This window comes from Humulus lupulus, chromosome X, assembly GCF_963169125.1.
Source record: "Humulus lupulus chromosome X, drHumLupu1.1, whole genome shotgun sequence".
NCBI lineage: Eukaryota > Viridiplantae > Streptophyta > Magnoliopsida > Rosales > Cannabaceae > Humulus > Humulus lupulus.
Window position 1 is genome coordinate 40,510,027 of NC_084802.1, and position 72,089 is coordinate 40,582,115.

Genomic DNA, 72,089 nt, shown 5'->3' on the forward strand with positions numbered 1-72,089 from the left:
AGCCCTTCATTTTCCTTTCTGCTAGCGATTAGCTAATCCTCAAGCTTCTAGGACTCCTAGAAGTTAAGCTTATAAGCCTCCTTGAACTTCTCCTTTTCCACAATGGCTTTGATCAGGGTAGTTTGGAATGTTTTCAGTTCTTCGGCTAGCTTATTGTTTTGATCGAGCAGTTTTGCATTTTTCCCCTCAAAAATCTTGACCTCCTTAGCATGCTTGGCATTGGACTCTTTCAACTGGGTGATCAAAGCCCCCGTGCTACGCCAGCTGGCAGTCATAGTCAGCATTCCCTGCGATCAGATAAAAAGATAAGGTGATGGCAGAAAATGACAAGGTAAATAAATAAAGCTCAGCAACAGATAGCAGCTTGCAATGGCTATTTCGTTTAGCGCTCGATTAATTATCTGGTCGGCCTCCATGGAGTCTGTGCTGACAATGGCCTCTCGGCTGCGTTTGTGCCTTGAGAGTTTGGTCATTTTCTCTTCGGCCGAGCTAACCACGGCATTTGTCAGGACATCTCCAGTTTGGTCAGGAGGTGTCTGGTCGACAGGTGCTGGTTGTAACGTCCAACTACCTTAGAGCTGTTACCAAGTGAGATTAAAATATGCATTTAACTTGCTAATCAAGCATTTAGCTCAAAAGTGTAACTAAACTGTGTTGAAATCACATAATTTTAAAATGTAATCATTCATTGAAAATTATAAGTGTTTTACATTAGGGATCCCAAAATATTGTTTATAAATATTTACAACTCAAAATATGTTTAAAGTCAACTACACGACAAAATAGGATTCAGTACAAAGCATCTCCCAAAAATGCCCCTGGCCGTGGCAGCTAGGCAGACCAGACATGTATACGTCGCCTCACGCTCTCCATACTCATGGTTGGTCGATCTTCCCCTTGCCCATACATGCACCATAGAGCACCCGTGTAACGCCCTGGCTACCCCAGAACAGTTACGGTGAACGGTGGACCGGAAATTTGACTCGTTACCCGAGTCCTTTGGTCAAAAACGTGCTCTAAGTGTAATTAACAGGTTAAGGTGTAAAACCAATAAAAAGGAAATTGAGATTTTATTACAAAATGCTCTGCAGAGCTAAACAAAACATTTACAAGTGGTTCTCAGTACAAAATGGTCATTACAGTTTTAAATTTACAATCCCGCCGACCTAAGCGGCAAAAATAGGGTAAACCCCCTAGTTCCTCTGAGAACACCATGACCGTGGCGGTCAAGCAGCCGCATATGTACACACCACCACATCAGCTCTCCACTCAAGGCTAGGTGAGCTTTTCTTTCCCTTTACCTGCACCACATAGCACCCATGAGCTAAGGTCCAGCAAGAAAACATAACATTTTTCAATAACATTATCAAATGATTATCATTATAATCATACTGAACATAAAGCTTTCAACAAGCAAATGAACATCACATGATTTTAGCAGGAGAGTGGCTGTTAAGTAAGCCACTAGCCTCCAAGCTCTCTTTTCTAGCGGGAGAGTGGCTGTTAGGTAAGCCACTAGCCTCCAAGCTCTGTTTGTTCATCGACCCTCAGGGTCGGTCAGGCATTAATGCTCCTTGAGTCATTCAATGCTAATAATCGATTAGATCTAATCTCTATTGGCTTGCGTGAACCACGCTAAGTCCATCCTTGACTAATAAGTCAGCGCTAAGTGACCAGTGCCCAATATCACCACCGAACTTGACTAATCAGTCACAGCTTCACAGCTGATACTAGCACCTTTGCCAAACCTGACTAATTAGTCAGTGCTATGCACAGGCGAACAACATACACTAAGCATCCATATTCAATCCGTGTCCATATTACACAATCAATATGCCTTACATATAACCATGCATGTCACACTTGGGGTGCAGTTTTCTTACCTCCGGTTCGAGCAAGAACAAATAAAAGAGTGACCCTGAGAACGATCGACCTCTTGGTCCCTTAGCTGTTACCTGGTCATAACAAAATTATGGGGTTCCATCAATAAAATGAATAATAAGAAGTTCCCAAACCAAAACCTAACCTCCGGGACCTCAAACACTACTCAACCGGGTAGTAGGTTCAATCCCGAGGCCTTAGGTTTGAATCCCCATGCTAAAAACACATTTTTGGCAAAATTGACCTTAAGGGCCGCAGCCCTCCCCTGTTGCGCCACGGCGCGCCCTTCAGCCAGAAGGGGCCTCCCCTGCCAGACGCCAAGGGCCGCGGCGCTCCCCTGCTGCGCCGCGGCGCTCAGCCCAGAATGGCTAAGTCGGCCACACGAACCAGTTTTCTCCCCTGAGCTCTTTCCTCTCAAACTAGCCCTTCAAACCCTCTCTAAACTTTTTCCAAACACACAATTAAACCCCCAAATAACACCCATAGCTCACCCTCATCAAACCCCAATCAAAAACAACATGAAAACTCCCTTTAATCCTCACTTCCCACATCAAATTCTAAAGCTGAATTCCTAAAACGAAAACAGAGCAAACATGGAAACTAAGGGCTAAAAACTTACCTCAAGTTCAGATTATGGTGCTCTTCCACAATGGAACACTCTCCCAAAGTACCAAGGCTTAGCTCCCAAGCTCAAACCTTCAACAAATTCACAAAACTCACAAGGAAGAAGAAGCAAGAAGAAGGTACGGGAAGAGAAAGAAAGGCTTCTGTTTTTACTCTGTTTTATCCACAGCCTTCCAAGCTTAACATATATCCAAGCCAAAAGACTAAAATATCCCTAGGTCTTTAAAAGTCTCTAAAGCCAACCCAAGGGCAATTTTGGTACTTTCCACCTATACCGTTAATCATAATTAACGCTTCCCAATTCCCGATAATCTCAACATCCTCAAACACCAATAATTTACATCCCATTACCCTTTAATCCCCGGTAACACTCTAATCATTAAAACACCCCGAGACTCACCCCGAGCCCCGAGCTTAAGCCCGTTATGACCAAACCGATATCTAACATTCCTCGATCGTCTCATGCCAAATTGCTCGAACAAACCCACATTATAATGTGGTCTCAAATTATATCACCAACATGCGAATAAATAATCAATTTACCCTTAACGGGCCAAATTACCATCACACCCCTGTATAAAGAGATATGGACTCACATGCATGCATTTCACATCATATAATAATATAATCAACATATACATGCATTTAATCAATTAATAACATAGTTAAGCAAATATGGCCCTCCCGGCCTACTGTTCACGCCGTTGAACACAACGGAGAATTCGGGGCATTACAACCCGTGAGTCGAAGCCCAGCAACAAAACTCCACACAAATAGGTAACATATGCATATCAATCACTCAACATATAGCAAATCTGCCAACAGGCTAAACACATAAGGCCATGCCATCCCGGACGCTTTACCAGGCCCTTGGTTCACAGTCTACACCGTAAGGATAGCCCAGGTATCCTTTAGGGTCTTACCCTGGCAACTCGCACTCCGCGTGCTAAACGCTGCTCCCAGCCCCCTTGCCGTTCTCGGCCCTTGCCGTTCTCGGCCTTCACCGTTCCCAACTCTTGCCGATCATTCACATATATGCATACATAGCATAACTAAACAAACACTTAAACATGTATTAACATAATCAATGGGCTATTCCCTGCACATAATCATATAGGGTCGTGCCCTGCAACACAACTATGGGGCCTCGCCCTGCTCTATGGGTACAGCGGTTTTCTTACCTGTGTCCCGAGCTTCTTGAGCACCAATATCTCGAGCACAGTCCTCTAACCTGAGCCTCACTAAAAACCTAGTCACAACACATACATAACACTCTCATTACTAACCAATTCATAATCATCTCCCAGAACCAATCTTGTGCTCTCGGGACCTCCCGTTTCCCCATCAAGGTAGCAGAAGCGTGCCCCGAGCCCCCTGAGCCAAAACCCTAAAAACACAATTTCCCCTGCCCAGAAATTGGCCTAGCGCCGTGACACAACCCTATAGGGGCCACGGCGCCCAGAGTGGTGCCCCCTTCCTGATTCAACCTAGCGCCGTGGCGCGAAAGAACAGGGCCGCGGTGCTCATACGCGAACCTAGAAAACTGGGTTTTTCCCCAACATTTTCCCAAGCCAAAACTCTTCCAAATCAACCCCAAGGTACTCCCAAGTCCCAAATCAACTTAAAACTCCAAATAGATTGTAAGGCGACTCAGAAACAACAATAAAGCTCATATACCCTATCAAACCCATAAATCACCTTGTGGTTTAAAACTTTATCAAACTTAAACCACAAAGTAGAAAACTTAAACCATTTCAGAACATAAACCTCATAAATGCATGGAATCCTTACCTTAAACAAGAATTCGACCTTGAGCTTCCTCCAATTCCAACTCCAAGCTAAACCCCTTTGATTCCCAAGCTGAATTCTCACAATAACAAGCCACAAATCCAACTTTCAACTTTCAATCTCAAACTCTCAAAACATGCTTGGAAACTTAAAGAAAAACAGGGATGAAACCATACCTTTGTGTTAAACACACTCTTAATCTGATTCCTCTAGCCACAACAAGTAAAATTCTTTAATTCCTTCGTCTAAAATCCTCAAGATTCTTCAAGCTCTCAACTATCAAGGAGAGGGAAAGAGAGAACCGAATGTGTGTGTGTGTGTGTGTGAGAGAGAGAGAGAGAGAGAAAATTGGTTCCTTTTTTCTTTCTTCTATTTTTAGCTAAGTGTTTCCCCAGCCCTTAACTGAGTATATCCATTTGCCCAAAATGACTTAATTACCCCTTAAGCTAACCTAAATCCTCATATAACACCAAGGGCGATTTAGTCTTTTAACACATCCCGCTAAGTCCTCGAGTATGCCTAAAAATCTCCGTTTAATCCCGACACGTCTAAACCATTACTGAATTACTAACTGCTACTCAATAATTTCCGAACACTTTATAATATTCCTAAAATACCCCTAAGCTCCTCCCGAGTCGGGTATTTAACCCTGTTGTGACTTTCTAGCTAAACAGCTCTCTAGGACCATCTCGGATCGTGCACCACAACTATATCACCACTCACACGTGGTATCAATCACAATACACATAAATATAACATTTATGCCCCCAACGGGCTAAAATTACAAATATGCCCCTAACAGCCAAATGGGGCCCACATGCATATTTACTCACCTAAACATGCACTTCTAATCACATATTCATTAAATTCACATATTAATACAATATATCAATTATTGCCCTCCATGCACGCTAATCAAGGCCCCAAGCCTTATTAGCAAATTTGGGTTGCTACACTGGTGGAGGAGAGTTTTGGTCGACTAGTCCTGGGGGAGACGTCTGGTCGAGGGGACATGGAGGCGGTGTTGTTTCCTTTGAAGGAACTGCTGCTGGAGAGTCCCCAGTTCAAGATTTTTTGGTCGGGGGATTCTTGCTGCTTTCCCCTCAGTGTGACCTGCTCTCCTTCTTCTTGCTCGAAGAAGCTGCATGTACGCTATAAAGTTTGAACATAACTTTAGATGACATATCTGCAAGTAAGAAAACATACGAACAGTTAAACAATATGAATAGATGTACTTACCATATCAAGGAAATATGAGCATGGAAGCCATAAGTAAAATACTCGAGCTATAACTACTGGTCGCTACATTATTTACTGTACTACCGCTACACTCACTCACTGCCTGGAAGAAATCTAAATTTAAATTGGGTGTGTATTTAAAGTTGCCGTCATGGTCAACTAAATGACAGGGAATGGGCAAACTGTCTAAGAGTGAGAAGACAGTACCGTTCTCATCTGAAGATTCGAGAATAGGCGTAGGGTGTTCAGAGACTTTCTTTTTACCCTTTCCTGAAGGAGCAGGTACGGTAGCTGCTCGTGGGGTGCTGGATGGTTCCCTAATAGTTACTCCCATTGGTCTTCTCGGAGGTTGTGACACGTCTTGGTGCTCGTCGGGAACTTCTCCACCAGTGGCACTCCTCGCAGTTGATTCCCTCACGTCCTGGTGAGGGGCCAAAAGGCCAACCAACCTTAAATTGTTTTCCATAACCAGCTCTTTAACACTTTTTTTCTATATCCTTCATGCTGGCCAGGGAAGTTGCTCGCATCTCTATTTCTGGAGTTGGAGCTAGTCGGCGCCACGGACCTGAAGGGCACTAAAATTCTAAGGAATATACAGAAAAACTAAAATAAAGTAAGCGATCAGAGAAGCAAGAAATTAACTCCTTAGGTGAAGGCCAGATTATTGGTGACTAGATCAGTTGTTAAAAAGTACTCTTGGAAGTACTTTCCTACGTTGGACTTGTAGGTAGTCTCACTCAGGAAGGTGCGAGTCAATTCCTGGTGATAGAAATGGAAGAACCCTGTGTTGTTGTGATTGGGGTTGGACTTGAGATCAAATAGGTAATTAATCTCATGCGATGTAGGCACATGGCACTTCTTGTGGCTGTATAAGATATAGAGAGCAGAGAGCACTCTATATCCGTTTGGGGTGATTTGGAAGAGGGCGACCTCGAAATAGTTGGCCACCCCCTGGAAAAATAGATGAAGAGGCAAGGTTGCCCCTGCCTCAATATGGAATCTCGACCAGCCGCTGTAGGCGCCCCCAGGCAATTTTGCCCCCTGGTCGATGGAAGGTTTAGTTAGGGATATCCCAAAAAGTCCGTACTTTTTGAGATAGTTCCCTACCATCCTAACAGTGATGTTGCTAGGAGGTACCACGTACCAGTCGACCTCTAGTCGAAGGACGTCCCGGAGTTGGGCCTTCGTTTGGATTTCTAGCTGGGATGTGTTTTCGGGTGGAGGTCTAGTCGAAGGAATTTCAGCCTGAGGAGCAAGTTGTTAGGCAGAAGGAGTGTTTTTTTGCCATTTCTTTTAGGCAGTGGATTTTACTCGACCCATGTTTTGTGGTCTGGTCAAAGGATTATCTAAAGAGTTGCGAGAGAAAGGAATTTCTCGTATTAGCAACGACGGTTGTTCTTCGTCTTCGAGTAGTTGGGTTAGCAAGTCTTCGTCGATTGGCCTCTCACCTCCCCACGGATCGTGCATGAAAATCTGCAAGCAGAGAAGGGGAGATGAGAATCAACGACAAAAAGACCAAGAAGTGTGAAAGTTGGAATAACGTTGCTCGTGTATAAAAATTAAGCTTTTATACAACCAGCAGCATTCTAGCAAAAACACTGAAATCTATGCGAACAGTTCAGAAAACGGATTAAAAAGCAGAAGTGAAAAGTTTTTCAGAAAAAACTTTTCGACTCTGAAGGGGCGGGAAAAACCCAGTTGTTTCTACAAGCTTAAAAATTGAATTTTTACTTCGATTTTACGCCCTAATTTAATAGTCCTGACTACTAAACTGTTTCCTAACCCCTGCAATGTGTTATTTTCCTACCATATTAGACTCACATCTACGTGCCTTTTTTTACCCCGAAACAATTTTTTCAAAAACAGTCAAGAACATTCAAGAACAACAGATATGAAACAGATATTGCATGGGATCTCAGTGACTGAAAGGTTTGAGAAACTTACTTAGATGAATGTTGGAGTAAATTTCTGAAACACTAAGTCAAATGCCTGGGCAGAAGCTCCGTAAATTGTGAAGGTTGTCTGAATTCCTGGGCTTTCCGCATCTTGTTCTTCGGTGTTCTTGAGGAGAGAGTAAAAGGTAAAAAGTAATTTCGAAGGGGTACTTATATTGAGCAAGGGGCAGTTACCTAGGCAATCATAAGGGGTAACTTTGTCAATTTATTTACCTTATTTAGATAATTTTATCACTTTTTATTTTTTTAATATATTTACTTTATTTAGACAACTTTAAAACTAATAATGTTAGAAAATAAAAATAAAAAAAGTTTTAAATCTAATGGAAAACAACAATTTCCGTTAAACTCACATTTATAACATATAAATATATATTTATATTAAATGACAATAAACATTATAAATATATTATATATAGGTGTCGTGTGTGTTGAAATAGTATGACTGCGTAACTACATAAGAAATTAAAATAACATTTCTCTTCTATCAAGAATAAACAGGCTTTTTCTCTAATCATTAAGGTGTAATTTGAATAATACTATGAAAGTTTTGCTCCTTAAATATGGTAGTTTGTGATCTAAAATGTTATCATATTATATTTATTTTTAAAAATCATAGACAATGTTTTGGTTTAATTGTTCTTTTAATATGTTTATGTCATTCTGTTTTATATAATATGGTAAATACTATTTTGGACCCTGTGTTTTGGAAAATTTGCAGACCGGACCCTCTATTTTGTTAAATAATATTTTGGACCTTGTGTTTTGTAAAGTGGAACATAATAGTACCATGAGCCCAATTTCAGTCAAATTTTTTCTAAAATATGACTAAAATGCCCTCATATTTGATTATTTGATAAATTAATAAAATAACTAAAACTATATTTTTAAATAAAAAATAAATTAAATAACTTAAAATAGATTTTTAAATAAAGAATAAATTAATAAGGCATCTCTTATTTTTCCTCTTTTCCCCCCTATTCTCTCTCTCCCTCGGTTCCGTCTATTATAATCCCCAGCCATAGCCTACATCAAGCTCAAGATCTCAGTTTCATCTTCCTCAACTCAAGATCTCTTCATCTTCTATTTTTCTCAAAAACAATTGAAATTCATGAATGATTTGTGTTGCTGCTGGGAAGAGCACCATATTTATGTTTGGGCATTGACTAGCAGAAGGCGAACAAGTCGACGATGACAAGCTCACGGACGAATGATTGTGCAACTCAGATATGGAAAACTCACGGGCAAATATCCATGATAGAAGACAAACTAGTTTGGGTTTGGGTTTGGGTTTGGATCCCAGATCTGGCGAACCAGCGGGCAAATGACCATCGCAGAAGACAAAACAATTTGAGTTTGGATTTAGGTCCCCAATCTGGCGAACTCGAAGGCATATGACCATGGCAGAAGATGAATCTATTTGGGTTTGGGTCCTGGATCTTGTGAACTCGCAGGCAATGACCATGGCAGAAGATGAACCAATTTGGGTTTGGGTTTGGGTTCACACCCAACTTTGCTTTCATTTTCCCATGCCAAGGCAGCCGGATCTCCTTTGTACAAGCTTGGAATGAAGAAGATTTTGAATTTTTAAGTGTTTAATGCTTCACTGTGTTTATACTATAAATAAATCTGGGTTTTGTTTGAGTTGTTATTTTGTTCATTTCTTTCTTTGTTTGATGATGATGCTTCTTTTCATTTATTGTTCAATCTAAGGTTTTTTTTTTTTTTGGATTGTTCGACAAAATGAGGGATAAGAAGAAGATGAAGTAGATTAGATTAGTTAGGGTTTAAATTTTATTTTTTGTTTGTATTTTATGATTTATGTGTTTTTTAAAACAAAATTTTTATTTTGTTTTAATTGTTGGATAAATGTATTTTTATTTTTAAATTAAAATTTACATTTTTTATATTTAGTTTTTAATTTTTAATGTTTAAAATTATTAAGAAATTATTTAAATTCAATATTAAATCAAATTCAGGTGCATTTTGGTCATATTCAAAAAACGTTTGACTGAAATTGGGCTTAGGGTACTATTATGTTCCATTTTGCAAATTACAGGGTCCAAATTATCATTTAACAAAACAAAGACACCGATCGGTAACTCTTGCAAAATACAGGGTCCAAAATGATATTTACATATGACAATCATAAAAATTTAATAAAACTAATTAATAGATTTTCTAAATAAAACTAAGCAAGTGTGCATTGCACATTGCTTGCATCTAGTATATATAAATATGTATTTATACAATAATTATAAAAATATATATTCAATCGGGTAGGGTATACCTATTCCCGTACCCTACCCTATACCCGCATCGGGTACATATTTTTGTACCATCAACCTACCCTAAGCCCTAACTTATCAAGTAATATCCTACCCACTAGGGTAGGGTACCCACAAGTGAATAGGTTATCGGGTAAAATTGTCATCCCTAAATATTTTCAACATATGATAAATGAAACGAACAAAAGTAATTAGACGATTTACAAATTTTCCTCTTTAGTTATTGTTCTTGTCTAGTTTTGCCTTTTATATTTTGTTTTGTTGCAAAAACACAGTTACATTCAGAATCCCGAGATCCATGGGGGGAAAGACCGGGTAAAAAGTTGTGCAATCCCACACCGCCTGGGGAAGGTCAAGTGTTATGATTCTAAGACTGTGTAAGTATGGGACTACACAGTTGAAGATGGCTTAAATGGATTGATGGGTACTACCTATATCAACAAGATGCGTCTTCTTTTTGGTAGCCCATCACTTGAGAACTCCAAAGTTAAGCGTGCTTGACTTGGAGCAATCTCAAGATGGGTGACCTCTTGGGAAGTTTTCCCAAGAAACGTGCGAGTGAGGACAAAGCACGCTGGAAAGACTCGTTGTTGGTTTGTAGAGTCAATCGTCATTCCAGAAAGCAACTATAGTGACGAAGGGCGTTACAAACACTCTTTGAAAGATTGTCATCTCTGTAAAAATGGTCATTCTGTCATGTTTTGTCTATTTTTGGAAAGATTATTGATGTGGTTTACTATAGTTTGAGTGACTTTCATTCTTTGTATCCACTGCAACTGCCTATTTCATTTATATTTGTACTAATTGTAATAATATATATATAAATAATAATAATAAAAAATAACAAAGTGAGTGATCTAGTACTAGCATTAGTAGCAGTAGTGAAGTAAAACATATTACAAAATGTGAGAGTGAGTCAAAGTATGATAAACTATGTCACTAATTTGTAATCTATATATAATTGTATATATATTAAACATTTCTGAAAGACTATTTCACAAAAATGGTATTTTTTTTTTTGCAACACAAAAAGAACATGTGGTAAAACTAAACAAGTGCTTTTGAGGGAGAAATTTTGTCATTTATCCAAAATAATACTATTGAAAATAAATGATGTAAAAATATTAGTGTCTTACATTTATTTATTTTTTATTAATTTTAGTTTGTATTGCTTATATTTTTAATTATTGAAATATTATAATTTAATTATTATTAGTGTTTTACATTTACTTTAAATATATACTATATTAAAATTACTTAATTCAAATATATAAAACTATGATCATTTCTTATTGCTGGATCATAAAAAAAAATTATGAATAATTATTTATGTACACTTTGTGTAAGAATATATAAGAAAACTCATCTATCTTTCTTTAGAATGAGAATATGTAAATAGAAAGATCAGGCACAAGTGCGGGATTAGTAGTATATATAGTACTTGATGAAAGTGGTGAGTATGTCTGAATAAGACACAACACATTCATACAATTACAACAAGCTTACTTTTTTGATGGTCCCAACTCCAAACCCTACCCTTACCCTACTCTATCCTAAACCATTCACTTCACACCCCTTATACATTTCAATTTATTTAATAAATTCTTTCTTTTGTACTTTTTCTTTTACTTTAAACGAAACCCTTTTAGTACTTTCTTTCTACCTTGTTATAAAACTGTATAATTATTGTACAAAAGAATATTAATTGTATCTTAGGCATGATTTTTCTTCTTAATGTTTAAGAATTAGAAGGAAATTAGGGGACAAATTCGGTGGGTTTGGCGTGATTACTGATTTTTGGGATACTTACCTCTATTAGGTACAGACAGCCCTAGCCACACAGCCCTATATCATTACTCTTTCTCATTAAGTCAAAGAGACAAAACATTTTGGGGTTAACTGGAAATTAATTTCATTAGGAGGAGCTATAACGGCTTTAATTATTTGGGGATCTTATCAAATTTTATAAAATTAACAAACAAACAAAAAATATGTTTAGGAAGTAAGACAATTTCTAATTGAAGATGCAAATATTGTACTATATTAGGCACAAAAAGTTAGTAAGTGAAATATTTTCAGAACTTTTACAAATGTTCTTCAATGTACTATTGTAAAAATTGATGCAAAAATGAATTACCAAATAATGTTCATTTCATATTTTTTTAAAATATGAAAAAAAAATATTCTTTTTCTTATTTTATTATTATCTCACTAAAGAAATAAAAAAAAAGAAGCATTTAATGCTGACACTAATAATAATAATAATAATAATAATAATAATAATAATTAAATTATAAAAATGACATAAAAATAAATAAAAAATTAATTAATTAATGTTGATTCAAATATGCATCATGTTATATTGTGTGCGAATTTTGCACAATATTTTACATACCATCGCAATAATTTTTTTTAAGTGAGCTATGCATCACTAATTTTGGAGATGTTCTAATAAAGGATGAGATGGCTTCCTAAGAAGAAATAATGAAGTCATAGGTCTAAAGGATGAGATGGGCTCCTAGCAGGATGAAGAAGTGATTGTTCAAAGCATTATTAGTAATTATTTCAGCAAGTTGTTTCATTCCTCTGGCCCTCGAGATGAGCTTATTGACTATGTCACGGGTGGTATTACTTGAAATTTTTCAGATGGTATAAATAACTTGTTGGCGGCTGAGTTCACTAAAGAAGATATCCATTGTGCGGTTAAAGACATGAATCCTGCAAAAGCTCCTGGTCTTGATGGTCTATCGACTCTATTCTACCACAAGTATTTGCAGGTTGTGTAAAAAGATGTGATGAGACGTGTTTGAGAATCCTTAACAATAACATGCAGTCCTCTGAGATGCTTAAATGAGATTGGTGGCTTTGATTCCCTTATAAATTGGATTGCTAGACCATTAACAAGATGTTTCTGCCTGAAAGCCTTTTTGTTGTTAATGAAACTTGCGAATGGTCAATGGGATATTGAGTTTATTCACAGAGTAGTGTTTGTTAATGTCTTTTTTTAGATTATGCTTTTGTTTGGCAAAAATTATGCATCTTGTTCTGTCTGTGCTACGATCTGTTTTATCTCAATATTATGAGCTGTTAATATTGAATTGACGGTTTAGTTGTTTAGTTTAACTAACAGTGTTTTCTCCAGCTGGCAGTTCACACGTGACTGTGTGATGTCACCTAGTCCTGTCATTTCACTACTACAAAAATTACACGATAAGTCGGTTAAAAATCGACTTCTGAATGTTCATAAGTCAGTTGGGAACTGACTTCCCATGCAGTGACTTATGATGTAAAAACATGGTAGGTCGGTTGGCGCCAAACCGACCTCTGGTGTAAGACATGGTAGGTCGGTTCCAAACCGACCTCTGGTGTAAGACATGGTAGGTCGGTTGCACACCGACCTCTGGTGTAAGACATGATGGGTCGGTTGCAAACTGACATCTGGTGTAAGACATGGTAGGTCGGTTGCACACCGACCTCTGGTGTAAGACATGGTAGGTCGGTTGCAAACCGACCTACCATGTCTTACACCAGAGGTCGATTTGGCGCCAACTGAGATGGATTTAATTAGTGTTGGGGGACTAAAAACATACATCAAGGGGTTGGGATAGTTTAATATATGTGGTCTTAAGATTTGAGATGGTTTGGTGGTGGTTAGAGATTGAGAATGGTGGCTGGCCGTGTATGGAGGTGCCACTTTGAGTGGTCACAGATGGAGGCCGATGATGGTGAGGGTGGTGGTTGTGGTGGCCGAATGGTGGTTATGGTGGTTAGAAGTGAAATCATGGCTGCCTAGGTGAGGAACCATGGAGTTGAGTTAGCCATATTTATTTCTTTCTTTCTTTGCAATGAACATTGTGACCACTACTATATTTATATCACACTATAATATATGCATATATATATATAAATATATATGTATATATGTCTAAATATTTCTACTACTTTATATATGACTAAATATTTCTACTACTTTATATATTATTCTCACTTATCATGTGTAGAAATTCTAGAGTATTCTTGAAGGAAAAACGTAATTCCGAACCTATTTTGCGATGATTTTTCTCTTAGATTATGAGTACGAAATTCATGTGGAATAGTTTGGTTGCGTCCATAGCATTGTGGACTAAAGTGGAGAGAAGAAGGAACCACAAGAAACCAGCCACAATAGGTCGGTACAAATTCGTGAACTTCCTTCGTAGTTTACGGTACCGATTATTTTTCATTTATGTTCTTAAGCATGTGAGTGAATTTGTGGGCTGTTTTGTATGGATTTAATTAGTGTTGGGGGACTAAAAACATACATCAAGGGGTTGGGATAGTTTAATATATGTGGTCTTAAGATTTGAGATGGTTTGGTGGTGGTTAGAGATTGAGAATGGTGGTTGGCCGTGTATGGAGGTGCCACTTTGAGTGGTCACGAATGGAGACCGATGATGGTGAGGGTGGTGGTTGTGGTGGCCGAATGGTGGTTATGGTGGTTAGAAGTGAAACCATGGCTGCCTAGGTGAGGAACCATGGAGTTGAGTTAGCCATATTTATTTCTTTCTTTCTTTGCAATGAACATTGTGACCACTACTATATTTATATCACACGATAATATACATGCATATATATATATAAATATATATGTATATATGACTAAATATTTCTACTACTTTATATATTATTCTCACGTATCATGTGTAGAAATTCTAGAGTATTCTTGAAGAAAACATTGATATTAGAGATACCGTTCGCTACATGGAAGTCATGAAGCAATTTAATCTTGGACCCAATGGTGGAATTCTTACTTCACTTAACTTGTTTGCTACTAAGTTTGATGAGGTAAAGCAAACTTGTCAAAATTCTGCTCTAAACTTTTTCAAATTTTACTTCGCTCTGGACTAGACTCGTTTCATGAATGGTTGAGCTTGTGACTTTATATTTACTTATAGTTCTATTACTCGTATTGCTTACCATTTATATTTACTTATTTTTTTTCTTTGCTTTCAGCAGTGTATATGTACTCATTCTCCAAGAGATTTAACTCTTATGATGAATGTTTTGGTCACATTGGGTTTGGTTCACCTAATAGTTTTTTCTATTTCAGGTAGTCTCAGTTATTGAGAGACGAGAAGATGAGCTTGATTATGTACTTGTAGACACTCCTGGTCAGATTGAGATATTCACTTGGTCTGCTTCTGGTGCAATCATCACCGAAGCTTTTGCTTCTACATTTCCTACTGTGGTCACATATGTAGTTGACACACCCCGCTCGTCTAGCCCAGTAACTTTTATGAGCAATATGCTTTATGCTTGTAGTATACTTTACAAGACACGGTTGCCTCTTGTGCTCGCATTTAACAAGATCGATGTGGCTCAACATCAAATTGCTTTAGAGTGGATGGAAGATTTTGAAGCATTTCAAGCTGCAATAAATGCAGATGACTCTTACTCCTCAACTTTAACCTAGAGCCTCTCCCTTGTACTGGATGAGTTTTATAAGAATTTACGTTCTGTTGGTGTATCTGCGGTTTCTGGTGCTGGAATGGATGACTTTTTTAAGGCAATAGAAGCAAGTTCTGCAGAGTATATGGAAACTTATAAGGCTGATCTTGACAAGAGATGTTCAGAGAAGCATCGGTTGGAGGAAGAGCGGAGGAAGGAGAATATGGATAAACTGAGGAAGGATATGGAGAAGTCCAACGGTGAAACTGTGGTTTTAAGTACTGGTTTGAAAAACAAAGAAGAGACCAGTAAAGTCATGATGGATGAAGAAAATGAAGAAGTAGATGAGGATTTTGAGTTATGTTCTGAAGATGAGGATGCTATAGATGAGGATGAAGATGAAGAGGTTTCTCGGTTCTCATTTTAATGGTGATGCTTCAACCCTCGAGGGTAGTATGATTTGTTTGGAGCAAAACTGTGTATAAGACTTGTTTGGAACAAAACTGTGTATAGAACTAACTTAAAGATCTGAGGCTATAGAAGATAATGGTGCTCACTGTTTTGTCAAAAAAAAAAACGTAATTCTAAACCTATTTTGCGGTGATTTTTCTCCTAGATTCTGAGTACGAAATTCATGTGGAATGGTTTGGTTGAGTCCATAGCATTGTGGACTAAAGTGGAGAGAAGATGGAACCACAAGAAACCAACCACAATAGGCCGGTACAAATTCGTGAAATTCCTTCGTAGTTTACGGTACCGATTATTTTTCATTTATGTTCTTAAGCACGGGAGTGAATTTGTGGGTTGTTTTGTATGGATTTAATTAGTGTTGGGGGCTAAAAACATACATTAAGGGGGGGTTGGGATAGTTTAATATAGGTGGTTAGAAGTTAAACCATATGGCTGCCTATAATATACATGCATATATATATATAATTAGTATCACTCAACTCAACATAAATTCGAGTGCTAAATAATCTGTGTAGATATAGAGTGCTAAATAGGCAAGCATAGTGAATCATGAATCATGAAATCATGTCGTTCTCTTGAAATATATAAATTTATATATATATGTGTGTGTGTGTGTGTGTGTGTGTGTGTAATATAAATATGGGTTGCCGAACGGAGACTAACCTGACTGAAGACTGTGGTGAATGACGATGGAGGCTGGCGAACGGAGCTGAGGCGAAGGTCCCTGTTGTGACCGGAGTTGAGGAAGGAGAGGGTTGGGTTGCTGGCGGAATGAAGAAGAAAGAAATACGCGGGGTGGACGGTGAGGAAGAAGAATAGTACGCGGGATACTTCAAATTAATTGGGCTTTTATTTTCAATGCCCTAATTTTAACATGGTAACTCGGTCCATTAGCGACTGACCTATGATGCAACATGATAAGTCTGTTCTAGAACTGATCTATGATGTAAAAATTAAACATATATGTAATATTAATAAGTATATATATTTTTTAATACTTATTTCACACCCAAATAAATTATATATATATATGTATTGTTTAAATAAATTAATATATTTTAAAATTCCAATAATCTAAAAAAAAATAGAGCATCTTTAATAATATATATTTATAATTACATGGTAGGTCTGTTTTCACACAACCGACCTACCATGTCACATGAGAAGTCATTTCCCTCACAACCGACTTACCATGTTATTTAAAAAATTATTAAAATGATACTCTCAATTGTTTTATAAGTTTTTTATTTTAAATTACAAATACTATTAAATAAAAATATTTTCTTATTTATAAAAATTAAATTAAAATTTATAATTATTAATAATTTATTTATTTATATTTTAAAAATTATAATATATATAATATTAATAAGTATATTTTTTAATACTAATTTTATACCCAGATAAATTATGTATATGTATTGTTTAAATAAATTAATATATTTTCAAATTTCAATAATATAAAACAAATTAGAGTATCTTTAATAATGTAATTTTATAATAACATGGTAGGTCGGTTCTACACAACCGACCTACCATATCACATGAGAAGTCATTTCACACACAACTGACCTACCATGTTATCTAAAAAATTATTAAAGAGATACTCTAAATTATTTTATAATTTTTTTTAATTTAAATTATAAATACTATTAAATTAAAAGATTTTCTTGTTTATAAAAATGAAATAAATCTTTTTAGTTATAGATAATTTATTAATTTATTTATCTTTCAAAAATTATAATATATGTAATATTAAAAGTATATATTTTTTATACTTATTTCATACCCAAATAAATTATATATATATATATATATTGTTTAAATAAATTAATATATTTTATAATTTCAATAATATAAAACAAATTAGAGTATCTTTAATAATGTATTTTTATAATGACATGGTAGGTCGGTTCTACACAACCGACCTACCATGTCACATGAGAAGTCATTTCCCACACAACCGACCTACCATGTCATCTAAAAAATTATTAAAGAGATACTCTAAATTATTTTATAAAGTTTTTGTATTTTAAATTATAAATACTATTAAATTAAAATACTTTCTTGTTTATAAAAAATTTAATTAATTTTTTTTAATTACAAATAATTTATTAATTTATTTATATTTCAAAAATTATAATCTATGTAATATTAATAAGTATATTTTTTTATATATAGATATATATATTTATAGCTTATTACATATAGATATATATATATATATATTTATAGTTTAAATAAATTAATATATTTTAAAATTCTTATAATGAGACATGATAAGTCGGTTCACATAGTAGCGACCTACCATGTCAGCAAGGTAGGACATGGTAGGTCGGTCCACACAGAACTGACCTACCATGACAACATGGTAGGTCAGTTTTGCATGAACCGACCTATTATGTCTTCTATAAGCATGGGAGGTCAGTTCACACAGAACCGACCTACCATGTCCACATAGTAGGTCGGTTCTCGCGCAACCGACCTCCCATGCTTACCTTGGACATACATGATAGGTCGGTTCTGTGTAAACCGACTTATGAACATGTGTTAAGTCGGTTTAAGGAGAACCGACCTCTCATGTCCGATGGCTGATGTCCAAATTGTAGTAGTGTTTTTTCTATAAATAAAATATTGAGCAGAACAGAATCAACTAAATCTGATAGAAAAACCCTAGATTTCGGTTCTTGGTCTCAGCTTTTTGTTGCAAGTGCAGGTGAAAAGGTTGAAGAAGAAATTGAAGATCTCTGCTGGGTTTTTGAAGATCAGAGGGGAAGCAAAAGCTCGATCAGACAACTAGGGCTGTGCAAAAAATTTTACAACCCGAATAAACCGCCCAAACCAACCCGAAAAAACCGCCAAAAAACGCAACCCGAATAAACCGACCAAAATTTAAACCGCCCAGTTGTTACATTGGGCGGGTTGAAAATAATTATCAACCCGCCCAATATAACCCAACCCGCCCAATTAAGAATTTATTATTTTTAATATATTCAAATAAATATATAAATTAATTAAGTTTTGTTTTAATTTTTTTACTATAAATTTAAAATATTGTTTTAAGCTTAAAAATATAAACTTGACACTATTAGTACTAGTATTTAAAAGAAAAAAATTACAAAAATGTTAAAAAAAAATACCACTTTTGTTTGGGCGGGTTGACCCGACCAACCCGCCCAACCCGACCAACCCGCCAAAAAAAAATACAATTTTGGTTTGGGCGAGTTAACCTGACCAACCCGCCCAAATTATTGGACGGGTTAAAAAAAAATTCTTAATTTGGCAAGTTACGGGTTACTTTTGCTAACCCGATTATGACATTGGACGGGTAAAAATGCCTTGTAACCCGACTAACCCACCCAATGCTCAGCCCTACAGACAACAACTGAAGAGATTTCAGTCAGGTCTTTGAAGGGAGTTTAAAGAGTGTGCTCTGTCGAAGTTTTGCTTTTAGAATTGTTCTTTCATTGATTATTTTATATTTCTTGATTTTGTTGTACAATCAGAATATATACTTTACTTTAGATTGTACAAAGTTTTTGTTAACATTTTTTGTATACTTTCAGATCTATGATAAACTTTCTTGAGTTTTTAAAATTAATGTTAGTTTGTTTTAATGCTTACATTCATAGAGATTAAGATTCTATCATTTCCACAAGTAATTTGAATTTGTCATTAGAGTAGCAAATCCATCTTCAGTGTTCAATGATGAAGATGCCAATCTAATTTTGGCAATTCCAAGTGACACTAATGAGCTGAAAGACGAGGTGCTTTGGCACTATGGAGAATATAATATGAAAAATGGTTATAAAGTAGCCATGGGGTTTAATGAGATTATTGTTGAAGTTTCGGATATAAGGAAAACTGAGTAGTGTTGGTGTAACCGGCCGTCGTTGGAAAATGAGAGTCCCGCCCAAAATCAAATATTTTTTTATGGAAACTTTACCATTTATGGCTACCAATACGATCCATGTGTTATCTTGGTTGCAGGGGCGTTCTGATTCAGCCTTTCTATTCTACAATGAAAACATTTTTCATGCGCTATATATATGGTGGTGCTCTTCAAAATTAATTAATGAAGATACTACGTACTGGTATAAACTCTGAAAATAGTTGTTGTAGTACAGATGTTGTTGTTTGTGACTCAAATGGTCAAGTCCTTGCTGCTCAGTCAGATTTCGTTGTCCTCTCCATGCCTGCTTTAGGTGTTGAACTTTTAGCTATTAAAAACGGGTTGCATTGCATGTGGCTGTGTGGCTTCGTAGGTTTTTTGGTGGAGACGAATTGCCTTAATGCTGTCCACTTATTGAAGCAAAAAAGCAGGTTACATTAAAAAAGAATAAATAAGAATTGAGTATTTAAGTATTACAAAATATAAAACTTAACTATTTTTTCTGCAAATATTCTTTTATTTTTACTTTAGTTATGATATATTATTTATAAATATATATATATATAAAATAAAAAAGAGAATATAATTTTAGAAAGTTTTATATCATATTTTGTTTTTTTATGTAATATTTTGTAAAAGATGGAAGATGGTCATACATGTCTAATGGATTCGTTTAAGCAGAATTGTTATCACCTTCTCCGACCTTTCACAATTTAAAAGATCTACTCATTTAAATAAATAACTCATTTCAATTAGTCCAATTTCAAGACAAAATCTGTAAAATTAATACCACTCCGAAGTAAATAAATAACATTAAAATAAATTCCTCCACTTACTTTCAACTTGTAGCACCCAATAATATAATGACTAAACCTTCTCCTAGCACTAATGTAACTCTTTTTTTATTTAATTTTAAATATTAAGAAAACAATTATAATTTTTAAATAGAGGAGAAGAAAGAAAAAAAAAAGACAAAAAAGTAAATGAAATAGATTTTTTAATTATTTTTTGAAATAATTTTTATTTTTTTATTTTTAACTATATACGTGACAATAACATGATATGACGTAACAATGTCACGTTACTACCTAAAGTGTCATATCAATACTTGATTAGCCATAAATGATGAAAGTTAATAAAAGAAACACAATTAAGCAATAATAATAGTTTTAGGAGAATTTATAATAACCTAAAAATTTTAAAAAACATAATAAGTATTGATAATAGTTCAAGACACAAAAATCATATTTAGTCTTCTTAATAATATCAACAACAACTAATTTTGACTAAAAAGTGATGGGTAAGATTTCCTTAATTCGTCCTCTTATAAAAACAGAAATTGTTTTAGAATTACGATAACAGATATGCAAGTAAGTAGTATATTTTTTGGAATAACTGTGGCATTTCTCCCCTTTTTTTTTTTTCTTAATTTTTTATTAACATGTTCTCGTGGGATTAGTTTATAAGAATTATATTATCTAGATTAAAAAAGTCAAATATGGTAGGTAAGTATGTTTTCTTTTTTCTTTTTATATTATGTTTTTTTGGTTGGAGAGTCTTTGGTCCTCTTAAATACTTAGTGAATGAATCTTTAATCTTTATACATACAATACCGATATGGTGACACATGAATAACCGCCACGTCATGCTTTGAGTCAATGCATGTTTCTAAAGACATTAATGAAAATGTCTAAAGTTTCAGCTAAATGTCAATTTTTCTGCTGGTACTTATCAAGACAGATATTATTTACTGACAAACATTTATTCGTTCAAATGTAAAATTTTATAACAGTCAATGAAGTGTCTTCGTTTGCAATTTTTAAGATTTCTTTTTTTTTTGTTGGTGGTATTTCTTTATTTGTTAGAGTGCATAAAAAATTTCGGACAAACACCTTTTAAATCTTTCAAACTAGTTAGGCATAATCTGTATATTATTACCCAACAACTCTTTAATTTGTAGATTCACAATTGTGCCACCGCAACTACCGTCTAAGATCTCGAGCTCACAAATCACTAATGAAATTCAAACTTTAAAATAATATGCAATTATATTACTAGTGATGTATCAACTTATATAAAAATAAGGGATTTACTGGGTAATTTTGAAAAATATCAAACGTCTACTTGGTAGATTACTCACCCGATATGACTCAAAAGCCCAAACTAGAACCACTCCTCATGAACATTAACCTTCAGAAGCTAGCACCTCATTTCCAGACATAACATTTCACTACTACAATCTCGACGTCAAACGTCAGTCATGAGAAGTTAATTCAAATTTAGCTGTCGTAATATGTGGTCAGGCGTTGTTTGAACTAGAACCAACGTCTGATGTACATTGAAGACAAACACGATACGTTTCTTACCAAATAAGTGATATCCCATGTTGTACAAGGCAAGCATGGGACGTCGCTTGCCTACCAAGCGATATCCCAAGCTTTACAAAACACCACACGTCGCTTGTCCTATAAACAACGTGTGGAACTAATTTTTTTTAATTCTTTAATTTCAATGATAACTATATATTTTTATATAATAATAATAAAATTTTAAAAAAAAACACACACTTAGGGTATACTCTTAGACTAGCCATAAACATCTAGTCTTGAAAGGCTACAATCTTGGGGGCAATTAAACTTCCTCTTGTCTCAAGAAGGATACTACTACAACCATTTGTTTGTTTTGAAAGCCAACCTAATGTCGGTTCGACCTTCGTATCTGAGCCCAAGACTCTTTATATCTGATGAAACTTAAAAGATGATTCAAACTTTGACAAATCCATTAAAACTACAATTCAACGCATTCCATAGCTAAATTTGTTTAACATAATTTTCATTTCAGGAATGCTACATGCTTGTGCCATTAAATGCAACAAAACCTGACCTAATCAACGGCCTAAGATAACCATAAATGCCCAAATAGATCTAACCATCAGGAATGCTCTAAGCTTTTGCTATATAAAAGTTTCAAACCTTATTAAATGCTAGGTTGAAGCCTTGAGGTCTAAACTCACTGTTTAAAGTTTCCAATCGACAATCAGCAAAAAAAAAAAAAATCAATTGACTTGAGTTGTCAAGAAAGGAGTCCAGAAGGCTCAAGGCACTTTGTGCACTAAGGTTGTTTCGTCCCCACCTAATATGATTAGTTGAGGTTAGCCAAAAAAAAATTCAAGAAAACTGACCAAATAGTCAACCTCTTCCACGGTTTAAACAACATCTTCAGTAAAAACTTACCCCACACTTTCCCCAACTTGTAACCTGAAAAGGCTCCAACACCCTTCTCGTATAGGTGACATGGTTACAAGCACCCGAACACACCACGACACGACAATGACATTGAAGTTCAAAAGGCTTGTGGTGGTGATCCACACTTGAGGGTGGTCAAGACAAATACGAACATGTTCTAGTATTCTATGTCATTGAAGCACAAAACGTCCCAATGACATAAAGACATGCTAATGATTTCAATGAAGCATGATATGAGGTATTAATGAATAGGCTATGCATGGCGTCTAGGACCCAAACTTCTAGTTGATGCCAACACAGGAAAAGTAAAAGTTTATGAGGTAGAATGGGCTCAAGCCAAATATTCCCTGTTAGCCACCTTAGCCTAACCCTTAGGCCAAATGTTAGTAAACCACTCCTAGACCATCAATCAAGATGATGCTTGTAACGACCCAAAATCGCTAATAAGGCGTAAGGGCCTTGGAGGGCATAATTGGTTTATATGTGATTTAAATGATTAAATGCATGATTATGTGATAAACATGATTATATGATTATATGGATTTGTGAAATGCATGTTTATGAGTATTAGATATGCATGTGGGCCCTATTTAGCTTATAGGGGCATATTTGTAATTTTGGCCTGTTGTGGGCATAAATGTGATTATTTGTGGTAAATTGTTGAGACCACAGTATTATGTGGATGTATTTGCAGCTTATGGCTCGAGACGATCCTAGTGAGCGGTTTGGCGAAATAGTCACGGCGGGGATTTATACTCGGCTCGGGGGAGCCTGGGGGTATTTCTGGGAATTCGGGAAATATATTGGAGATTTTTAGAGAGTGGGGAAAAATAATTGGTGATTAATTAGATGACGGGATTTAAGTGGTAAATAATAGGGACACTCGAGGAATTGGTGGGAATTGGGAGCAAATGACCAAAATACCCTTAGATTGATTAAAAGGTTTAGTTTTTAGTTGGGAGAGTAAAAGGCTCTTTTGATTATTTAGAGAGATAACTGATATACTCTGCTTCTTTAGACTTTTGTAGAAAGTGTAGAATCTATGAAGGAAAAAAGAAGAAAAACAAAACACTCAACTTACCCATTTCTTTTCCCCTCACGATTTCTTTCTCTCTCACTATCCTTTGAGAATTTTAAAGCTGAGGACTCAGAGGAAGTCTAGGCAAGGTCTTGGGACTTTGATCCTTGGAGTGGCTAGGAGTTCAACTGGAATTAGCTTCCAAATTAAGGTAAGGGTTTAAAGTTTTGTCTGAATTTGCTGAGCTTTGTGGAGAATGGTTTCTGAGTTTGGTTTATGGAAGTTTAAAGGTTTAAACTTGGGAATTGGAGGAAACAAAGCTGGGAGGAACACTGAGGGCAACCTAGGGTCGGATTCATTCATCAGAGGTAACAATTTCTGATCTTGATTATCTGGGTTTTCTAGTTTTCAGATGAAGTTCTTGAGCTTCAAACTCAATTTTGATTTTCTATGTTTGATGATGATATTAGCTAAGTTTTTGATGTTGTTAGGTGGTTTTGGGTGAGATATAGTGAGTTATAGGTTTAATTTTGAGTTTGGTTGAGGTTTGGGTTAGATGTTTGGAGTTTTGGCTTGGGGAACTTCGATGGAAAAACCTAGAATTTTGCATGTTCAGGTTGCAGCACTATAGCGCTAGGCTGGGAGCGCTACAACGCTAGGCTGTGTTCCTGGGGTGTTGGGTTTCTGTCAGAAGTGTTGTAGCGCTACCCTGCCTCCAGAACTTGGTTTTTTGGAATTCTTTTAGGGTTTTTTCTTGGGGGCTCGGGGGTCAATTCCACCACCCCGTTTGGTGGAATTAGGCTTCCCGGGAGCTTGGGATTGGTCCCGAAGTTGGGTTACGGAATTGAATTTTAGTAAGGGATCTATTTTACGGTTGAGACTAGGTGTACGCTAGGGCTCGGACGGGATCATGCTCGAAGGTCGTCTCAATTAGCCAAAGCACTCGGAATCAAAGGTAAGAAACCCGCACCCGTGTGTGATTGTTGGGACTAAGGGCTCCCTATATCTGAATGTAATTGTTGTATGATTATGATATGCCATGAGAGCATGAAATAAACAGCCTAAGAGTTCCAGAATTGTTATTTGCGCACAGGACGCGGCTCGACCATTGGTAGCTGAGGTTAATTAAATAATCACTGAGCTTGGCCTAAGCGAGTCAGAGTCAGTGGGTTAAACACTGGGCTCGGCCTAAGTGAGTCGGCGACAGTGGGTTAAATAGAGGGTGAGGCCTAAGGGCGCCGACCCTGAGTATTGTATGATGAATACTGATATGTTATTATTGTTGTCTGTTGATTATAAATTGTTTAATACTGGGATGATTAATTTATGAATAATTGTTTGACCTTTTTGAGTAAATGACTGATATGGCATGCTGATTACCTGATTAACAGCCTTGTGGATTATTCTTTTGTCTGTATCGTTTATGCTCTGCAGTATGGTTTTCTTGCTGGGCCTTGGCTCACGGGTGCTACGTGGTGTAGGTAAAGGCAAGGGCAAGGTGGACCAGTCTTGAGTTGGAGAGCTTTGGGGCAGAATGTACATGGTCAGCTGCTCGGCCGCCACGGACGAGGGATGGTACAAGGACAGGAGAACCTAAAGTGCCTATTTTTCCATTAGAGTAGCTTGTGATTGTACATAAACTTTGAAATTTTGTAAACTGTCATTTAAACCCTGTTTTGGGATCCCATGTATTAAACGTTTATTTTAATGAGAAATTTCTTGTTTTTGACCAAAATCTATTCACCCTAACTTGATTATGACTTTAGGGTCACGTTTTCAACTATATGACTTGATTAGCATATCTGGCACCTTTATAATCACACAATGTAACGACCTTGGTTATATAGGGTATTACAACTTGGTATCAGAGCATCCTAGGTTTAAGGGTTCCTGAAGACTGGCTGGACATGTACATTCGCTGCTAAAGACAAGCTCGACTCAGGGTTTGGTGATTGTGTATACATGTTTATATGCTTAAATGATTGGAAAGAACCATGATTGTTGTTATCTGTTTGATTAATAGGGAGTATGAGATATTGATAGGGTCTGGTCCTTGACTGCTGTGTGATGATATTGAGGCATGCTTATTACCATTGTTGTTGCATGTGGATGAATATTTGGATGAACTGTTATATCTTGATTGCATGTGATTGGTTGTGTTCCAATGGTGGATTATGGAAGGATTATTACCCTGTCATCATAGTCTGATCGTCGAGTCGTTGATTGCAGATTAACTTGGATAGCTATGCATCCAAGATGATCTACACGACTAGTCGGCACTAGGTCTGAGACTAGAGATGATGTCCAGGGCCAGAACCATCCGCCAGTCCCTGAGAACTGGCAGCAGATTATGGCAAACATGCAAGCCCGACTTCAGAGCCAAGAATAGCAGATCCGTCTACTGAGACAGTAGGCTCTGTCAGGGAGTGATGCACCTATTGTGCCACCTACAGTGGCACCAGTTGTTCAGCCATTGGAAATTGGGAATAGATGGGAGTCGTTGTATGAGCGGTTCAGGAGACAGCATCCTCCAACTTTTGAGTGGGGACCAAATCCACTGAAGGTCGAACAATGGATGAGTATGATTATCGCTATCCTGGACTTCATGAGGGTAGAGGGTCATGACAGGGTGGCTTATGCCACATATATGCTAAGAGAGGATGCCCGCATTTGGTGGGAAGTGGCATCACAAACTAGAGATGTAACTACTTTGGGTTGGGATGGATTCAAGGATTTGTTCAATCAGAAGTATTACAATGTTGTCGTTAGGGCAGCGAAAGTAAATGAATTTGTGGGATTGGTGTAGGGCAATATGACAGTTACAAAATATGCCCTGAAATTTGACAAACTTACGAAGTTCGCACCAGACCTTGTGCCTATCGATGCAGCTAGGTTAGACAGATTTGTCAGGGGGCTTAATGCTATGATAGCCCGAGATGTGAGAATCACAACAGTACCTGGGGGACAACTTATGCCCAGGCTATTGAGAAGGCTCTTACCGCTGAGGAAGCGGAAAACAAGATTTGGAGGGAGAATGCTGCGAGACGGGAGGTTCGCAGGACGGTGCCACCATATTCAGGATCTGGTAGGGGCGGGGGCCCCAGTGATCTAAAGAGGAAGACCCCTGACACTTCAACCGTTGCTGCTCCTGATAAGAGGGATCTGAAGAAGAAGATATGATGACAAGGCTACTACCTGGTCGAGACATGTTGATTAGGTATGACTGCAAGCAAGTTCTGAAAAATGTTTGGTCGGTGTGTATGATAACACAATCAGAGCACACATGATGAGAAAGTTGTTTGAATCATGATGGCTGATCACCGAGTGCGTTGATCGAGTATTTAGTCTTATGAATGCATAACGACTAGCTTAATCCGAATATAATCAATTTATTTGCATATAATGCTTATTAAGTTTAATTTAATGACAAATGTCCAATCTTTATTTTTAGAATATTAGTTATGTAGTTAATATTCAAATGTCACACAAGTAAACCTATATATAGAGGGTCTCACTGCTCATTTATAGTTAACTTGAGATTATCGTACTGAAACTTTGTCAAATTGTAAACTCAACCTTCTAGCCTAAGAAACTCAGTTGATTCTAGTTCAACTAAATTTGAGTATAATGTTCATATCAATAAAAGTGACTCATGAATGCAGGTCTTATTTCTTCAGGTCAAACCACATAAAATATTTGTGTCGTTTATATGTTCTTAAGATTTGTGTCTTTCTATTTGTGGTATTTAGTTAAATTTGTCATTGTCCAATTCTGTGGTCAACATCTTCAAATACATCTATACTCACTAAATCTATATTTATGCCTAAATAATCTAAAAAAAAATCATCCAAATCCAACAGTTTGTTCGTGTTCAACAATCTTCTCGAATGACTTCATCAATCAGTTCATGCTATTATCATAATATAAATAAACATATATCCAAACCTGACAAAATTCACAAACATATAAGAAAAATATTCAATCCCAATACATTCAAATTTTGTATTCATAAAAAAATGTTATTTAGGATTTTTGCCCCCCGAACTATGACCTATACATTATTGTATCCCTGATTTTTTCGAGCCGTTAAAAATTCCTCCCAAACTATTCACAGTGATGTAAAGTGAGACTTTTGTTAAGTTTTATCTCATGTGGCTAACGGAAGGCTGGCATGGCTATTCACTCGCTAATGTGTCATTACCATATCAGCGCCACATGTGTAATTCATTTTTTTTAAATATTTTATTATTATAAATTAATAAATGAAAAATGACAAAAAAAAAAACCTTTACAATATATTTCAATTTGAAAATTAAACTTAAAAATATAAAAACAAAAACATTAAAAACAAAACTAAAAAACCCCTAATTATTTTCTTCCTCTTCTCCCGATCTTCTTCTTCTTCTTCTTATTCTTCTTCTTCTTCTCCCAATCTCCTCTCTTCTTCTTCACAAGTGACGTCGACAAAATGGTCAAATCTTGGGCTATGCTTGCGGACGAAGGCGGTGGTCGCATTTGGGGCTTTTGTTTTCAAACGGAGGGTCAGATCTGGGCTTGGGGGTTGCAAGAGAGGCAGGTGGAGGGCTTGAGTTCTGGGCAAAGATGACGAATGGGCTTCGGCGTGAGGAAGTTGGGAGATTTGGGTATGAAAGCACTTAGTTCTTGCTGGGTGACGAAGATGAGAAGATGGCTTGGAAAAGGTAATTTTCAGGAAGGTAGCAGGACGGGAAGATGGCTTTGACAAAGATGGCGATCTGTGTTGTTAAAATATTTCAGTTTTGTTTTTCAAATATGTATTTTTGTTCTTCAGAACTGGGTTTTGTTTATGGATTTTTTGGATTTGGTTTTTGTATTTTGGTGAGATTTGTAGATTTTGAATGAAAATCAATATATTTGAGTTTATCGTGTTCATTTTGAATGGATCTAGATTTTTGTTCATTCATAATTCATTGGAAGAAAATGATGAATATGTTTTTTTGTATTGGTTGAATGTTTTGACGTGTTCTTCATTTTTTTTTTCAAATTTAGTTTTTTAAATTAATTAAAATATGGTTTAAGTTTTAATAATAGTAATAGAACGGTTGAATGGTGTTTTTTTATAAAAAAAAATTGTTTTGTTTTTTTATATAAATTTTTGTATGTAAAACTTTGATTTAATATTACTTTTAGTTTATTTTTATGAATTTTAATTATTTAGGTTTATTTTAATAATCTAAATGATAGTGTTTAATTAAATTATATATATTTAGGATTTATAAGAATTTCTTTTAGTTTTTATTTTTTTTATTTTAAGTTAACAAGAAAATATATTTTTTTAATTTTAATTATTATTTATTTTAAATTACACTCGTGGGGCTGATGTGGCAATGACACATCAGCAAGTGAATAGCCATGTCAACCTTCCGTTAGCCACATAGGATAAAACTTAACAGAAGTTTCACTTTACATTACTGTGAATAGTTCGGAGGAAATTTTTAATGGCTCGAAAAAATCAAAGGACATAATAATGTATAGGTCAAAGTTCGGAAGGCAAAAATCTTAAATAACCTAAAAAATGAGAGAGAAAGAAAGAGCCTATATCTCATAAATATCAAACAAAATTTATAAATATCTCACACAAATTCACTTGTTATCACTCAGTCCAACTCCAGTCCATCACAACCCAACACAGTTCGTCTTTGTCTACCAAGCTTTGGATATGAGAAGAGAGAAGTCAGCCATCCGCCTCTCCTCAGCTTGCCACCTCTTCTCATTGGTAATCGAGTACTGAATTATCATATTATAGTATTTTTTCTTTTTTTTTAAAAAAAAGTAATAGGTTTAAGTTGTATTTAGTTTTAGTTAAATGAATTTTAGGTTTTTGAAAAAATCTTATTAATATTTGTTTTTTTTATATATTTTTATTAATATAATTTTAGAAATTTTAATAAAACTTTATTATACTTTTAAGGGTAAATGCAAATTTGGTACTTTGTGTTTTGTCGAAATACATACTTGGTACCATCTATTTTGGATAATGATCACTTGGTACACTCTGTTTGTAAAAACTGTCCACTTTGGTACCCTGAGTGCATTTAAAATTTTAATATTATCAAAATACCCCTATTTAAATATTTAAACAAAATATTATTATTTCATAAAAAAATAACTAATTTTTAATTTTTTTTCTGTCTCTCTCCCCCCTCACACGAGCAGACCCCCGCAATCCCCCCTCTGACCCTTGTAGCCCCACTCAGACCACCCCGCAGGCAACCCCCAACCCCCCCAAGGACCTCCTCGCAGCCACCCTGAACCCCCTCGACGACCCGACCTTCCCGCAGCTCCCCCACTCTAGTCCCAAGCCTCCTCGTTCGACCCCTCAACCTCACCATCCCGACCACCCCTACTCCCGACCACCCCTACTGGAGAAAGAGAAAAAGATAGAAAGAAATTTTTTTTAAAAAATCATTTTAAATTATTTTTTAATTATAAATTATATATAAAAAATATATATAATAATTTAATTGACTATTTAAATTGGGATATTTTTGGAATATTAAAATTTTAAATGCACTCAGGGTACCAAAGTGAGTAGTTTTTGCAAACAGAGGATATCAAGTGATCATTATCCAAAACAGAGGGTACTAAGTGTGTATTTCGACAAAATACAAAGTATCAAATTGGTATTTATCGTACTTTTGATTTAACTTTAAATTATAAATTATTTTGGGTTAATATAAACTTGCCACGTGGGCTGCTTATCAAGTTTGGTCACATGGTGATGATCGCACTGAAACAAAAATAGAAAAAGACTTTTACCCAATAGAAATATTTATTTAGAAGTTTAAATGCAACTGTGGATAATATAAAATAAAATGATTTAGTATTTTTAAGGGTAAATAATTATTTGGTATCATGTGTTTTATTGAATTACAGACTTGGTACCCTATATTTTTAATAATGCTTATTTGATATCCTTGTAATTTGAAATCGTACATATTTAGTATTCTGGACTCAAATTTGATCAATAAAATTTTATAACAAAATTGTCATTAATTATATGTAATTAAGTAATTAAATTTGAATTTGAAACTCATAAAATTGATGACGGTTTGATCATATTAATCAAATTTGAGTCAAAAGTACCAAATATATATGATTTCAAATTACAAAGTACCAGATAAGCATTATTGAAAATATTAAGTATAAAATATTTATTTCGATAAAATACAAGTATTAAATAAGTGTTTACTCTATTTTTAATATAAAAGCAAAATTTATACAGGAAAATAAAATATACAAGGTTTTTTTTCCTACCTTTAACTCGCCTTACACAAAGGAGAATCCAACCCATCCAGACCTAAAGATACCAAACAAACTATTTGAGAATGAGTCAATTAAACCTCTCGCTGTAATTTGCTTTTAAAATAGGGAAAAATGGAAGTAGGGTGTTCGTGGTGCAGGTGATTCGATTTTTTGTTAATTTATTGGACCGCACCACATATTCGGTTTGAGCAATTTTCCAAACTGTAACCCGCACTGTATAGACATCAAACCGCATAAACTGCACTGCAAAATGCAGTGTTGTGCGATGCGGTGTGGGCTGATTTTTCCTATCGCCAAATAATTTAATAATTAAATATTATAATTAATAAAGATTCACAATAAAGTTGATAACCAAAGATTGTTTAACAAAACAATAAATATGCAACAAACTAATAAATTTTTAGCAAAACAATAAAAACAATAAACTAAAAATAAAGAAAAAAATGTGATATAGAAGTATAGATTTTGATTAAGGAAGAATATTTTTAGGTTGGAGTAGAATATGTGTTAGCATTCTATGAAATATAATAATTTTTCTAGATATTGTGTATATTATAATATATAAATATATATGTATGCATTAAGTTTAAATGTAGTAAAAATGGAACAAAAAAATATTAAAAAAATAATGTATATAACAATGTGATGCGGTGCGGTTTGAACTGCATTTATGAAATTCAAAAACGTAAACCGCACTGCGCAATTTCGTAAAAATGTAAACTGCAACTGTATCGCGAAATATTCTAAACTACATATTACGGTGTGGTGTGATGCATTGTAGGCAATTTATGACGTGTGGGTGGTTTGATTGGAAGCAAAGCATAGTTAATATTTGAATATTGAAGTGCCCGGTGGGGACATTTGTTGTGATTATAGGTAGGGCATGGACCCAAAACCACAGCCCTTTGCCACTTAGGTCTGAGCAATCAGACACAAGAAACACCCAAAAAGAGCAAAAGGTCAAAAATTAAACAAGGGGGAGAGAGAGAGAGGGGTGCGTGTGCAAACTGTGTCGTTTATATTATAGGGCTCGGCTCGGCTCGGCTCCCTCCGACCCCTGCTCTACCCTCCCTCTCTTCTGAACCAAAACTTTGACCTCTGCCCGTACAAAAAAAAAAAACACTTGCACGAGACTCTAGAAACTAGATGCATTTTCTCTCCTTTTCTATTGAAATGACTAATATGCCCTCCCAACTTCCTAGGAATAACACCATCAGATTACTGACGAATCAGATCCATACACGTGTACGGTCGGATTCTTTCCTTGACTGTTGTGTGTATTGGATGATGATTGATGGATGGAGGGCCCAATGTTGGTCAATGGTCAAATGATGTGTTTTTTGCTTTTTCGCCTGGTGGGCATTTCTTTCATCTCAATGTTCTTTTATAATATATTATATAATAACAAATATTTTCCTGTTAAAGCGTTAAAGGACATATTGTTTAAGAGTTTTTCTTTTGTTTTTTGTTTTTTGTTTTTTTTGGAAGAAAAATTGCAAATTCATAATCAAATTTAATCATAATTAATAGAGAAGACAGTGAAAAGTCAGTAAACAAAGTGGGCAAAAATAAGAATTGGCAGTGCATCTTTTTCTCTTTGCTTTCTCTACTTTTCATGTCTCTCTATTAACTACTCAATGTCCAATGCCTCTCTTTCACTGCAAAAGTAAGGGCTATTACCCCATTTCTATATCACACTGTTCTGCTCATTTTCATACAACACAAGATAAAAAGCGATATAGAGAGGGAGATTCCATGGCCTTTTGTTCTTGGACAATGTGATTCAAACACAGTTTCAAAATTATATATATAGAAACCCAAAAAAAAAAAGAAAAAAAAATAAATTCATAAAAATTTGATAAACTATCCAACATTTTTCTATAAGGCTGTACACTTATTCCACAGTCACCCATCCCCCCCCCCTCTTTGAATCTTCTCTCGGTGGAAACATCATTTCTCTATGTTTCCCTGTACCTCTATTTTTTTCCTTTTTCTTTTTCTTTTTTCAAATCTTCACATATTCCTTGGATACCACAAAAATTTCACCAAAAAAAAAGGAAAAAAAATTCCAGAATCCAACTTTGCATCCCCACCACCTTGAATGTACAAATCCCTGCCGCTTTCCACACCGCAATAACAATAACAATAACACAATGGCTGTAATCACCAAAATTCAGCCATAAGCATACTCCCCAAAATAGACCAATTCCAATCTTTTTCCCAAATGGTCATCATGTAAGTCGTATTTCCATTGGCTTGGTTTCCGACTGACCGACGTAGGTCTTTTGTTATATTATTATTATTATTATTCCATATGCCAGCCAGAGCTAGTGCTAGGGCTGCCGCCGGCTGCCACTTATCTTTAGGAGCCACTTCCTTTAGGGGGTGGAAAAATGCATGCTGCTAGATTTTGATCAAAATCCAACATAGAAGATTTTTTAATGTTGGTTGAACCTTCCTTTCCTTTCCTACCTGTCCTCAACAAAAATTCTCCCTATGAAATCCCGAAACCTTCTCGAGTAAAGCTTGGGATCAACAGCTGAGATTGATGAGGGGTCAGCTTGTAATGATTTATAAGCATGTTCTAACTTCTTGCTGATGTCGTAGTCTTGTAAGATGTCAATGATCCCAAAATAAAGGACCACCTCATAGATTTCACCACTGCGTGATGGAGTCAAATGGCTAATTCCACCAGATGTGTATTGGTCGAAGTCACTCTTCCTGGATGTTCGCTCTGCTCTAGCAGGCATATTGGCTCCCAACCGGATCAATGGCTTCCTGGTAAGAGAAAATACTTCAACGTCAATAGAGAACAGGGATACATCACCAGCAATAAACTATGAAATCACAAGTGCCCATATTGCTTATACAAATAATTAATGATTTAACTTTATTATGGATATGCATGTGGCTCTTTGTTTTCTCTTTAGGCAAAAGTACTTGAGATAACAGTCGAAATACTATCCTCAATTACCATGCAACAAATGGTGGTTTTTATAAATGCCAGATAAGCAAAAGTGATGGCATAACTCCATAGTAATTGACAGATCGTGAATGGTTTTAAAATACAATTATTATTGGGCCACAAGCAATAGATGTAAAAGATGATAAGAGACATTATGTATGTGCCCCCACAATCAACTGCTATCAATGCTCATAAATTGCTAAGCAACCCCCATTACATTCAATTATTTGGTTTAACGAAATCAAATAAGGCAGAAATAGTTGGTCAACTAATAGCCTTAAATCAAAAATGTTGGCACGGTCCTCGTCAAAGTTTCTAGAACTATTTTAAAATTTCTTTGCAAGACTTGCAGCCAGCAACACTGGATGACTCCTTGAACAAAAAAAACAACTATCGAGTCAGGAATACATACTGGCCAGATAACACTCGGTCCATATCTTGCAGTTCTGCTTGAAGAAAGCGACAGCCACGCATGAACTTCTCATTTTGATACGAGTCCTTTTGGCCTGCAAGGGGTCACAATTGATTCAACATTCTAATCATCCAAATTTCAAATTAATTACTTCCACATAACCTGAGGGCAACAAGTTAATTACCCGTTCGCAATACAAAAGGTGACAGGCCTATTTTGTCATATCTATTATCATCACGAAAGTGAAGACCGACCAATAGACTGTAATCCATGATCCTCTCTGCTTCCAAGAACTCGCAATCACGATCTATTTGCCTGAAAAATTTCAGAAGAACATCAATACACAAACTGAGAAGTAACAAGGACAATCAATGTGACAAAATTCATTTGGACATACTTCATAAGGTCTTGGTACCAATTTTGTTGCAGACGAAACACAAAATTCAGGTCCAGATCCTTGAGTGTCGTTGTTTCATCAATCTCTCCCTCAGATTTGTCAGTAGTGCGGCCATGGGAGGAACCTTTTAAGTCAAACCGCCTATGAATCCGATACTCCGAACAGAACAAATTCCCCATCACAATGAACCTTGTCTGGAAATTAGTTCACATGTCAATAGAGAAAGGACTGTAAAGTTCCAGCAGTGAGTAAATGGTGGAATTACAAACGCAATTTGACCTCTTGAATACCATACCTTCTGACCACCAACAGGCTTGACACAATGCACACCAAAGAATTTTGTCACAAGGGAATTTTCATATCGACAGACATGTTGATGATAACTTTGTAGCATCCGTAATAGCACCTGAAAGAATATTACATAAAATTATTTCAACTGACCGCAAATTATGCTACTCAAATGCTTTTGAGAGCATAAGTTTCTAACACAAAAGTCAAAGAAGTAGGCAACAAACCTTGACTTCTGATTTCTTCACCGTCTTTATCATAAATCTATCATCCTGTGTCAAGTAAAAGCAACTTCCACTCTTACCCGGAGAGGAGAGCTCTCGAAGTGCATCATTTCCACAAATGGCCAGCATGTAATCAGCAGGATCTACTCGGAATCGATCCCTCAAATGTCTGCAATACACAGAAAAAGACTAGTTCAGCAAAATCATAACCATTAGAAAAAGCAAACTGTAATAGAACATTTTAATTTCACCTACTTATCTAAAAAGGCCTAATATCATTGGAACAAAGCTGAAACATCAAGGTATGAAAAGAAAATACCTAAACACCATTGGACAGTAATCTTTCCATCGGAAGTCAATGGATTGATGGGGTGGAGTTTTATTCGATCCTTCGGGGGGAAACCTTGTCCAAAATTTCTCTTTCGGATCAAAGTCACTCGGCTTAATATTCCGCACTATGGATGCATGCTTTCCAACAGTATACCTAAAAAAATGAATACTCACGTTAAAAAAGGGGGAAAAAAATCCAGATGGCCAAACCAACGCCTAGCAAGTCGACTAATCCGAAATCGAAAATCAAAACCCATTGGCAAAATTACCTAATACCCAGTTGGAGATTAAGCATCAAATCATAATTCTTATGCCCTTTGGATATGGTCTGCCCAGGCTTCTTGGCCTCGCCACTGAAACAACATGGGTTTCGCCGAAACTGCCTCAAATCATGATCTAGTCCAGAACCGCTCCTGTAAAACATCGAAGCCTCCACATTATCAATTATGTCGCAAGTAATGTCTCCAGCTTCACCGTCCGATTCCCATATACAAATTCTCGGGAAATTTCTCTCGGTCACGCTCCCTCTGGCTCCATCCACCGAAGACCTTTTCCTCATTGTAATGGTCAGATTATCACCCATACTAGGCCCATTGCTCTTCAGACTAGGGTCTTTCCCGGCCCCGGGATAGAAAGTCCCATTCAGTTGATGAATCTTCATGTCCTTATTCCAACTCCCCACATAGCAACTCCCATCAGGCCAAGTGAACACCCCATTCTCTTTAGGAACCCCGTTTTCCCACTGGCCTTCGTATCGATTCCCGTTGGCCCAAATCAGAACCCCACGGCCGGAAATGACTCCATTCTTCCACTCCCCAACATACTCATTTCCATTCTTCCACACATAACGCCCTTGACCATCCTGGAGATTTCTCTTCCACGACCCTTCATAGAAATCGCCATTCGCGTACCTCTTCTGTCCATACCCATGCTTCCGATCCGAGCTCCATGAACCCCGATACGTGTCCCCATCGGATCCAATAAAGGTACCGAACCCTTCCATACGACCCGATTTGAATTCGCCCTCGTAGGTAGCCCCCGACGGCCACGAGAATTTCCCTTTGCCCGAAGCCTTTCCTCTCCGCCAATCGCCCTCGTACATGCACCCGTCCGTCCACAAGTACTTGCCAGATCCGTGAGGCACCGTGCCAGAGAAACTCCCGATGTAAAGATCGCCGTTCGGCAAGACTCTCTCGACCGTTGTAGTACAACCCCCGGAAGCTAGGGCAATAGTGGTGTCTCCGACGACTGCTGAGATAGCGGTCGTGGTCGGCGTCACTCTCCGTGTTCCCCCTTGGGAACGACTGCGTGCGACAACCAACACCGGCGGAGTTACCAAAACCGGCTTAGTCGTCGGTGTAGTAGTAGCAGTAATAGTAACCTCGTTCTCTAGCTTCTCCTCCTCAGACCTCTTCTTCTTGGTGCTGCAAACAACGTCACTTGGGTCATCACAGAGTAGTGCTTCACGCATTTTCGATACATAAACACTCGATCCCCCCAACCCCTCACTCACTCACTCACTCTCTAAATATATCTCTATATTCTTCCTCTTCTTCACTGCTGCATTTTTAAAAAACAACAATCAGTCAGCCTCCGCCGTAGTAAACCCCCGTGCCGGAAAGCAAACTCGCCGGACGACCCAGGCTCGCGAGCATTACCGGCTCTTTTCTTTCTCTCTCTCCCTCTCAGAGCTTCTCTCTCTAGATTTCTCTCTCTTTAGTCTTTAGTGCTTTGGGTTTGGAAAAATAAGATTGGAATCCTACAAACAAATCACAAGGCATACAGAGAGAGACAGTAAAGAAGATAGAGAAAGAGAAAAAGCTCCCAACCCAAATACCAAAAAAGTCCCAAATTATTATTATTATGTTTTTAAAAAAGAAATTCAAAAATGAGTGATTAATGAGCCGGCATTTTTTTTTTTTGGGGGGTCCTTGGGAACATCGCTAACAATATCCCCCACAGCTCACCGAGGAGTTTTTAGTTTTTGCTACCTCTTCAGTTTAATTTTATTTTTTAATGGACGAAAATACCCTCGTTATTTTTCATAAAATTTAATTTAGGTATTTACTTTTACGTTGGTCCCAATAGTAGCAGTATCTCCTTCTGGCTTCGTTCTGACGTGACGGAATCGACTAAGACTATTTTTTATTTTATTTTTAAGTGCGCCTTTGTACATTTTTTTTTATTGATTTCTCTGTTTTACCCTCGTTATAAATTTTAATTACGAATTTACCATTTTCTTTTTCTTCTTTTAAAAAATAAAATAAATAATATTCGGACTTCCACTCGTGGGTCCCCAATCCTAAGTACTAGGACTCTCTGTTGTTGTTGTTGCGATGACCTGTCACTACTGTTTTTGTTACACTTTTAATTTGGGTGGATTTTGTGTTATGGTTTGAAACGTTTCTTCTTTTAGCTAATTGAAATTTCAGTCCAAATCCAAAATGCTATTTTTGTTTATTATTAGGAAGAATTAGATGTTGTGTTTGGTTGCAACCTCACGAGAATCTTTAAATTTGTACTGTGATTAGAAATTAGAATAGTTTTTTTGGTTGGTATATGTATGTATATTCCACGATTTAAGAGTTACGAAATAAATTATATATATATAATTTGTACACCAAATCGGATCTCTGAGCGATGATCATGAGAACCACGAACAAATTATCCTCACGCGTTATCTGTCCTCGACAAGTATAAATATAGTGTTTATATATACAATAAGACAGGTTTTTGGTACTAGAATATCCAAAAATCATATTTAGGTAAATACTACGTAACACTAATGACAACTTTATATACATTTATTTAACTACTTTTTAACAATTGGACTATGAGACAAATTCTAGCTATACATACATATATATATTTATGTATATAATATATGGTTTTTCTAAACTTTGAGGCAAAGGTCAAAATGGTAACTTCCCCAATGTAATTTTTTTTTGCTAAACACTAATTTTAATTTAGTTTAATTAGTAATGAGATTGCTCAAAATCTAATATAAATAGTGAAATTTTGATTTAGATTTACATTACACTGAATGATCAAAGTTGATTCTAGTTGGATTAAAAGGGTTGACGGATGAGACCCCTTACTCCAATTTAATTAAAAAAAAAAAGAATTATAGACTAATAAAATTTATTACAAACTGCATAGCGTAAAAAAAAAACTAATAGCTAATATGATGTCAAAATGATATTTAGTATTCTTTTTATTTTAATTTCTTTTAAAATTGACTTGAATTATTGTAAATAAATTAGAATAATTAATCTAATCTAATTATTATTTGAATTGGAAGTAAATTTCAGTCTCCATCAAAATTAAAATGAAATAAAAGTAAAATAATTGACTTTGATTGAAAGACACCCTAATTAGTAATAATAAAAACATGCTAACGTAACACGAGATAAATTTTTAATGATTTTCACCTTTCAAAGCTTTTATATTTTATATAATTAAAATAATATCATGGATCAAAACATTACTTATAGTAGCGTGGTAATTTTTTGATTCACTACATTAAATAAACTTATCAAACTATTGTGTTTAATGTTTTAGTATAAATTTTGTGTGCACGTAACATTACTCTTTATAAGTAATAGAATAAATAATATATTTTATTCTTGAACTATGATCACTATATGATTGTGCTCTTCGAATTTGTGTTAGATTTAGTTCTAAGTCGCTAACAGATTGATGATGTGCTATTTTTATATGTTAATGTGGCAGTGTCATATATAGAATAATTAACAATTTTATCCCCTCACACTTTAACCACTATCAATATATGCCATTTTTATTAAAAAATAATTCTAATTGTTTTTCTTAAAATCATTAAAAAAATACAAATCTAATTAATAACAAATAACTATTTTTTACATTTTCTTTTCTTTGCTTTTACAATATAAAATAAATCTATTTTAGAATGGAAATTTAAAATAAATACTAAAATAAAGAAAAAAAACGTTTAATTAAAGAAGATGACGAAGAACGAAGGTCTTAAACAAATAAAAATTGATCTAAAAGGAGGAGGAAGACAAATGGGAAAAAACTTTGTTTAAAGAATTATTTTAATTTTAATTTTAAGATATATTTATTTTATATTGTAAAAGAAAAGAAAAAGTAAAAAAATATTTGTTATTAATTAAATTTTTAATTTTTGAATGATTGAAAATCTATTTAATTAATTTGAAACTCTTAGTATTGCTTATTTTAAAATGTTTTTTTTAATTTTTAAGGATTTAATTATTATATTTAAGAAAAAAAATAGATTTTCTTAAAAAAATTAAATTAGTTTTAATAAAAAAAATGCATATTTTGGTAGTGGTCAAAGTTCGGGGGCAAAATTGCTAATTATTCTACACATGGCACTACCACATCAACAGAAAAATATCACATTATCAATCTATTAGCCACCTAGTACAAAATCTAATGGAAGTCTCATATTTTAAAACGTGTATAGTTCGGAAGAAATTTTTAATATCATGAATAATTCGGAGGCACGATCATATAGCGATCATTGAGATAAAAATACTATTTATTCTAAATAATATATTAGTTGAGTTATATGTAAAAGTATGACCATATATAGTAGGTATATTTAATTTTCCAATCTATGAATGCATATATGAAAGTACAATTAAATTATAAATATACACTAGGTCACGTATGTATGTATGTATGCATTTTAGGAATTGAGAAAGGAAAGAAGAAAATGAAATAGTAGGGTAGAGTGGTGCAAAATGAGACATAAAGGAGTGGAAGGGAGGTGGGTGTCCCATTCCCAAAAATAAGTGGGTTTGTCCAAATATTTGATATGATGACCCAAATGAAAGAGAGGACTTTGGTAATAAGTATCTAAATATAGATACATATATATATATATGTATGCATAAGCAGTAAAAACATCATTTTCATACCAAATTAAAAACACTGTTGAAGGTGAAGTACACTTAGATTAGATGAGATGAGATGTTTCCAACTATCAGGTGCTTCTTAACCTGAGCTTTATTTTATTTTTTAACAACTTGTGTGTTCTTCTTATATCCCTTATTCTTTCTTTCTTTCTTTTATTATTATTATTACTATGCTGCCCATGTATCTTCTTATCTATATATACACACATATATATATATGTTGACTGGATCAAGCACATTGCATTACCTCAAAAATCAGAACCAGAACTATTGCACATCATATATCATCGAATATATATACATATATATCTTGGAACATCAACCACTTTATATCTAATTTCGAATCTTATTACAATAATTATAAATTGATATTTTAGTGACAAATCTAAGTCACTAACTTTTATTTATTTGCAATGAATAAAGTAAATACACACTTAAAAATAAATATACCCATTTTAGTTATGACTTTTAGAATTTATTTTAACTAAATAAAGCATAATCCTTGCAAAAAAAAAATTGTTATAAAAATCACTTGGGGAGTTATATGTTTTTAGCACTCTCAACAAAGGCACCTTTTGTTTTATTTTATTTTTTTAGGGATTTTAGCATAAATGCCTTTTGAGTTTTAGTTTATTTGGCTATTCAATCCTTTTTAAAAAAATAAAAATAAAAATTGGCAATTAAATCTTTGAATTTCATACAAAATAGCAATTAACTATTTATCGTTTAATTTTTTTCACAAAATTCTTAGTTTTTGAGTTTTTTTAATGTTTTATTACAATATAAAAAAAATATTGAAGGTGTATATTATTTAGAAAAATGTCATAATTAACTAAAATGAGTTAATTGCTATTATTTTTTGAACTTAAGAACTTGATTGCCAAAAAATATTCAAGGACTAAATTGTCAAATCATGAAAAAATTAATAGGGTATTTATGATAAAAAAAAAACCGTTAATCTTTATTACATCTTTGAAAATATTAAAACATACAATTATATTCATCTTCATCCTGACTTGTGATAATTATACATATATATAATCATACCACATGTTAGAAAAATAGTTGCTTTAACATTATTTTATAAACTATTTTGATGCATGATGCTTAAAATAAATTTAGAGTGAATGAGACAAACTCTTTTTCACGAAAGGAAAGAAAAAAAGTTATCAATTCTTCTCTTATCTTCTTTCAATATATATGGGAATTTTTTTATAAGGGCTTCATTTTAAGCTATATCGGTAGGGCTCTCAGTGTTCTCAACTATTGAATAGTTTTCAGCGCGATTTTTTTTATGACTGTATATATTGTAGTTATTTAGAGTATCCTGCAAATTTTCAGAAAATTCCGAATAGTTTACAATACTGAAAACTAGGTTCAAACATGTTGTTGCACACTTGACTAATTTTTTTTATGAGCATGGAAAACAACATGTTTGAACCTAGTTTTCGGTACTGTAAACTATTCAAAATTTTCTAAAAATTTGTAGGATGCTCTAAATAGCTACAATATACACGGTCATAAAAAAAGTCGCGCCAAAAACTGTTCACGAATCGAGAAATACTGAAAGTCTTATCGGTAGGACTGTAAGTGAAACTCCTATAGAAGAATTGTTGTAAATATATATACATGCCAGTGGCATGTTACAATTTGTTATTTTTTTTTTATATATAAATATAAATATATATCAAGTTTATGACGCCATTTATAAGATTGGTTCCATTTTTCTTTTTTGTTCTTTTATCTTTTAATTATTTTATATAGGAGTTGACAAGTATTGTATTTGCAATTTTCAGTATTTTCTTTGCTGTCCAATTTAAGTAATTTGTTTTGTTGTATAATAATAAAAAAAAAAAACTTCTAAATGTGTACTGTATCAAAAAAAAAATTATGGCTAATCTTTTTCCTAATTTTTATTCCCTTTTAAGTAAAAAAAAAAATTAATGCACGTGAGACAAACAAATTTTAGAAATAAATTGTTTACAAAAGTCATTGGGCCACATACATTAAAATTATTTATAAAAATTAATGCATTTAGTCTTCCAAACTAACTCAGAATCAAATAACCCCTTAATTTTATTTTTCCTCCTTCTTTGAGAAGTTTTTTGATGAAAAAACCTGGTATTATGATCCCCTTTGGCCATCCAATCTGCCCTACTCCTTTGTCTCCAAAAGATTTCATTTTTATTTAAAATCACATTCTACTCTTTTTCCAATATTTTGAACTTAGCCCTGTTCTTAGAATTAGCAGAACGAGAAAGAGCTTCAACTCTGCTTTGTAATTGTGGTGACTGAAACACCAAACAAGAAACTTAAAACACAAAGAACTTAGTGCAAAACAGTAATAAAAACATAAAAGAATACAAGACAAAGTTTATGGGGCTCAGCACAATGAATGCCTACATCCACGAGAGATAACAACCAATAGGCTTAAGATCTTTATTGATGAAGCTTGATTACAGATTACAGGAGTAGGATTAGAATCATTTACAACCAACAACAATGGTGTCTTGCACCCAAAACTTATAACATAAATATATGTAGAAGAAAGACTTAGAACTTTGTTTTCTTCACTAAATTATCTTCTCTTCTCTCACTTTTCAATTTCTGATCCTTCTTCATAATGAGGTGATAACCTCCTTTTATAGAGCCTTCATTGTTGACCTTGCTCTTACTTTATTTGTAACCGAATTAACTAACCAACTGCCATAACTGAAAGTATTAAGAACAAAGATTAAGTGAGTTGAACCTCACAATAACCAATTTAAACTCTTATTATTCTCATCCTTGCACTTCTAATTCCAAATAGCCAGATGATGACCACAATTTTTAATACGTCAACACAAACCATTAAGATTATCCTACCCATTATAATCCCCCAAGCCTTCGAAATAATCTCTTCACACCATTTATCTTCAATCCAAGCTTCCTCAAAATGAAATCTCAATTTCTATATAATTTTACCCCATGTGCAAATCATAGTATCATTAAATATTAATAAAATAGGATTATGATTAGAATTCTATCGAGGAAGATGCTTGACCATGGAGACCGAAAAAGTATTAAACCATTCTTCATTTCCAAACACCTTATCAAGTCACTTAAACACCAAGTTATCTCTACAACCATTACACCAAGTAAAATTCTCCCAAACACAATCAATCTCTCTCAACGAGTAATCATCCACAACACACCGAAGTTCCTGATCAAGTATTCTGGACGACAAGGACCCCCACACTTCTCAGAAGTCAATAAAATCTCCTCCAAAAATCCAAGGGCTAGTAGAAGCAAAACAAAGTTATTTAAAGCAACTCCCAATAACGAGTATTCAACAATGAGTATTCATAACAATCGATGACCCTGAACTCCAGGGTGCAAGGAATTAGTCACCAAACCAAAGTTCAAATCCTATTGAAGAGAAATGCCCTCCAAACCCAACTTTACCTCTTCCACCACAGTCTCCAACCCTTTCTTCCAATTTTCACTATGATAGTCTTCCATTGTTAGGCCCCTCCACTTCTCCATGATTTTCTTTTTCGAACATGATTCTTCCATCCCTCCCCTTTGTGTGTTGGGCCTATCATTGCCAAACCTTTCAGCCCCTATCTAATTGTATAACTTAAATCAGGGTTTTTTACTGTTGTATTCTCAATTGACATCATCTTCTCTCTAGAGTTTTTGTCCTCATTCGCATGGGATCCAGACATCAATTCCATGACAATACTAGAACCTTGAACCTCCATACACGAGCCTTTAGTTCTTTTCATAGTTGTGACTTATCCCCCATCTGCATCATCTTGTTGAACTCCTTCATTCGCCACCTCATCTAGTCTTTGAACTTGCTCCCTGATCAACCCTTGTTTTCCCTATGAAATCCATCAATCACTAGATTATCAAGTTTCAATCAAGTATCAAAGGCAGGAATAGAGATTCCATTTAAATCGGTAACCATACTCAAAGTTCAATGACATCCTTTAAGATCATGACCAATATGGCCACATTTGAAACACATGAAAGGAAGTTGTTCATACTTGAAAGCCACCCACGTTTTCTAAAAATCATTTGAAACAAACAAACGAGGACTCAATTCCTTTTCAATATCAATCCAAACTTGAAACGCATATAACCCTTCATAAGAATTCTTGATGGAGGGTCTTTGCCCAGATCGATCACAATCCCCGCTTTCTTGGCAATTCTCTCATAATTCTTAACAAATAATCTTCTCACTAAAATATTATAAGTGTTGACCGCGTTTTTGGCCAACGACGTGTAGACGTCAAAAACAACAAAAACCTTCAAGAGAAATAAACGACATGGCGATTTTTATAGTGGTTTAGCCCCAATGTGTTGGTAATAACCTAATCCACTTAGAGTTGTGATTATAGATCTACACTCAAGATCAGATGAACCTGAGTTAACTGAGTTTCTTCAATGCAGATTACAAGAATACAAGAATTCTTTCAAATACAAGTACTCTCTCTCTAGAAAATTAGGATTCGAATCAAAAGTCCCCTTTATGATGCCATAAGCCTTGTATTTATAGGCTCAGGATCGTACAGATGATGTCCCTCATAATCGGGATATTTTGTTATTCTCATTATATTTAATTTACAAAAATCTCCAAAATATAACAATACACTATATTCATGGGATAAACTGAGAGATTCTCGCGCAAGCCAAGACCGATTCTTGTTGAAGTCGCTTCTGGGATTTTTCACGTAGCCCTGCTCTGTCTAGTCGATCCATATCACATTCAGGCTGGTCGGCCAAACCTTCACAGGGCATAAATGCACCTAGCTGGGCAGACATGCACTTGGCTGGGCAGACATGGTCATGACTGGTCGGACATGGTCATGACTGGTCGAACATGGTCATGACTGGTCGAACATGGTCATGACTGGGTAGACAATCATATGACTGGTCGGACAAGGTCATGCCTGGGCAGACAAACATGTGACTGGTCGGACAAGGTGATGCCTGGTCGGTCATGACACTTGACTGGCCAGTCAAAATTCTTCACTGGTCTACCGGGTCACTCCTAAGCCTGATCACCCAACCATTCCTTGCCATTTGTCATTTCTATTGCCACGTCATCGTTTTCAAATTTTGGGGATAACATTTGCCCTCCAAGTTTATTATACGATTTTCTCGTATGATAAACTTTTCTTCTAGCAAAATGTTTTTGAGGTCATCCAAAAGCTTCTATTCGGTCGATAACTTTCACGTAAACCCACGATTGAACTTGTCTTTTGATTTCTTCAAATTCTATTTTTTGATCTTGTCGTAGTATCCCATGAGTAAGAAAACATGTTTGTGCCCCATGCTATTGAGATTTATTGTCCTTTTGGACCTTATAGCCAATTGGTCATTATTTTTTCTAACCACTTGGACAATGGGTATGCCCCAAGCTACTCGGACGCAAAAGATTTAGTCTTGAATATTTATGCCCACCGATCGGTCACCTTGATGCCCCTCGGACACCTTGATGCTCCTCGGACATGCACTCGGACACCTCGGCGTTGGCTGGTCAGATGCCTCAGCATCCGCTCGGATGCCCAAGGCTTAGCTCCTCGGACGCGTGCGGCAGCTCCTTGAAGGTGTACCCCAGCCGCTCAGATGAATGCTGCTCGGACACAGCCACATCCGATCGGATGCAACTCAAATCCACTCGGACGCAGCCTTGGCTGCTCGGACACCAGCCCTCGGACGCGCGCCATTCGGACACCAGCCTTCGGATGCCTAGCCAGCCATTCGGATGCAGCCCCCCAACCGATCGGACGCACGCGCAGAAGCAACCCAGCTGCTCGAACACCGCTCGGATGCAGCCTTCGGATGCGCGCGGGGGCCTGCTTCGGCACACTCGGCATCTGCTTGGGCACATGGCATAGCCATTTAAGCCTATGCCTAAAACTTTCCCTACCAAAAACCATCAAAGCGCCTTGTTCAAATCTCCCAAAAGTGTTTTGAGAGATTGATTTCTCTCAATCAATCTTGGGGAAAAATTGACTTCTCTTCTCAAAGAAATTTTTTCACTGTGTAGTAAATATTTTTACTTTGCATTCATTTGCTCGTGTTTGTTTGATTCACTCCAAAGACTCATCGATGTTATTCATGCTAAACAACAGAGTTTCCTACTCGATCGGTGATACATGCTTAGCCGACCAGGGAAGTTGTATCTGCTCTCCCGACCAGGAAAACTTTGCACCTGATCAGCTAAATCTTGTACCCGGCTAGTAGTTTGCTCTTTATTCTTGTGAAGACAATTGTTGCTTAGCAGCTTTGATATTTCTCTCTTACAGCTGAGTTGTTGGAATTTATACTTTACTTTTCTTTGTTAACTTAAAACATTCTAAGTCTTTTTTAGACTTAAAAAGTTATAAGTTTTTTGTGAATAGTAAAGTCACTCTGGTGTATGCCTTATATTTTTGCATGAGTACTTAGTTTTCTAACTTAGAAATTCTATACATTTCATAAGACCATACTAAGTATACTTTCTCACACTCTTATTGCTCTAATATTTTATGAGCATAATGTTTATTGTCACACGAATATCTGCTTCTAACTTGAAATTTAAAAAAAATTCCAAGTTACTTAAGCTTTGTCAAACAAGTTAGCTTAATGGCCTTTTTGGACTTCGAAAATTTACAAGTCAGCCTAAAAACAGATATATTAACTCGTGCTCTTATTGCCTGTGTTAAATTATATATACCAGTATACCCCATGTGCCCCCCAGGTGATCGAGGGTTGAAAGATCCTTAGTCACTTGCTACTTGACCGAATCTGTTCGAGCAGTTAATTACTCGTGAAACACATATAATATATGGAAAATATTCGAGCAGTTGAACACTGCTTGAACGTATCGACCAGTTGAACACTGTCCAATTTTACCGACCAGTTGAACACTACTCGGATAATTAACACACATGCATATTTGTAGTAAGAATCGACCACGCTGCGCGTAGTCTCTTTTATTACTCGTAAATTAAAAAGGACAAAACATGTCTAATAACGAGTCTTAAACAACCAAAATTGTTCAAAAATAAAATGGCTGGTTAGCAAATAACCAGCTCATAAACCAAACTTAAATAACAAGTCAAACAACTCGAAATCAAGCTACCACTCTGAAAGCGGTATTTAGAAATAATATATCCTTCGATGCTCGCCACTCCAGTGGTTTCTGATCCTAGCACTCCTGCTCAACATACCTCTCCCTTGCTTCGTCGCTTTCCTCAGCCAAGTGTAGACCTCCACATATAGTGTCTAAGGTAAAGTCCACAGGTCCGGGCTGCAAGGGTGGAGATCTTTGTCGTCTGAAACCAAGATTGTTGCTGCCTCCTTCTCCTTGGGGTGTCTCTGCCTAGTACTTCCTCAACTTGCCCGACTGGAGAAGAAATTATATCTCGTCCTTGAGGTGATTGCATTCATTCGTGTCGTGACCATAATCTCCATGGAAACGACAAAACTTATTCATGTCTTTCTTCCTCATCTCTTTCTTGATGGGTGGAGGTTTCTTGTAGGGAACCTCTTCATGACTAGCAAGATATATTTCCGCTAGGCTAGCCGAGAGAGTGGTGTAGTTAGTGAACTGAGGCTCATACTTGGTTGGCTTTTCATTTGAACTCAACTTTAATTTTTTTTCCTCATGGTGGTCAGACCCGTTATTTCCACGTTTCTTTCCACCATCCTTAGGAGAGTCAGTTGATCCGCCCAGATTGTTTATGCCATTCTCCTCTTTCTCGATTGCATCATCCAATTTCATATACTTGTCTGCTCGGTCAAGAAATTGTTGAAGTGTTGAAATTGGATTTCTATGTATACTATCCCACAAAGGGTTCCGATAAGTTATCCCAGCGGATATGGCATCCATCTTCCTCTCATCTCCTACAACAGTTGCTCTATTGGCTTCTCTCATGAATCTCTGTATATAATTCTTTAGAGACTCATCTTTTCCTTGTTTGATATCTGCCAAGTGGTTTGCATAAACTGGTGGAGTCCGGGCAGTGTTGAATTGTCTACAAAACTCCTTCCTGAATGCTTCCCAAGAGTTAATGGAGTTCGGCTTAAACTTCCAATACGTATCCGATAATGTAGTTGGGAAAACTCTACACCGATAATCGTCACTTACTCCTAGCAATTCCATATGGTCCTCAAACTTCCTAATATGTCTGATGGGATCTACCTTTTCTGTATATACTGGCAGAACCAGTGCTTTATATTTTGCCGGTGGTTGGGCTGCTCTAATCTGGGCACAAAATGGGCTGCCACTCCAGTGGTCTATCGCATCTATCCCGGAAGGTCGTTTTGACAAACCTTGCACTGCAGCTGCTAGTACATTCAGCTGGGCTTGGATGGCTGGTGCAACTGATGAAGTTCCAAGATCTTGACCGCCTGGTCGGGCATTACCATCTGGCGCGCTGTCGTCAAGTATTTCTACTTGACTGGCAGGGCGGTCCAGATTTTGCCCTTCGACCGGGACGGTCCTCCTCTTGTTGGTGATAACATCCCTTAGATCCTTCCGGGAAGCATGCTCTCCTGCCCGATCGAACACCGTACTCTTCGATTTCCCAGAGGGCTTACTACGCGGGACTTGCTCTCTCCTACTACGCTGCTGGTTAGGGTGCAATGGAGGCTTTTCGGTACGCCCTGGGCATTCTTTTCCTCCTTGTTGGTCGTTGCCTTCCTTTTCCTTTGACTGGTCGGTGTGATGACTATCAGCCTCATCACGACCATGCCCATCTTTGAATTGTGAAGTCCTTTTATCTCGAGGAGTCCTGGTCTGATCCTGCCTGGGTGGAGTCCTTTTACTACCCAATCGGTGACTTTCTAACCTTAAAGTTTCTGATTGTTGGCTCCTGGAGGGGGCTCTAGAGTGCTCCCTTTGCGTCGAGGCAGTTCTGGATCAGTCCCCATCATCTTCCCGACCAGGGGGGTTACTCCTACTTCTGTCTGGTCCACGAGAATTGACTCTGTCAGTGGTCCTCCGATCAACATTATTATTTCTTGCTCCCTGGGAGGCTGCTCGTGCTGCGGCTTGAGCATTGGATTGGGCCAATTGGGTAGCCGCTTCTAGAGCAAGTGCTGCTTCATGATGTCTCCGGTTGACTTCCTCATGTCGCTGTCTGAGCTCTTCACTCTTGGCCTCCATATCACGCCTTTACTGCTTTAACACAACTCTCTGCTTGGCCATCTCTTCAGCAAAAGACTCCTGCCGAGCATTGAATTGCATCATCTCCTCTTGGAAAGCGCCTATTGCTTCCTAGAGTTGTTCAACTTCTGGAGTGGTCTCCTCGAGAAACACCCTGGGCTCAGTCTCTGGGTTTTGCGGTTCAGATTCTTCTGATATAGCAGGCTCCTTTGATGTGCATGCCTTTTTGGATGCCACATTGGTATTCTTAGGCGCCATTTCGATATGATAGTCGTGTGCTTCTTCTCTTCAGGCTCTCAATGAAAGCACCAAAATGTTGACCGCATTTTTGGCCAACGACGTGTAGACGTCAAAAATGACAAAAACCTTTAAGAGAAATAAACGACACGACGATTTTTATAGTGGTTCAGCCCCAATGTGTTGGTAATAGCCTAATCCACTTAGAGTTGTGATTATAGATCTACACTCAAGATCAGATAAACCTGAATCAACTGAGTTTCTTCAGTGCATATTACAAGAATACAAGAATTCTTTCAAATACAAGTACTCTCTCTCCAGAAAATTAGAATTCGAATCAAAAGTCCCCTTTATGATGCCATAAGCCTTGTATTTATAGGCTCAGGATCGTACAAATGATGTCCCTCATAATCGGGATATTTTGTTATTCTCATTATATTTAATTTACAATAATATTCAAAATATAACAATACACTATATTCATGGGATAAACTGAGAGATTCCCACGCAAGCCAAGACCGATTCTTGTTGAAGCCGTTTCTGGGATTTTTCACGTAGCCCTGCTCTGTCTAGTCGATCCATATCACATTCAGGCTGGTCGGCCAAACCTTCACTGGGCAGAAATGCACCTGGCTGGGCAGACATGCACTTGGCTGGGCTGACATGGTCATGACTGGTCAGACAAGGTCATGCCTGAGCAGACAAACATGTGACTGGTCGGGCAAGGTCATGCCTGGTTGATCATGACACTTGACTGGCCAGTCAAAATTCTTCACTGGTCTACCGGGTCACTCCTAAGCCTGATCACCCAACCATTCCTTGCCATTTTTCATTTCTATTGCCACGTCATCGTTTTCAAAATTTGGGGATAACAATAAGCACGGATCATCAATTGGAATCACTTACAGACATTCCAATCAAAGACATTGCCCTCCACCTTATTCAAAATAAGAATTCTATTCATGCGAAACCAAGACATCTTGTTTAGCACCAATGCTAAAAGAGACTCGTTTTCTAAAGAAAACAAGAGAAGAAGTTCATTCTCCTTTTTCTCCTTCATCTTGACATTCCATTGCTTCTCCTTACATCCCCAAGCCTTACTCAAGATAGTCTTGAGGAATGCTCTAGTACATTCTTGGATGAACAAAATCTCCCACAAGAATGGTCTTTGTAGCTTCGACAAAATCTCCATCGCAAACCTCCAAATCTCCTTCATAGTCAACAACATTCAAATTCTGTGTTCGTTCAAGAAGATCTTCCATGGTAACTTACAAGCTTATTGCTTAAACCCTAAAGGGAGCTCTTAGACCGAGAGCAAATTTTTTTTTACTAATATACAAAATGAATTTATAATTAATAACTAAAGGAGTAAAAATTTTAAAATTAGCCTAATTATAAATATATATTGACACATACTAACTTTTTAATTAGTTTCCCTTCTTCGTTTGATATTGTTATCTTTTACTTTGTTTTAGGATAAAAAGGAAGATTATAAGGTTGAGATTTATTGAAAGTTTTTTCTGAGACTTTCTTTTATCGCTTAATATTTTATTTCATTTTTGGTTAATTAAAAGATTTTATACTAGGTGGCTAGTATTTTATTATAGTAATGATAGTAATCTGAGAATGAGCATTTTGAAAAACTAATTATAATGAATATTAAACAGTAATACTTAGTTTATATCAATATACAATTTAATAATGAAAAAAATATATGAGGTGGTTGTTGGATTAACATCCTATTATGGGTACATATGGATTAATGTATTATGCTATTATAAAGTTTGATACAAAATAAAGTGACTAATTATGTTATAAATATCATGAGGTATTAATATGTTGTGGAATAAGTGTGTAGAAATCATAAGTCATATTTATAATGTGATGAGGGGCCAAATTATAAATATCCAAAACGGACATTAATATCAGCTGATATATACAGTTGCGGTCCCCAAGAAACAGTACGACTCGTATTCTCGTATTCCCCATCACAGAGAAATACTCAGAGAGAAATTGCTTTCTTGGAAGATCACAACCCTTCTGTATCATCTCCAACAATGACTTCAAGTTAGTGCTTTTGCTCTTGTATTCATCTTCTTTTTTAATTTAGCAAATGATCTATAGAGTTATGATTTAAGATTTCTCATTTATGCATTTATAGTGACATGTTTTGGATTATGTATTGGAGATTATTGTTTGTTCATGTTATTTGAGTGCATTAGAAATTTTAAGAAGTGGTATCAGAGTCGCATTTACTTGAATTATTGAAGGTTTGATGGATTTGTTTAAGAAATTTGTGGATTGGTTAAAGTTAGGGTTTTGATATTTTCTGGATTATAAACTGTTGGAATTTTTATTTATTTTTTAATTCACACAATTCAGTTTTATATCATATATATATATATATATATATATGTCTTGAAAGAATATTGTATATATATTTTTTTTTCGGCAGCATGTGGCATGTGATTCCATATATTCAATATATGGGTATTTAATAAATCTAATTCTTTCACTACTACGTAAAGGTTTTGGTTATACTATTTATTGTGTTTTCCTATTACTGTTTTGAGTTTTTTTTTTTTGAAGTTATGCACTTGTTTTTATAATATGTTATATTATATATTTTATAATTTGAATATATATATATATCATATATATATATATATGATATGGTTTTTTTGTTTTATACGGCTCCGGTCATTGGTTTGAATGATCACCAATGGCTTCAAATAAATATATATGTATATATATTTGCTACTAACTGTAGTCATTTATGACATGCTTTGGCCAAATTTAGATTTCTTCCTCGTTTTAGTCGTATATGTATATACATGTTAAGTTAACATACAACTTTCATATATACATATATAACATACATTTTGTTAAATATATGATTTGATATATGGTTTGTTTTTTAATTTCATATGTTTTGAATTGTTATGATTAGTATATATATTTATATATATGGATTTGGTATTATATTTATATTTTTTTGTGACAATTAAATTCAAATTTTGGTGTTTGGGAATTTTCTTAAAGATGTCTAATATTTTTTTTAAAATAAGTTAATTGAAATAATATGTCACCAAAGTGACTTCTTTTGTGTAGATTAATTTAATTAAAATATCAAGATAATTGTGTGTTATTCATGCATTTATTAACTGACCCAAATGTAAGTTAATATTTGGCAAAATTTCATGCATACTTGTGGTGAAAAATGTGTGACAATTGTAAGGTATTCCATGTGAGTAACATGTTTATCCAAAGATTGACATATTGTTTGATATGATTTATTGTCAATGCTTGATTGCTACAACAAGAGTACCGCTTACAGGTAATATTACTGTCCAAAGACTTGATATTGATGTTGTGTTTGGTATCTTGAGATGAGATTAACCATTATTTGAATTTATTGTTTTATATGGATTCTTATGTGAGCTTGTTTAGTTATTTTTTTCTATATTCAGTTAATTCATCTACTCCTGCCACAATAACGGTCAACATTAATTGTATTCCCATGCTTAATGGGATAAATTTCAAGGATTTAAACCTTGGTTGCATGGAATTAGACGATACTTTAAGGCAAGAACAACCTTCACCTCTGCAGAAAGCACTCCTGATGAAAAGATGGAGTTTGAGAGATGGGACCGTTCTAATTGCATGAGTCTAATGATCATGCAACAATGCATTCCAGAAGCCTTCAGAGGCACAAAATCTGAAGAGATCACTAAGGCCAAGGATTTCCTCGATGCAATTGAGAAACGTTTTGCTAGAAACGGTAAGGTTAAAATGACTTCACTTCTGGCTTCCTTGATGTCCATGAAGTATAAGGGTCGAGGAAATGATAGGGAGTACATTATGGAAATGTACCAAATTACTTCAAAACTTAAGGCACTTAAGATCGAGCTTTCTGAGGATTTTCTTGTTCTTATGGTTTTGGTATTGCTTCCTACACAATTTAACCAATTCAACATCAGTTATAATTGTCCAAGGGAGAAATGGACTCTAAATGAACTCATTTCTCACTGTGTGCAAGATGAAGAAAGGTTGAAACAAGATAAGACTAAAAGTGCTCACTTGGCCAGTGCCTCTAAGGAAAAGGGCAAGAAAAGGAAATATGATAATGAAGCTGCTAAGGGCCTAGCGCAAAAGAAACAAAATCAGGAATCAGAAGGTTGTTTCTTTTGTGGAAAGCTTGGACATGTGAAGAAAGAATGTACCAAATATCACGCATGGCGTGCAAAGAAAGGTATGTTTCTTACTTTGGTCTGTTCTGAGGTTAATTTATCTTTAGTACCTAGAAATACTTGGTGGATAGATTCTGGTGCTACTACTCACATAAGTGTTTCTATGCAGGGTTTCCTGAGCTACCGAAAGCCAAGTGATGCTGAAAGACACTGTTATATTATTTTATAATATAATGTAATATTATATTATATTATAATATAATGTTTTAGATTAAATAAATGTGACAAAGAGTGTCACATATTGTAACATATAATGGAGAGTTGCAATATTTAGATATATGAGATATATCCAAATAATGTAACATATTTGGTGTTACAAATTTGTAACTTCCCAATATTACCCTTTATTGTGTAAATTTGATGTTACACAATATTGAGATGAATTTCATAAAGCCATTTGAGAAATGGCTGTTAGAGATATGATTTTAACCCCAATAATGTGTTTTGTGGGTTACAAAATCATTTGGGAGGGTTTGGAACCGTTTGGAAAAACAGCACATTTTTAAGTACTGAAATTGGTCAGTGGCCACGGCCACTGAATGTTGGTGGCCGCGGCCTGTGGGATAGAGACTAGTGGTCGCGGCCACTAATGTCTCTGGCCGTGGCCACAGGCTAAAAACTGACCTATTTTTCAGTTTTTTCAATCCTTGTTGAACGGCTCAAAAAACCCAAATAACTCCCAAATCTCATTTTTAATTTCATATTAATCCAATTAAACATTGGTAACAGCCATGGGGGTTGGTGGAATTTGAAATTCAAAGGGTATCTCTAAACTCTATAAATAGGAGTCTATAGCTCACTTGTAAGACATAACATTTCTATCCATTAGAGCACTTGGCTAGAAACACCTTGAGGCTTGATTATTCCAGAAAGCATTTCCTATAATCTGTGAGAGATCCCTTAGTGCTTGAGTTAGGGGGAAATAAGCTTTTGGACAAAGGTTTCAAACCTTGTTCAAGTTGGTGATCCCCAACACTCTTCGCTTTGGTAGTGTGAGTGAGAGTTGTTTATCTTTTGTTTCTTGTTCCTTTCTTTCATTCTATTGCTTTTCATCTTTATATTCTTCTTCTCTATTTACTTGTATTTCTTGTTTAAGAGTTGTAATCTTTTCTTTTCTTTTGTTTCAAACACTTTTACTTTATTTGTAATCTTTTGCTTAGAGTTGTATTTTACTATTCTCTTCTTCTTCTTCTTCTTCTTCTTTATAGAGTTGTAACACTTTATTTAATCAATCTATATTTATTTGTAATATTATTGCATAGAGTTGTAATTTCTTACAATTTCCATTGAGGCAAATAGATTTTTTCCTAACAGACACATCTTTGTGGGCGATGGAAAATCGGTAGAAGTGGAAGAAATTGGACATTTTAGGTTGTTATTAGGAACTGGTTTTTATTTGGATTTGAAAGACACTTTTGTTGACAGAATTTAGTTTCTGTTTCTTTGTTGGAAAATTTGGATATTGTTGTTCATTTGGAAACAATCAGTTTAATTTGTCTTTAAATTCAAATGTTGTTGGAACTGGTTATTTAAATGCTTATGAAAACCTTTATTTGCTAGAAACGGTTGCATCCTATAATGAAACCTTGCATGTGGAATCACGTGGTACTAAACGTAAATTAAATAAGAAAAATTCAGCGTCATTATGACATAAGCGCTTAGGTCATATCTCACAAGGTAGAGTTGAGCACCTAGTGTCTGATGGCATTTTAGAGTCCATTGACTTCACAGACTTTGATGTTTGTGTAGATTGCATCAAGGGAAAACAAACCAAAACTAAAAGATTAGGTGCCAATAGATCTACAGACGTCTTAGAATTGATTCATACAGATATTTGTGGGCCATTCCCTACGAAATCTTGGAATGGTCAGCAATATTTCATAACATTCATAAAGGAATACTCACGTTATGGGTAACTATATCTCATTCATGAAAAATTACATGCACTGGATGTATTCAAAGCTTATAAAGCTGAAGTTGAGAATCAACTAAATAAAAGGATTAAAAATGTCAAATCTGATTGTGGTGGTGAGTACTACGGTAGATATGATGGTTCAGGTGAACAACGTCTAGGACCATTTGCTAAATTCCTAAAGGAATGTGGTATTGTCCCAAAGTACACCATGTCAGGATCACCTAACATGAATGGTGTTGCTAAACGACGAAATAGGACTCTTAAGGATATGGTAAGGAGTATGATTGCTCATTCCACCTTACCTGAGTCCCTCTGGGGAGAGGCTTTAAAGACAGCAGCTTACATTCTCAATAGAGTACAAACTAAAGCAGCTGGAAAAACACCTTATGAGATTTGGACAGGTCGAAAGCCTAGTCTAAAGCACTTTCACATATGGGGATGTCTAGTTGAGGCAAGGCCTTATAGGCCACACGAAAAGAAATTGGACTCCAAAACATTGAGCAGCTACTTTATTGGTTATTCTGAGTGATCGAGGGGCTAGACGTTTTATGATCCCACACTTAGGAATATTTTTGAGACGGGAACTGCAACATATTTTGAGGATGTTGAGTTTGGAGGGAGAAATAAGGTTAGAGACATTGCTTTTGAGGAGGAATTGAATTCAAACCCAATTTCTACTATCACTATTGACAATATTCAGGTTCCTACACCTATCATTCATCAATAAGTGAATCCAGAACCTCAACAAGACAATGTTGAACAACCCCTATTCAAAATAAGGCAATTGTTCTAGAAGAACAAACTCAACAACCTCAAGAAACAGTGTCATTAAGGAGGTCCACGAGAGAAAGGAGAAGTGTTATTTTAGATGATTATATTGTATTTCACCAAGAACGTGAGGATGACAATGGAATGATGGAAGATGACCCAATCAACTTTCATCAGGCCATGAAAAGTTCTAACTCTCAAAAGTGGATGGATGCCATGAATAAGGAGTACAGGTCCATGCAAGAAAATAAAGTTTGGGAACTTGTCCCATTACCAGAAGGTGCAAAACCAATTGGTTGTAAATGGATATTTAAAACCAAGAGGGATGCAAATGGTAATGTGGAGAGGTATAAGGCACGTCTGGTAGCGAAAGGCTATACTAAAAAAGAAGGCATCGATTTTACTAAGACTTTCTCTCCAGTTTCATCGAAAGACTCTTTTAGGACAATTATGGCACTTGTTGCTCATCTTGATCTTGAGTTACATTAGATGGATTGTAATGATCCAACTAATTCTAGACTTTGGACCATTAATAACTACTATACATAGACACTAATCTTAAGAAAATATACATATAAAATAGTCATAACTTTATTAAAAACCGTAAAGCAAAGATTAACATGCATAAAATTCAGAGTGTGATATGGGATCCCATTGTTTGAAAATAAAGAATAACTTAAATCTTAAATAAATTCGTTACAAAATCAGGTGCGGAAAATACATATAAAGCATAATTGAAATGACCAAAAACAACTTCGTCCTCGAATCGTTCACGCAGTCCACCAATCCATTATCCCTCAATACACAATCCCAAGCTGCCAAGAATCTTCCCGCCGCCATAACTATTTTCCTGCACATATAAAACAAAGGAATGAGCCTAATGCCCAGCAAGGAAAATCTACTAAAAACATGCAACATAAACATAAACTATAAACATATAACATATACTATAAACATATATCATAATTCTAACCCATGTACATGGTAAACATTGGGGTTTGCTAACTAAGAAACTATAAGCCTCAGACTACAATGAGGTTTGCTAGTTAAGCCACTATAAGCCCCAAGGACATAAAAGTATTTGGGTTTTCCATTTAAGCAACTATAAGCCCCAAAACATATATATATGTATCATAACATATATAAAAAAAACATATAATAGCATAATCATATAAGCATATAATAACCATCATATTTTCCTTACCAAATACCGGGATGTGAGAACAAATGACGGGATTTTGGAACACTCATAAAACCAATAATAGAAAGGTGAGTATTCTAAAAGAAAGAGATGAAAAGGAATGAACTAAACCACTGAGAAGATACTTACCGACAAGAAACCTCAAGTTCAAAGAACTTAGATGCCTAACCAAGAATTGAAAATAGCGAGTTAGAATTTGAGTAGAGAAAAACTATAAAAACTAATGAAACATACAGAAATGAACTAGGGATAGGAATACCTTTGAATGCACTATGACCGAACTACACCTCGAAATCGAAATATACACTATTAACCTTACTTCCAAAGTGTTTAATAAGCTTAAGATGATAAAGCTTATAACCCCAACCCAAGTGTTTAACACTCTAAAGTAAACCTATTAGCTTGAAGGCTCTGAACCCAACTTGAAGAATGAAAGAAATGGCTGGGTACTAGGTCCTATTTATAGAGTTCAAGAATGAAAAGATCTTCTTTTAGCTTGAATAAAAATAATGACTTTTTAATTGAAAAACATTTGAATATTCGTTCAGCAGAGGCTTAAGACTCGGTAAAAAATATTCTGAGGTTTATCAAGAGGTTATGGAATAAAATGAGCTCGGTTTCAAAATTGTTTGAAAAACCTGCCCTAGAGCCGATATATCGTCTGGGCTTATGTTCCTGAGGCTCGTCGAAGTGTTCGTGCAAAATTACGTGTTTTTCGTATTCCCCGAGTGGTGATATATCGCCCCCTAGAGCTACGATATATCGGGATACGCTGAAATATTATACACGTAATTGCACTTTTTCAGCCTAATTTGAATTGAGTATACAGCTTTGACTGAGTCCTATAACGATTTCAAAGCTGCTGGCAGACTCTGGGATTTTCAAATATTACTCTTAATAAAATATTCCTCAAAAATACTTAATTTCTCAATAAACATGCACATGACAAGTGTCATTATCTTATTGGGTCTATCTAAACCTTAAAGTATAATAAATACCATATTCATAATCAGTTATATTAATCAAAACTTATGTTATAATTAATATTCTTAAACTATATGTTAAACTTATAAAATCTGCAAGTGTTGCTACGAGTGTCCAACTAAGTCCCGGCTTGAACCAAAATCCACAGTAATAAACAGACTATAACTACTACTAGCTATTACTAATACTACTACTATCTAACTAGCTAAGTAAAGTTCTTGGACTCTATAATTCTCCCCTACTAAAAAGAATTTTGTCCTCGAAATTTACTTACCAAACAATTCCGGATACTGGTCTCGCATGTCTTCCTCCAACTCCCACATTGCCTCCCGTTCAGAACTATTACTCCATAGGACTTTGACTATCAGAATACTCTTGGACTGTAACTGCTTCATCCCTCTATCTAGGATGCTAACCGGTCGTTCCTCATAACTCAAGTCTTTCTAGAGTGATATCGTATCGTACTTGAGGACGTGAGATGGGTCTGACACATACTTTCGTAGCATTGAGATGTGGAACACGTTGTGACTATCTGCTAGGGCTGGTGGTAGGGCTAATCTATACACAATTGCTCCCACTTTGTCCAATATCTCAAAAGGACCTATAAAACGGGGACTAAGCTTGCCTTTCTTCCCAAACCGCTTCACACTTTTCATAGGAGATATCTTCAAGAAGACTTGATCCTCGACCTTGAATTCCACATCCCACCGCTTGGCATCCGCATAGCTTTTCTGACGGCTTTGAGCAGCGAGCATACGCTTTCTAATCAGCGCTACTGCTTCTTGAGCTTTTCTAACAGCTTCAGGACCGAGAAGCTACCTTTCTCCTACCTCGTCCCAATGTAACGGCGATCGGCACCTTATTCCATAAAGTAACTCATAAGGTATCATCCCGATCGTTGACTGGTAGCTATTGTTGTAGGAGAACTCTATCAACGACAAGTACTTATTCCATGATCCTCCGAAATCAAGTACACAAGTGCGTAGCATATCCTCTAAAATCTGTATGGTGCGCTCGGACTGACCGTCTGTCTGAGGATGAAAAACTGTACTAAGACTTAACTTAGTACCCATGGCTTGCTGTAAACTTCCCCAAAATCTCAATGTAAACACCGATCCTTTATCCGATACTATTGTCTTGGGGATTCCATGCAACCTTACCATCTCTTGGACATAGATGTATGCGTATTGATCCGCTGTGTATGAGGTCTTAATAGGCAGGAAATGAGCGGACTTAGTTAGTCTATCTATTACTACCAAAGTCGAATCATTCTGCTTACTTGTTCGTGGCAAACCTGTCACGAAATCCATAGCTATATCGTCCCATTTCCATTCTGGTATGCTAAGTGGTTGCAATAAGCCTGCAAGGCGCTGATGTTTTGATTTCACTTGCTGGCATACTAAGCATTTATACACAAATTCTGCTATGTCTTTCTTCATCCCTGGCCACCAATATATTGCCTTGATGTCGTGAGTCATCTTGGTCGACCCTGGGTGAACTGAGTACGGGGTACTGTGTGCTTCTTCTAGAATCGCCATCTTAATCCTTTGATCATTTGGCACGCATACCCGATCCTTATATCTCAATAACCCTTGACCTGATATTGAGAAATCTGTGGCCTTGCCTTCTCTGACTGCATCCATATGTACTACTAATGTGTCATCATGCCCTTGTCCAATCCTTATATCTTCTGACAGATTTGACTGGATAGACAAATTAGCCAACTTACCGACAACTATTTTTATTCTGGCACTGATCAGCTCCTATTGTAGCGGCTTTTCCATTCCAACTAGTGCTGCTAAACTTCCATAACTCTTCCTACTTAGCGCATCGGCAACTACGTTTGCCTTTCCCGGGTGGTATAGGATTTCGCAGTCGTAATCCTTCACTAACTCTAACCACTTGCACTGCCTCATGTTGAGCTCCTTCTGAGTGAAGAAGTACTTTAAACTTTTGTGGTCCGTATAAATATCGCACCATTCTCCATAATGATAATGGCGCTAGATTTTCAACGCAAAGACCATCGCTGCCAACTCCATATCGTGAGTTAGATAGCGTTGCTCATACTCCTTCAGCTGCCGTGAGGCGTAGGCTATTTCCTTGTCATTCTGCATCAGCACGCAACCCAACCCTTGCTTTGATGCATCGCAATAGACTACAAACTTATCGTTGGGTGTCGGTACACAGAGTACTAGTGCTGAGCACAGCTTGTCCTTAAGCAACTAGAAGCTTTCTTCACACTTATCAGTCCAGTTGAATCTTTGCTGTTTCCTGGTCAGGTTGGTGAGCAGAGTGACTATCTTAGAAAAGCCCTCTACGAACCTTTGATAATAACCTGCTAATCCCAGAAAGCTCCTTACTTCTGATGCATTCTTTGGTCTTGGCCAATCCTTCACAGCCTCTACCTTGGATGGGTCTACTGCAACTCTGTCCTTGGATATAATGTGCCCGAGGAACGCCACTTGCAAAAGCCAAAACTCGCATTTCTTGAACTTGGCGTAGAGTTTATGCTCCTTCAGTCGTGACAAGATTAACCTCAAATGTTCCTCATGCTCGACTTCGTCCTTGGAGTATACTAAGATTTCGTCGATGAATACTACAATGAATTTATCCAAGTAGTCCTTGAAGACCCTATTCATTAAGTCCATAAACGCGGCTGAAGCGTTGGTAAGACTGAAAGACATAACTAAGAACTCGTAATGCCCATAATGAGTTCTAAAAGCTGTCTTAGGAATATCCTCTCCCCGCACCTTGAGCTGATGGTACCCGAACCGTAAATAAATCTTTGAAAATATGGTCGCGCCTCGGAGTTGATCAAACAAGTCGTCAATCCAGTGTAGCGGGTACTTATTCTTAATCGTTACCTTATTCAGCTCGCGGTAGTCTATGCACATCCGCATGCTTCCATCCTTTTTCTTCACAAATAGAACCGGTGCTCCCCATGGCGAATGGCTTGGTCTAATGAAACCCAAGTCTAGGAGTTCTTGTAGCTGTGTCTTTAACTCCTTGAGTTCGGTAAGTGCCATCTGGTATGGTGCCTTAGAGATAGGCTCGGTGCCTAGTACTAATTCTATCGTGAAGTTAATTTCCCAAATCAGCAGCAACCCTGGTTAGTCATTTCTGGGAATTCTCTTACAATTTGGACATCTCCAACTTTAAGCGGTGTTTCCTTTACTATATCTGTGATGCTGGCTAAGTATGCTTGACATCCTTTTGCTATCATCCTTTGAGCTTTGAGAGATGATATTAGCGGTGTGCGTAGTTCTGAAACTTGTCCCATGAAGCATAGTCTCTGGCTGTTAGGAGTCTCGAACGTCACCTTCTTGCGTTTGCAATCGATGGTTGCACCATGCCTTGCTAACTAGTCCATGCCTAGTATCACGTCGAAGTATTTGATCTCCAGTTCTATCAGGTCTCCTTCTAGTTCTACGTCCTCAATCTTGATCGGTACACCTCGTACTATCCGTGATGATAGAACTACTTTGCCTGAAGGCAACTCGGTTACAAACCTAGTTCTAAATCTTTCACAAGGTTTGTCTATTTTGTCTATCATATCTAACAAGATATACGAATGAGTGGCTCCCGAATCAAATAATACATAACATATATTATTGAGGAAAGAAATTTGACCTATGACCACTTTATTGCTGGCAACAGCCTCTCCTTGGGTTAAGGCAAATACCCTGGCAGGAACCATCTTGTCTTCCTTTTTCCCTTCTGGCTTGAGCTGAGGACATTCTTTCTTCCGGTGTCTTTCTTGACCACAGTTGTCACATCCCTTAGTATTTGCCCAGCATTCACCAGGGTGTTTCTTCTGGCACTTAGTACACTGCGGGTACTCTACATAACTTGACCTACTGCTTCCATTGTATGTTTGTGACCTTTTATCGCTATCGGACTGCTTATTGTCAGGATGCCTTCTTTTCTGATCGTTATTGTTGTTGCTGGACTGATTGCTGTTGTTATTATGGCTGTTGTTCCAACTAGTCTGAGGTTGACTCTGTTGTTTAGGCTCAAGCTTACTGGCTTCTTCTTTACTAACATTAGCCTACAACCTTTCTACTTCTATTGCCATCTCTAGAACATCATCATATGTAGTATTTCCTAGGTTTGCTAGCTTAACCCCTAGCTCGATCTTCGGTCGAAGTCCTCTAACGAACTTAGACACCCTCAGATAGTCAGTTGGAACCATTTCCGGTGCGAACTTAGCTAATCGGTCGAACTACCGAGAATATTCTGCCACTGATAAACTCCCTTGCTTCAGGCCAACGAACTCCTCAACTCTTGAAGCGATGACAGTCAAATTATAATACTTTTTGTGGAACAGCTCCACAAATCGGGTCCAAGTCATGGTGGCAACATCATGCATCTGTTTGACTAAGTCCCACCATATTCTGGCATCTTTCTTGAGCAGAGACGAAACGCAGGATATGCGGTCTGCGTTGCCTAGATTCATGTACGTCAGGATTGGCTCCACATTCCTGAGCCACTCTTCTGCCTCGAAGGGGTTTGTAGTCCCTTCAAAGTTTAGAGCGTGTTGCTTATGAAACCGCTCATAAACTGGCTCCATGTGCTGAACTGGATATGGCGCATAATTCACCACTGTCCATCCCCCATATGGACCATCTTGTTGGGGTGTTGAGGCTATTTGTTGCGGCTATGGTTGCGGCAGAGGCGGAGGCTGAGTTTGAGGCTAAGCCTGTTGTTGCTGTTGCTGTAATAACTCCTCAACTTATTGTCGCATTCTGGCGATTTCCACAGTGTTGTCAACTGGTGGCGGCGGCGGCGCATTGCGGCTAGCAGTAGCACGTACTCCCCTTCTGCGAACCGGAGGGGCTTCATTGTTCACCGCAGCGTTGGAGGCATTTCCATTGGTGCGAGCAGACCTTCAGAGCGACATTGCAGCAGAGTTCTAACAGTTGAGAAAAACATGTTAGAACTTTACCCTAATAGGCTCTAAGGCAAAAACTTAATCTAAACAAACATAACTCGGACCTATTAATATGACTTCTTATGAAAATTATATAAGTCTTCTTTATTATTAGAGTGGGTTTCTATACTTAGAAAAATAAGCCATCTTTATTTTTCTAAGTCTGTTTCTAATCATCCTATATGACTTAATTCTCAGGCTCGAAACTCATCTTTGTTCCAAAGTTAACCATATTGAAGGAGGGCTGGGATCAGTAAAATCGTTTCCACTACTATGGCCCCCTAACACTCAATATAGAAACTTGGTTCATTGATTTGTATCCACCCTCACCGAAGTTAGTCATTATTTATTTTATTTATTATTTATTATGATTGCAAAAGAAAATCAAACTCATACATGTTAACAAAATAACATTGATATTAATTTGGAAAATAAAGTTTTTCACTATTTACAATCATAAAAGAAAACAAATAATAAATTTAAACAAACAATGAAACTAATCTATTCTAAAAATCGAGATCTTCTACATCCGATCCTTCATTTAACATATCATCATCTATCTCTTCATAGTCATCATTGTCTTGTGCCTCAAAATGCCCTTGAGGAAGATTCGTAAAAATTCTATGTTTTTTTTCATTTGTAAACTGAAATTCCATTTTTGAAGTGAACCTAAGTATGAGAAAATAATATCTCATAGCTACCGGCAATTCATCTTCATCATCTATCATCTCCCGAATTTCTTCTAAGGCTGCAATCATAGTAGGATAATCTCTAAAAAGTCTAATTACTAAAGCGTATTGCTCCGTTGATCTCATCATGATCTGCTTAGATTCTTGGGGTGACCTATCTCCCTGTGGAGCAAAAGTAGCCTCCGAGTGATTCTTTCTAGCACTCCTACGGTGTTTCGGGGTTCTCTAATTCTTTTTAAACCCTTAATGGCTCGGATATCCTCATAAGTTAATGCTTCGTTCATTCTTAACTGAAAACATAAAGACTAAAATCGTTAGCTATACATATAAACATAATAACTATAACTTAAACACTTACTTGGCGGTCAGATTCGGAGCTTTGAGTGTGTGTATCAAGGAGAACTTCATGCGAATGAACCGTTGCTCTGATACCAACTGTAATGACCCAACTAATTCTAGACTTTGGACCATTAATAACTACTATACATAGACACTAATCTTAAGAAAACATACATATAAAATATTCATAACTTTATTAAAAACCGTAAAGCAAAGATTAACATGCATAAAATTCAGAGTGTGATATGGGATCCCATTGTTTGAAAATAAAGCATAACTTAAATCTTAAATAAATTCGTTACAAAATCAGGTGCGGAAAATACATATAAAGCATAATTGAAATGACCAAAAAAAACTTCGTCCTCGAATCGTTCACGTAGTCCACCGAATCCATTCTCCCTCAATACACAATCCCAATCCGCCAAGAATCTTCCCGCCACTATAACTATTTTCCTGCACATATAAAACAAAGGAATGAGCCTAATTCTCAGCAAGGAAAATCTACTAAAAACATGCAACATAAACATAAACTATAAACATATAACATATACTATAAATATATATCATAATTCTAACCCATGTACATGGTAAACATTGGGGTTTGCTAACTAAGCAACTATAAGCCTCAGACTACAATGAGGTTTGCTAGCTAAGCAACCATAAGCCCCAAGGACATAAAAGTGTTTGGGTTTGCTATTTAAGCAACTATAAGCCCCAAAACATATATATATATCATAACATATATAAAAAAAAAAACATATAATAGCATAATCATATAAGCATATAATAACTATCCTAGTTTCCTTACCAAATACCGGGATGTGAGAACAAGGACAAGATTTTGGAACACTCCTAAAACCAATAATAGAAAGGTGAGTATTCTAAAAGAAAGAGATGAAAAAGAATGAACTAAACCACCGAGAAGATACTTACCGACAAGAAACCTTAAGTTCAAAGAACTTAGATGCCTAACCAAGAATTGAAAATAGCGAATTAGGATTTGAGTAGAGAAAAACTATAAAAACTAATGAAACATACATAAATGAACTAGGGATATGAATACCTTTGAATGCACTATGACCAAACTACACCTCGAAATCGAAATACACACTATTAACCTTACTTCCCAAGTGTTTAACACTCTAAAGTAAACCTATCAGCTTAAAGGCTCTGAACCCAGATTGAAGAATGGAAGAAATGGCTAGGTACTAGGTCCTATTTATAGAGTTCAAGAATGAAAAGATCTTCTTTTAGCTTGAATAAAAATAATGACTTTTTAATTGAAAAACATTTGAATATTCGTTCAGCAGAGGCTTAAGACTCGGTAAAAAAGATTCTGAGGTTCATCAAGAGTTATGGAATAAATTGAGCTCGGTTTCAAAATTATTTGAAAAACTTGCCCTAGAGCCGATATATCGCCCATGGTAGGTGATATATCGCCTGGGCTTATGTTCCCGAGGCTCGTCGAAGTGTTCGTGCGAAATTACGTTTTTTTCGTATTCCCCGAGTGGTGATATATCGCCCCTAGAGCTGTGATATTTCGACATACGCTGAAATATTATACACGTAATTGCTCTTTTTCAGCCTAATTTGAATTGAGTAAACAACTTTGATTGAGTCCTATAATGATTTCAAAGCTGTTGGCAGACTCTGGGATTTTCAAATATTACTCTTAATAAAATATTCCTCAAAAATACTTAATTTCTCAATAAACATGTACATGACAAGTGTCATTATCTTATTGGGTCTATCTAAATCTTATAGTATAATAAATATCATCTTCATAATCAGTTATATTAATCAAACCTTATGTTATAATTAATATTCTTAAACTATAGGTTAAACTTATAAAATCTACAAGTGTTGCTACGAGTGTCCAACTAAGTCCCGGCTTGAACCAAAATCCACAGTAATAAACATACTATAACTACTACTAGCTATTACTACTACTACTACTACTATCTAACTAGCTAAGTAAAGTTCTTGGACTCTACATGGATGTTAAGACAACGTTTCTTAATGGCGATATTGATGAGACAATTTATATGGTGCAACCAGATAACTTTATGTTGGGAGACCCAAAGAATATGGTTTGCAAACTCACTAAATCCATCTATGGGCTCAAGCAAGCTTCTCGTCAATGGTACCACAAGTCCATCAAGTAATTATCTCATTCGATTTTGAGATGAATGTTGTTGATGTATTTATCATAAGTTCAGTGGGAGTAAGCATATATTCCTGGTTCTATATGTCAATGACATATTGCTTGCCATTAACGATATAAGCTTATTGCACGAAACCAAGAGATTTTTATCTAAACATTTTGAGATGAAAGATCTTGGTGACACCTTTTTTGTATTAGGAATTCAGATACATCGAGATTGTTCTCGAGGTATTCTTGGATTATCACAAAAGATTTATATCGATAAGGTACTCAAAAGGTTTGGCATGCAAGATTGTAGACCAGGAGATACCCATGTTGCTAAAGGAGATAAATTCAGTCTTAGTTAGTGCCCTAAAAGTAACCTTGAAATTCAAGAAATGCAAAAGATTCCCTATGCATCAGCTATTGGGAATCTAATGTATGCTCAAGTATGTACGCGTCCAGAGATTGCGTATATTATTGGCATGTTAGGTAGATATTTGAGCAACCTTGGTATGGACCATTGGATTGCAGCCAAGAAGGTTATGAGATATCTCTAGAGAACAAAATATTATACACTCACATATAGGAAATCAGATCATTTGGAGGTCGTAGGGTATTCTGATTCTGATTTCGCTAGGTGCCAAGATAGCATAAAATCTACATTAGGCTAATTTATTTGTTAGCTGAGGGCTATATCCTGGAAAAGTGTCAAACAAACACTCATAGTTTCTTCCACTATGGCAGCAAAATTTGTAGCATGCTATGAGGCATCAAATCGTGGAATATGGATGTGTAACTTTGTTACTGGACTGTGCATTTTGGAGAATGTTGAAAGACCACTCAAGTTATTTTGTGACAATAAGTCAGCAGTGTTGTATTCCAACAACAATAGGAGCTCATACAAGTCAAATCATATTGACATAAAGTTCCTAGTTGTGAAAGAAAGATTGCAGAGTGGACAGATATCCATAGAACACATTGGGACAAACTCCATGATAGCGGATCCGCACACAAAGGGATTACCACCCAAGGTCTTTCATGAGCACACTGCTCATATGGATGTTGTATTGTTTAAGGATATCATGATTTAGTGGGAGTTTGTATTTTTATTTGCTTTATGTTTGTTTGAGACATTTATGTATTTGGTTATTTTCTGATCAGAATGAAGTATTCAGTTTATTCACTCTATTTTGTCATGTTTGATTCTGACCTCATTTAAGTTTAAGGAGGACCGGTTGGAAATAAGCATGTTTGGTTCACATTGCATGTAATTTCCATGCTATGCATCCATGAATGATCTATGTCATTTGACTATATATGTATATGTGACCATTGATGGATTTAGCCATGATCAGTATGACAAAGACTGCTTTGATCTTATATAGATATGATTGATGGATGAGATTGTTAAAGAATACATTTTATTTGTAACAGCAAATTTAGAGCCCATAAAGTTGTACATTTATAAGGAAACATATGATGCCCAAGTGGGAGATTGTTGGATTAAAATCCTATTATGAGCACATATACATTAATGTATTATGCTATTATAAAGTTTGATAAAAATAAAGTGACCAATTATGTTATAAGTATTACGAAGTGTTAATATGTTATGAAATAAATGTGTAGAAACCATAAGTCATATTTATAATTTGATGATGGGCCAAATTATAAATATCAAAAACTGATATTAATATCAGTTAATATATACGGTTGTGGTCCCCAAGAAATAGTACGACTCATATTCTCTCATTCCCCATCACAAAGAAATACACAAAAAGAAACTGCTTTCTCGGAAGATCACAACCTTCTCTGTATCATCTCCAACAATGACTTCAGGTTAGTGCTTCTACTCTTGTGTTCATCTTCTTCTTTAATTTATCAAATGATCTATAGAGTTATGATTTAGGATTTCTCATATATGCATTTATAGTGACATGTTTTGGATTGTGTATTGGAGATTATTGTTTGTTCATGTTATTTTAGTGCATTAAAAATTCTAAAAGTGGCTACCTTGTCCATGCATGACTTTTCCCATATATATAAAATGACTGAAAAAATGGAAAATTTTCATATGTATTTATAAAACGAATTTTGTAAAATAAAAAAGAGTAGGTTCGCTTTTCTTCTTATTCTCCCCAATATATTCTATATAAATCTGCCATGAATTCTCTTGAAATTTATGTTCACATACTTTCTTAAAAATTAAATACAAAATTATTTAATTTTTCTTCTTGAAATTCACATACTTTTCTTCTTGAAATTCTTGAGATCTGTGTACACACCGATATAAAAAAAAAAAACAGGCACGCGTAAACTGAATGTTCGAATCTTGTTTTTGGTACTGTAAATTATTTGGAATTTCTTGAAAAATTAATTGGGTGTCTACTATAAAAAAATATATACAATCATATAATAATAATAATAATAATAATAATAATAATAATAAAAGGGGTTATAACCATCCAAATTGGGGGTGGCAATTCAGGCCACGACACGCACATAAATGAGTTTGGGCGACACATTTAGTAATTGAGTCGTGTTCGTGTTTACATTAATCGTGTTATGTCATAATCGTGTTTACACGTTTAATAATTGTGTCGTGTTATAATTTTGTCAATACAATAACACAAATAATTATCATATGTTTCATAATTTTTGTATATAGTTATGATTAACTGTGTCAATTTGTGTTATCATATTGTGTTGTGTGATCTAGTAAATAATTGTGTCGTGTTCACGTTTGCGTTTTCGGCATATTTAATAATCATGTCGTTCGTATCATAATCATGTCAATATGAATACGACACGTGTACACGAATTATCATCCCTAATTCAGGTATCAAAAACATAAGGTGTGGTATATCGAGAAGTAAGTACCAGAGATCCTCCTATAATTTAATAGAACTTTTTAAATAATACAAAAAATTAAATAAATTTATTTATTTTTATTAATTGTAATAAAGATAAAATAGAAAATTTATAATTATAGTATAAATAAAATAAGAAATATAAAATTTTATTAAAACTCAAATAAAAAAAAATCCTTATTTTTAGAAGAGCTTCTTGAAGAAGCATTTAGATATTTACTTTCTTAAATATAGCTTTTAAACACTTGAAGTACTTTTGAAAGTTTATGGAAACACCCTAAAAAGAAGTTTTAAGCTCTCACAAAGCTTTGAAAGCCATGCCAAACAAGCCTAATCTCATAAACAAATCAAATATGTAATATGTTGCTTATATTTTGTCTACAATCTTCACCCATTTATTAAAAATCACAATTCACTTCATTTCAAAATTTAAAATAATTATACTTTTAATAAATCCAATTTTTTCATAAAATATCCATAATCATAAACCATCTTTTAAACCGTAATAATTTATTATCAAAATGTCTAAACACTAATTATAATTTCACAAATTATATCTAAATTGAGATTTAAAAAATGCATCATTTATTTCACTTTGATATAAATTTCATAAAAAAAATTCCAATAGATTTCTTTTACAAAAATGAGTGAGAGAAGAAGAAAATGAAAATAAGTGATGATGAATCACTTTATAAAAAGAATTACTGGTCAATGGCCTTTTGTTTGATTCCAAGATGGCTTAGCTACGCCAAGAAAAAGAATATAAGAAGCATTTAACTACTTCATCATGCATGCTCCACTTAGCTTTGGAGGGATATTGTTCATTTGGTAGAGTTCTACTCTCCAACACAACCAGTATTATTTGCTCGATCGACTAGATGATCTTCTTTAAGTCCATGAAACAAGCACAGTCAATAAGCTCAATGAGCTACCTCTTGCCTCCATGTACATAATCGATTGGTTAGGATACCAAAACAAAAAATAAATATGTTAGGAAAACAAGAAAATTTAAGAGAAAACTTAATAAACGTGACTTTTTGTAATGAGCTAAGAGTACCAAATCTCATATATATATATATATATATATATATAAAGCCAAGAGAGTACATCCAAGAAGTATCTAATAACAACTCACAACAAAATCTACAAAGCCTAGATCAGTTAAGAGTATATTCAAGAAGGTTTTCATAACAACTCATAATAGAATCTACAAATCTTAGATTAGTGTGTTGTCCAAGCTGTTACATAACAAATTTATCACTACTACAAAAAGAGTATTTAACGTCAATTTTCAATATTGACACCAAAAACTATGGATGTCAGTGGCAGAATTGATGTCAAAACTTGTGACACCTTAAGAAGTGGATTTTTGTAGTGCCCTAGATAGCCAAGATTGTTACACTGTGTACTTTTAAATAGCGCTAGACTTTCTATTTAAGTCATTTGGTCATAAATGTGTAATTAACAGGTGTGGATTAAAAAATTTGGTCTAAAGAAGTAATTATTTCATTAAAAGTTTAAGTTCGTACATGAGATCCCAAAATAAACATTAAAATGTCATTTACAATTCAAAATAATACTACAGGCCGACTTAAGCGGCAAAATTAGGGTTCGACCCTAGGACCTCTGTGAATCCCCGGCCGTGGTGGTCGAGCAAGCTGCATATGTACATGCCGCCACCGAAGCTCTCCAACTCATGACTGGTCCAGCTTCCCTTTTCCCTTACCTGCACCACATAGCACCCGTGAGCCAAGGCTCGGTAAGAAAACTTAAACATGCTCATAAACAGTTAACATATTACATAATCATAAATAGCATGCCTAGCAGTAATAACCCTACTTGTGCATGCATTCAATCCATATACGTGGCTATAGAGTCACATTGGGAGCCCGCTGCCCGGGATAAGTGACTGTAGAGTCACCCTGGGGCTTGTTGCCCTATTCTCTG

The 72,089-nt window shown here is 35.8% G+C and overlaps 1 protein-coding gene and 1 pseudogene across 1 annotated transcript; one reads left to right on the forward strand and one right to left on the reverse strand.

Moving 5' to 3' along the window:
- Positions 1 to 14,195: 14,195 nt before the first annotated feature.
- On the forward strand, positions 14,196 to 15,763 carry LOC133805742 (GPN-loop GTPase QQT2-like; annotated as a pseudogene).
- Positions 15,764 to 32,786: 17,023 nt separating this feature from the next.
- Positions 32,787 to 37,583, reverse strand: LOC133805203 (phosphatidylinositol 4-phosphate 5-kinase 1-like). The gene is made up of 8 exons (XM_062243327.1): positions 36,019 to 37,583; positions 35,739 to 35,903; positions 35,423 to 35,588; positions 35,203 to 35,313; positions 34,908 to 35,101; positions 34,695 to 34,825; positions 34,511 to 34,604; positions 32,787 to 33,911 (listed from the first exon to the last, which is right to left on the reverse strand). The coding sequence occupies exons 1-8, from the start codon at positions 37,218 to 37,220 to the stop codon at positions 33,602 to 33,604; spliced, it is 2,373 nt and encodes a 790-aa protein (XP_062099311.1). The 5' UTR covers positions 37,221 to 37,583; the 3' UTR covers positions 32,787 to 33,601.
- Between the last annotated feature and the right edge of the window lie 34,506 nt (positions 37,584 to 72,089).

Coding starts and splice junctions, on each gene's coding strand:
- LOC133805203 (XM_062243327.1), bottom strand. CDS start 37,220: ATGCGTGAAGCACTACTCTGTGATGACCCAAGTGACGTTGTTTGCAGC. Junction 34,605..34,694: donor ACCTTTTGTATTGCGAACGG/GTAATTAACTTG, acceptor GACCCCTTGCAG/GCCAAAAGGACTCGTATCAA. Junction 33,912..34,510: donor GACCGAGTGTTATCTGGCCA/GTATGTATTCCT, acceptor TTCTCTTACCAG/GAAGCCATTGATCCGGTTGG.